This window comes from Triticum aestivum, chromosome 7D, assembly GCF_018294505.1.
Source record: "Triticum aestivum cultivar Chinese Spring chromosome 7D, IWGSC CS RefSeq v2.1, whole genome shotgun sequence".
In the NCBI taxonomy this organism is placed as follows: domain Eukaryota; kingdom Viridiplantae; phylum Streptophyta; class Magnoliopsida; order Poales; family Poaceae; genus Triticum; species Triticum aestivum.
In genome coordinates, this window is record NC_057814.1 from 181,978,493 (window position 1) to 182,050,581 (window position 72,089).

The window sequence follows — 72,089 nt, forward strand, 5'->3', positions numbered from 1 at the left end:
TTGTGACTTGATGGCGGTGCGAGGCTGGTAGTAGATGGTGTAGGAAGGCAAATCTATGGCCCATTTGGCCACTCGGCCTGAAGCATCTTGGCTTCCAATGATCTCGGCAAGTGGAGCAGTGCATACCACGGTGATTGGGTGTTCTTGAAAGTATGGCTTCAGCTTCTTGGCGGCGAAGTGTACGCCGTAGCACATCTTCTGATAGTGGGGGTAGTTCTGCTTGGAGGCGGACAATACTTCACTCAGGTAATACACCGGCCTCTGGACCGGCAGTGCTTTGCCTTCTTCCTTGCGTTCCACAACTATGACTGTGCTGACCACCCGGCTGGTGGCGGCGATGTAGAGAAGCATGGGCTCCTTAGCAGTCGGAGCCGCCAGGACAGGCGGGGTGGTCAACATCTTTTTGAGCTGGAAAAAAGCTTCATCCGCCTTGTCGTTCCACTCAAAAAAAGTGGTCTTCTTCATGAGCTGGTACAGGGGAAGAGCCTTCTCACCCAGCCGACTGATGAAACGGCTGATGGATGCCAAGCAGCCGGTAAATTTTTGGACGTCCAGCAGCCGGGTGGGCACCTCCATCCTCTCGATGGCCTTGATCTTCACAGGGTTGCACTCTATGTCGCGCTCTGAGACCAGGAAGCCAAGAAGTTGGTCGGCTGGTACTCCAAAGACACATTTCTCCGGGTTGAGCTTGATCTAAAAGCGGCGCAAGTTTTAAAAGGTCTCCTTGAGGTCTTCTAGCAGCGTTCCACGCTTCTCCGTCTTCACCACAACATCGTCCACATAGACGTGGGCGTTTCTGCCGAGTTGCTTGAGGAGACACTTCTGCATGCAATGCTGAAACGTGGCGCCGACATTTCTCAAGCCGAACGTCATGGTCAGGTAGCAGAAGGCTTCGAATGGCGTGATGAAGGCGGTCTTCAACCTGTCAGCTGGGTTCAGCTTGATCTGATGATACCCTGAGTATGCATCCAAAAAGCTTAACAGTTCGCATCCGGCTGTGGAGTCAATCACTTGGTCGATTCTTGGCAAAGCAAATGGGTCTTTGGGGCAAGCTTTGTTGAGGCTGGTATAATCAATACACATGCGCCACTGCTTATTCTTCTTCAGTACAAGGACTGGGTTGGCTAACCATTCTGGAAAGAACACTTCCATGATGAAGCCGGCTGCTAGAAGCCGGGCTATATCTTCTGCAACAACTCTTCTGTTTTCTTCTGACAGGCGGCGCAAGGGCTGCCTGACCGGCTTGACGTCAGGTCGGACATGTAGCTTGTGCTCGGTGAAATCCGTCGGAACACCCGACATGTCCTTGGGAGACCATGCAAAGATGTCTCGATTCTCACGGAGGAAATCGACGAGCTCGCTTTCCTATTTGCTGTCAAGGTGTGCACCTATGACAGCGTGCCTCTCCGGATGCTCCGGGTCCAAGGGTATCTTCTTTGTTTCCTTTGCCGACTTGAACAAGCCCTCAGCTTCTGACTCCTTGGGGTTTGACGACATTTCCGGCTGCTTGCCTGCCATTGCCACAACCCGGTCAAGGAGCCACTTCTCTGCTGCAATTACGAGGGACTCGGCTAGCCGGCTGCTGTCTGCTGCACAGGCGGACGACTTCTTGTAGTCTCCTGTTATGGTTAGGATTTCCTTGGTGCTTGGCATCTTCATCTTGAGGTAAGCATAGTGGGGGACCGCCATGAACTTGGCCAGGGCAGGCCGGCCAAGTAGCGCATGATAGGGGCTCTCAAGGTCCACCACCTCAAACCATACTGGCTCTCGGCGAAAGTGATCTTTGTCTCCGAAGAGGACATCTATCTGAGTTTTGCCGATTGGTGAGCAGGAAAGGCCAGAAGCTATGCCATAGAATACAGTCCGACTGGGCTAGAGCTGTCTCTGTTTGATTCCCAGCTTCTCCATAGTATCTTTGTACAGGATGTTGATGCTGCTGCCGCCATCTATCAGAACTCGGGAGAAGCGAGCAGCCCGCCTCTCCGTGGCGAAGGTGGCATCCAACACCAGAGCATAAGAATCGGGAGAAGGCATCACCTCCGGGTGGTTAGCTCTGCTCCAGCTGATGGGCTTTTCAGACCAATGCATGAACTCGGGGGTCTCTGATGCCACTGCATTTACTTCTTGTTGCCGCTGCCGTCTGTTGTGCTTATCGTCGGCCACGCTGGTTGCTACCTCTTGAGCACTGCGTTGGTTTTCCCTTGAAGAGGAAAGGGTGATGCAGCAAAGTAGCGTAAGTATTTCCCTCAGTTTTTGAGAACCAAGGTATCAATCCAGTAGGAGGCTACGCGCAAGTCCCTCGCACCTACACAAAACAAATAAATCCTTGCAACCAACGCGATAAGGGGTTGTCAATCCCTACACGGCCACTTACGAGAGTGAGATCTGATAGATATGATAGGATAATATTTTTGGTATTTTTGTGATAAAGATGCAAAGTAAAATATAAGCAAAGTAAAAAAGCAAAGGAAATAACTAAGTATTGGAAGATTAATATGATGAAGATAGACCCGGGGGCCATAGGTTTCACTAGTAGCTTCTCTCAAGAGCATAAGTATTTTACGGTGGGTGAACAAATTACTGTTGAGCAATTGACAGAATTGAGCATAGTTATGAGAATATCTAGGTATGATCATGTATATAGGAATCACGTCCGAGACAAGTAGACCGACTCCTGCCTGCATCTACTACTATTACTCCACTCATCGACCGCTATCCAGCATGCATCTAGAGTATTAAGTTCATAAAAACAGAGTAACGCCTTAAGCAAGATGACATGATGTAGAGGGATAAATTCATGCAATATGATAAAAAACCCATCTTGTTATCCTCGATGGCAACAATACAATACGTGCCTTGCTGCCCCTACTGTCACTGGGAAAGGACACCGCAAGATTGAACCCAAAGCTAAGCACTTCTCCCATTGCAAAAAGATCAATCTAGTAGGCCTAACCAAACTGATAATTTGAAGAGACTTGCAAAGATAACCAATCATACATAAAAGAATTCAGAGAAGATTCAAATATTGTTCATAGATAAACTTGATCATAAACCCACAATTCATCGGTCTCAACAAACACACCGCAAAAGAAGATTATATCGAATAGATCTCCACGAGAGAGGGGGAGAACATTGTATTGAGATCCAAAAAGAGAGAAGAATCCATCTACCTAATAACCATGGACCCGAAGGTCTGAAGTAAACTACTCACACTTCATCAGAGGGGCTATGGTGTTGATGTAGAAGCCCTCCGTGATCGATGCTCCCTCCGGCGGAGCTCCGGAACAGGCCCCAAGATGGGATCTCGTGGGTACAGAAGGTTGCGGCAGTGGAATTAGGTTTTTGGCTCTGTATCTGATCGTTTGGGGGTACGTAGGTATATATAGGAGGAAGGAGTACTTCGATGGAGCAACAGGGGGCCCACGAGGGTGGAGGGCGCGCCCTGGGGGGTAGGCGTGCCCCCCTACCTCGTGGCCTCCTCCTTTATTTCTTGACGTAGGGTCCAAGTCTCATGGATCTTGTTCGTTCTAAAAATCAAGTTCCCGGAGGTTTCATTCCGTTTGGACTCCGTTTGATATTCCTTTTCTGCGAAACTCTGAAATGGGCAAAAAAACAGCAATTCTGGGCTGGGCCTCCGGTTAATAGGTTAGTCCCAAAAATAATATAAAAGTGAATAATAAAGCCCAATAATGTCCAAAACAGTAGATAATATAGCATGGAGCAATCAAAAATTATAGATACGTTGGAGACGTATCAAGCATCCCCAAGCTTAATTCCTGCTCGACCTCGAGTAGGTAAATGATAAAAACAGAATTTTTGATGCGGAGTGCTACTTGGCATAATTTCAATGTAATTCTTCTTAATTGTGGTATGAATATTCAGATCCGAAAGATTCAAGACAAAAGTTTAATATTGACATAAAAATAATAATACTTCAAGCATACTAACAAAGCAATTATGTCTTCTCAAAATAACATGGCCAAAGAAAGTTATCCCTGCAAAATCATATAGTCTGGCTATGCTCTATCTTCACCACACAAAGTATTTAAATCATGCACAACCCCGATGCAAGCAAAGCAATTGTTTCATACTTTTGACGTTCTCAAACTTTTTCAATCTTCACGCAATACATGAGCGTGAGCCATGGACATAGCACTATATGTGGAACAGAATGGTGGTTGTGGAGAAGACAAAAAGGGAGAAGATAGTCTCACATCAACTAGGCGTATCAACGGGCTATGGAGATGCCCATCAATAGATATCAATGTGAGTGAGTAGGGATTGCCATACAACAGATGCACTAGAGCTATTAGTATATGAAAGCTCAACAAAAGAAACTAAGTGGGTGTGCATCCAACTCGCTTGCTCACGAAGACCTAGGGCATTTTGAGGAAGCCCATCATTGGAATATACAAGCCAAGTTCTATAATGAAAAATTCCCACTAGTATATGAACGTGACAAAATGAGAGACTCTCTATCATGAAGATCATGCTGCTACTTTGAAGCACAAGTGTAGTAAAAGGATAGTAACATTGTCCCTTCTCTCTTTTTCTCTCATTTTTTTATTTTTTTATTTGGGCCTTTTTTCTCTCTTTTTTTATGGCCTCTTTTCTTTTCTTTCTTTTTTATTTTTCGTCCGGAGTCTCATCCCGACTTGTGGGGGAATCATAGTCTCCATCATCCTTTCCTCACTTGGGACAATGCTCTAAAAATGATGATCATCACACTTTTATTTTCTTACAACTCAACAATTAGAACTCGATACTTAGAACAAAATATGACTCTATATGAATGCCTCCGGTGGTGTACCGGGATATGCAATGAATCAAGAGTGACATGTATGAAATAATTATGAACGATGGCTTTGCCACAAATACGATGTCAACTACATGATCATGCAAAGCAATATGACAATGATGGAGCGTGTCATAATAAACGGAATGGTGGAAAGTTGCATGGCAATATATCTCGGAATGGCTATGGAAATGCCATGATAGGTAGGTATGGTGGCTGTTTTGAGGAAGGTTTATGGTGGGTGTATGATACCGGCGAAAAGTGTGCGGTATTAGAGAGGCTAGCAATGGTGGAAGGAAGAAGAGTGTGTATAATCCATGGACTCAACATTAGTCATAAAGAACTCATATACTTATTGCAAAAATCTACAAGTTATCAAAGCAAAGTATTACACGCATGCTCCTAGGGGGATAGATTGGTAGGAAAAGACCATCGCTCGTCCCCGACCACCACTCATAAGGAAGACAATCAACAAATAAATTATGCTCCGACTTCATCACGTAACGGTTCACCATACGTGCATGCTACGGGAATCACAAACTTTAACACAAGTATCTCTCAAATTCACAACTACTCAACTAGCATGACTCTAATATCACCATCTTTATATCTGAAAACAATTATCAAGCATCAAACTTTTCTTATTATTCAACACACTCATAAGAAAGTTTTTACTAATCTTGAATACCAAGCATATTAGGATTATTTAAGCAAATTACCATGCTATTTAAGACTCTCAAAATAATCTAAGTGAAGCATGAGAGATTAATAGTTTCTATAAAACAAATCCACGTCCGTGCTCTAAAAGATATAAGTGAAGCACTAGAGCAAAACTATATAACTCAAAAGATATAAACGAAGCACATAGAGTATTCTAACAAATTCCAAATCATGTATGGCTCTGTCAAAAGGTGTGTACAGCAAGGATGATTGTGGTAAACTAAAAATCAAAGACTCAAATCATACATGACGCTCCAAGCAAAACACATATCATGTGGTGAATAAAAATATAGCTCCAAGTAAAGTTACCGATGGAAGTAGACGAAAGAGGGGATGCCTTCTGGGGCATCCCCAAGCTTTGGCTTTATGGTATCCTTAGATTATCTTGGGGGTGCCATGGGCATCCCCAAGCTTAGGCTCTTTCCACTCCTTGTTCCATAATCCATCTAATCTTTCACCCAAAACATGAAAACTTCACAACACAAAACTCAACAGAAAATCTCGTGAGCTCCGCTAGCGAAAGAAAACAAAAGACCACTTCAAGGTACTGTAATGAACTCATTCTTTATTTATATTGGTGTTAAACCTACTGTATTCCAACTTCTCTATGGTTTATAAACTATTTTACTAGCCATAGATTCATCAAAATAAGCAAACAACACACGAAAAACAGAATCTGTCAAAAACAGAACAGTCTGTACTAATCTATAACTAACGCAAACTTCATGTTCTGGTGATTTTTAACAATTATTTTCATGAACAGAAAGTTTCTGGAAATTTTTGCAAGATCAAACAACTATCATCCGAGAAGATCCTATAGGTTTAACTTGGCACAAACACTAATTAAAACATAAAAACACATCTAACCAGAGGCTAGAACAAATATTTATTCCTAAACAGAAGCAAAAAGCAAAAAACTAAAAATAAAATTGGGTTGCCTCCCAACAAGCGCTATCGTTTAACGCCCCTAGCTAGGCATAAAAGCAAGGATAGATCTAGGTATTGCCATCTTTGGTAGGCAATCCATAAGTGGCTCTCATGATAGATTCATATGGTAATTTTATTTTCTTCCTAGGGAAGTGTTCCATGCCTTTCTTTAATGGAAATTGGAATCTAATATTCCCTTCCTTCATATCAATAATTGCACCAATCGTTCTAAGGAAAGGTCTACCAAGAATAATAGGACATGAAGGATTGCAGTCTATGTCAAGAACAATAAAATCTACGGGCACATAGTTCCTATTTGCAACAATAAGAACATCATTAATTCTTCCCATAGGTTTCTTAATAGTGGAATCCGCAAGGTGCAAGTTTAGAGAGCAATCATCAAAATCACGGAAATCTAGCAAATCGCACAAAGTTTTGGGAATAGTGGAAACACTAGCACCCAAATCACATAAAGCATAGAACTCATGATCCTTAATCTTAATTTTAATAGTAGGTTCCCACTCATCATAAAGTTTTCTAGGGATAGAAACTTCCAACTCAAGTTTTTCTTCATAAGATTGCATCAAGGCATCAATGATATGTTTAGTAAAAGCTTTATTTTGACTATAAGCATGAGGAGAATTTAGCACGGATTGCAATAAGGAAATACAATCTATCAAAGAGCAATTATCATAATTAAATTCCTTGAAATCCAAAATAGTGGGTTTATCATCTAATGTTTTGATTTCTTCAGTCCCACTTTTATCAATTTTAGCATCAAGATCTAAAAACTCCAAATTTTTGGAACGCCTTCTAGGTAAAGGTGGATCATATTCAGTCTCATCATTATCAAGATTCATATTGCAAAACAAGGATTTAATAGGAGACACATCAATAACTTTTAGATCTTCATCTTTATTTTCATAGAAATTTGAAGAATACGCTTTCATAAAGCAATCTTTCTTAGCACGCATCCTAGCGGTTCTTTCTTTGCACTCATCAATGGAAATTCTCATGGCTTTGAGAGACTCATTGATATCATGCTTAGGAGGAATAGATCTAAGTTTTAAAGAATCAACATCAAGAGAAATTCTATCAACGTTCCTAGCCAATTCATCAACTTTAAGCAATTTCTCTTCAAGCAAAACATTGAAATTCTTTTGTGAATTCATAAACTCTTTAACACTAGTCTCAAATTCAGAGGGCATCTTATTAAAATTTCCATAAGAGTTGTTGTAGGAATAACCATAATTATTAGAGGAATTGCTAGGATAAGGCCTAGGATTAAAGTTTCCTCTATACGCGTTGTTACCAAAATTATTCCTACCAACAAAATTCACATCCATAGATTCATTATTATTCTCAATCAAAGTAGACAAGGGCATATCATTAGGATCAGAAGAAACACTCTTAGTAGCAAATAATTTCATAAGTTCATCCATCTTTCCACTCAAAACATTAATTTCTTCTATCGCATGCACTTTCTTATTAGTAGATCTTTCAGTGTGCCATTGAGAATAATTAACCATAATATTATCTAGAAGTTTAGTAGCTTCTCCTAAAGTGATTTCCATAAAAGTGCCTCCCGCGGCCGAATCTAAAAGATTTCTAGAAGCAAAATTCAATCCGGCATAAAATTTTTGTATAATCATCCACAAGTTCAAACCATGTGTAGGGCAATTACGTATCATTAATTTCATCCTCTCCCAAGCTTGTGCAACATGTTCATGATCAAGTTGCTTAAAATTCATAATATCGTTTCTAAGAGAGATGATCTTAGCGGGAGGAAAATACTTAGAGATAAAAGCATCTTTGCACTTATTCCAAGAATCAATACTATTTTTAGGCAAAGACGAAAACCAAGCTTTAGCACGATCTCTAAGCGAAAAAGGAAATAGCTTCAATTTAACAATATCATTGTCCATATCTTTCTTCTTTTTCATATCACACAAATCAACGAAGCTATTTAGATGAGTAGCGGCATCTTCACTAGGAAGGCCGCGAATTGATCTTTCATGACAAGATTCAACAAAGCAGCATTGATTTCACAAGATTCAGTATTGGTAAGAGGAGCAATCGGAGTGCTAAGGAAATCATTATTATTGGTATTGGTAAAGTCACATAATTTGGTACTATCTTGAGCCATCGCGACAAACAAGCAATCCAACACACGAGCAAACAAAAAGCAAACGAGAAAGAGGCAAACGGACAAGAGAGGGCGAAAAAATGGCAAGGGTGAAGTGGGGGAGAGGAAAACGAGAGGCAAATGGAAAATAATGTAATGCGGGAGATAAGGGATTGTGATGGGTACTTGGTATGTTGACTTTTGCGTAGACCTCCCCGGAAACGGTGCCAGAAATCCTTCTTGCTACCTCTTGAGCACTGCGTTGGTTTTCCCTTGAAGAGGAAAGGGTGATGCAGCAAAGTAGCGTAAGTATTTCCCTCAGTTTTTGAGAACCAAGGTATCAATCCAGTAGGAGGCTACGCGCGAGTCCCTCGCACCTACACAAAACAAATAAATCCTCACAACCAACGCGATAAGGGGTTGTCAATCCCTACACGGCCACTTACGAGAGTGAGATCTGATAGATATGATAGGATAATATTTTTGGTATTTTTGTGATAAAGATGCAAAGTAAAATATAAGCAAAGTAAAAAGCAAAGGAAATAACTAAGTATTGGAAGATTAATATGATGAAGATAGACCCGGGGGCCATAGGTTTCACTAGTAGCTTCTCTCAAGAGCATAAGTATTTTACGGTGGGTGAACAAATTACTGTTGAGCAATTGACAGAATTGAGCATAGTTATGAGAATATCTAGGTATGATCATGTATATAGGAATCACGTCCGAGACAAGTAGACCGACTCCTGCCTGCATCTACTACTATTACTCAACTCATCGACCGCTATCCAGCATGCATCTAGAGTATTAAGTTCATAAAAACAGAGTAACGCCTTAAGCAAGATGACATGATGTAGAGGGATAAATTCATGCAATATGATAAAAAACCCATCTTGTTATCCTCGATGGCAACAATACAATATGTGCCTTGCTGCCCCTACTGTCACTGGGAAAGGACACCGCAAGATTGAACCCAAAGCTAAGCACTTCTCCCATTGCAAGAAAGATCAATCTAGTAAGCCAAACCAAACTGATAATTCGAAGAGACTTGCAAAGATAACCAATCATACATAAAAGAATTCAGAGAAGATTCAAATATTGTTCATAGATAAGCTTGATCATAAACCCACAATTCATCGGTCTCAACAAACACACCGCAAAAGAAGATTATATCGAATAGATCTCCACAAGAGAGGGGGAGAACATTGTATTGAGATCCAAAAAGAGAGAAGAAGCCATCTAGCTAATAACCATGGACCCGAAGGTCTGAAGTAAACTACTCACACTTCATCGGAGGGGCTATGGTGTTGATGTAGAAGCCCTCCATGATCGATGCCCCCTCCGGCGGAGCTCCGGAACAGGCCCCAAGATGGGATCTCGTGGGTACAGAAGGTTGCGGCGGTGGAATTAGGTTTTTGGCTCCGTATCTGATCGTTGGGGGTGCGTAGGTATATATAGGAGGAAGGAGTACTTCGATGGAGCAACAGGGGGCCCACGAGGGTGGAGGGCGCGCCCCCTACCTCGTGGCCTCCTCCTTTATTTCTTGACGTAGGGTCCAAGTCTCCTGGATCTTGTTCGTTTTGAAAATCAAGTTCCCGAAGGTTTCATTCTGTTTGGACTCCGTTTGATATTCCTTTTCTGCGAAACTCTGAAATAGGCAAAAAAACAGCAATTCTGGGCTGGGCCTCCGGTTAATAGGTTAGTCCCAAAAATAATATAAAAGTGAATAATAAAAGCCAATAATGTCCAAAACAGTAGATAATATAGCATGGAGCAATCAAAAATTATAGATACGTTGGAGACGTATCACTGGTGAACACGACATAAGCTCCATGCTCTTCAGGATATTCATCTTTTATTGCGCCGACTGGCCGAACCGCCGACTGTTGGGGACGAGGAGGAAGCGGGCCGGCAGGCGGAGGAGGCTGGAGTCCGTCGCCCTTGGCGATCCTGGTGAGCCAGTGGCATTTCCGAGTGGTGTGGTTGGACGACTTCGCGTCGCTGTGGAACTTGCGGGGTGCATCTAGAGTCTGCTCGTACGAGAAGGCGGGCAACCAGTTGGGCTTGCCGCCCTTCTGGCGTTTGGGAGGAGGCTGCCCTTCTGGCTGCTGGTCTTCAACTGTCGCCACCTGCCGGCTTGTGGAAGCCGGCTGCATGGCCTTGCGCTTATGGTCATTCTGTTGCTGACGCCGACTGGTGTCACCTGCCGGGGTCCGAGGAGCTTGAGGGGCCACCTTGCCCGATGCATCAACTTGGATCTCCGCCTTCATGGAGGAGTCGGTCGTGGCGTACTTGTCTGCTATGATCAGCAGTTCGTCGAGGGTCGTTGGCTCGTCGCAGAGAAGCTTGTGCTTGAGGAGGGTGCCTTCTCGGCACCCGGCGGTGAAGTACTCGATGGCCTGCACCTCGTGCACGCCCTCGCAAGAGTTGCGCAGCTCGGCCCAACGCGTGAGGTAATCGCGAGTTGATTCGTTGGGGCCTTGGACGCACAAGCAGAGTTGGCGAGGCTTGGGCGGCCGCTTGTAGGTGCTGGTGAAGTTGCGGATGAAGGCCTCGGTGAAATCAACCCAGCTGTTGATGCTGCGGGGCTTCAGGCTGTTCAGCCATGTCCGGGCCATGCCCTGGAGCATTAGCGGAACGTACTTCATGGCAATGCGCTTATTGCCATTGGCGATGCTGACGGCTGTGGAGTAGTCGACCAGCCAGTCCTCCGGCTTCACGGAGCCGGTGTACTTGGGTGTATCTCTCGGGAGCATGAACCCTTTGGGGAAGGGCTCATCTCCGATGTGGGGGCCAAAACAAGGCGGACCCAGCTCGTCTTCTTCTTCTAGGGCCAGGGATCGGTTGAGGCGGTCGATCCGGTGGCGGGCGTCGTTCTCTCTGACTCCTTCTCGGCGACCAAGGCGGTCGCCGAGCGTCGGGTGGTCAACAGGCGGCGGGGAAATGCGCCTCTCCCTGCGGGGAGGGGGAGGCGGACAGTCGTCTCGTCGCTGCACTGCTCTTGGGCAGCCGTCTTGGTCGCGCTCGATGGTGATGCGAGTCCGGCTGCGGCTGGCAGTCGGCTCCTTGTCTCTTCTATCGCGGACGCCACCAGTCGGCGTCCGAGATGTCGCGCCTTGCTCTCGGCAGGGAGGCGGGTCGTCGTTTCGCCGGTTGGGCGCCTCAGTGCGGCAGCCGGCTTCGTGCTGCTCGGCAGCCACATCAAGGAGCTGCTGGACGCGCTCCGTCATGTGGTGACGCTCGTCGCCCTCGTGCTTGTCTAGCTCGTCTGCTGCCGCCTGGGCAGTTCGTATGTTCTCCGCGGGCGTGGCGTAGACGGGGCGATCTGCCTCGAACATGCTGGCGATAGCTGCGCCGCGCTGCCGGATCGTGCCAATGCGGCTAGGCCCACCAGGAGCCGGCGTGCTGCCGACGGCACGGTCCATCTCATGCTAGTAGGCCTCCGAAAGGCGTCTCATGCTAACCAGCCTGTTGGCGCTTTCGTCGAGCTGGACGCGGCATGCTTCCAGCGTCTCGGTGTCGGTGTCTTCAGGAATGGGCGCAGTCAGGTCTTGCAGCGCCGCCTGCAACGGATCCTGGCCACCTCCGCCAGAGTGCTCCCCGTGGCTGATGACGAGGACCTCCATGACGGTGCTGCCGCCGCTGTCCGTGCAAGGAAGCGGTTCGTCCTAGACCACCACGTTGGTGGGGAACGCGTCAAGCAACGTCGTGTCGGAGTTGACAAGCATCGGGTCGGTGGATCCAACCGACTCCAAGTCCGCAGCGGGCTCGCTGGCGACATGGAGCTGATCGAGGAGGCTCACGAGGCGGCTCTCGGGGCCTTCTGTGCCCGCATCGGATGCGGGCTCGCCGGAGAGGCAGATCTCGCCAACAAGATCGGCGAGGCAGCTCGTCGCGCAAACGACCTCCGCGCCACGCAGCGCATCGGCGTAGACGCCGTCTGGCGTGCCGGGCTTGCTGCGCTCGCCAGGAAGGAACAAGGTTCCCATCCAGAACAGGTCTCCGGACGACGGTGCACCTCGCCCCACGGTGGGCGTCAAATGTAGGGGGTTGGGTGCGACATATGCCAAAGGATGGCTTATCATGGTGGGAGCGAGTAGAACGTCACCGGTGCCCGGAAGCGGGATGAGGCGTAGACACGAACGTCGGCGTACTTTACCCAGGTTCGGGGCTCTCCTAGGAGATAACACCCCTAGTCCTGCTCTGCGGGGTCTCCGCATGATCACTAAGGCACTAGTGGATACAATGGTGCTCCTCGAGCTGTATGCTAGAGGTAGAAGAAGGCAGACACACTCTCTCCTTCCTCTAGATATGAGTCTAGGTCTAACAGGGTGGGAACCCGTTGCATGGGTGCCCTGGGGGGGTTTATATAGGCCTACCCCCCAGGGGTACAATAGTAATCTAGCCGGGTGTAGGACCCGGCTGTCAGTGTCTCTGGTCGCCGGCTTCTCTGCCGGCTGCTGGGGCCCGCCGACTGGTCTGGTACAGAGCCGACGGCCGCTCCCGCCGCTTGTGGGTCTTGTCGGCTGCTGGTTACTGTAGCCGTGATGCTAATGACGCGTACTTGGTCAGGGAAGCGTGGCTACAGTCTCGCCGACTGGTGGGAGATCACTGTAGCCACTCCGTGTCTTATCTGGTTAATGGCGCACGGACCCCGAGGGAGGAGGGGGCGCCTGCTGGAGGCCGGCCTTCGTCGGGTCCGACTGGTCAGGCCTCCGCCGTCCTCCGGGCTCTCGCTGCCCGGTAGGGCCCGCCGCCTGCAGGCCGTACAGACAGGTCGTCGTGGGAACAGGGCTCCGCCTGCCAGCAGTGACGTCAGGGGTGGAGTGGCAACAGTGCCGCGCCGGGCGGAGATCTTCGCCTGTACGGAGCACTGTGGCCACGCCCGGCCCTGGATACGGGGGTGATGGGCTACACTGTAGCCTCATCCTGTCTTGTCTTCTTAATGGGGGCGCAGACTCTGAGGGCGCCGTCGGCCGCCTACTAGGAGCCGGCCTCTCTGGAGGCCGCCTGCAAGGAGTCGGCCCGTCTTGGTGCCGCCTTCTGGAGCTTAGCCGCCTTCTGGCAGCCGGCCGCTTGGGCCAGCCAGCCATCAGAAGGCGACGCTTCATCTTGATGTCCTGAGGGGCGCAGCCGGCCCCGATGTCTTGAAAGGTTCAGGGACTCGGGTTAGGCTACCCGTGGCCCATTACTCCGACATCATCGGATTCCAATAAACACACCGTAAAAAGTCATTACATCAAATAAATCTCCAAGAACACCGAGGAGAACATTGTATTGAATATCATAAAGAGAGAGAAAGCCATCTAGTTACTAACTATGGACCCATAGGTCCATGGTAAACTACTCACGCATCATCGGAGGGAAGCAAGGATGATGTAGAGCCCCCTCCGTGATAGAATCCCCCTCTAGCAGAGTCCCGGAAAAGGCCTCCAGTTGGGATCTTGTGGTTCTGGAACTTGCGGCGCGGAAAAAGTATTTTTTTGGACTCCCCTGTTGGTTCCACGATTTTAGAGAATTTATAGAGGCGGAGTTAGGTCAAACGGAGTCTCGTGGGCCCCACAAGCCACCAGGGCGCACTGAAACACCCCCTTGTTGGTTCCCTGTCTCTCCTCCAAATGGGTGTGGCACACTGAAACGCCAGAGGTAAAAACCGACAGCATCAGCTTCACTTGAAACTTGTTTTGACAACACTTGTTTCTTCGACTTTGTTTCTTCATGCGCTAAGATATTATTCGCTTCCTTTGATATTGCACCTGAAATAACCAACGACAAGGAGATGAAAGCATAGTTGTGTCATCAAGGTTACAAGGTAAACTTAATTTAGCAGTCACCATGATTTCTCCTTTGATGTATGGGGTGTATCAATGGTTGCAATGTCCCATCACAGGAGAGCTCCGGCGCCGATGAAGGTTGACGGGCTCGGGTGGATGCGAGAATGACGCGGGTGGGAGGAAGAAGAAAGGTTCGAGCGGGTGCGGGGTAAAAATGGATCTGGGAGCCCGACCATCCTATTTATGGACATGGTAAATACCCAAGCGTCACGGTCAAACCCTAGGTGGCGCAGTAACTTTTTGCTAAGAAGGCACCTCGATTCTCGTGTTGACATGATTTGGCCTAGATTGGGAGTACCAGAAGAGAACGGGCAAAAATAAAAGATAAGTATGAAAGAAGTATTCATGACCAGTGAAAGGGCCGAGAGGTGGAATAAGAGACGTCTTAGCTCGAAGCATGGGCCAAAGCTGACTCTTGCAGGTGAGACCCGTATTTTGGTCCTTAATACTTTTAGCTTACTCTTATTTTCAGGGAAAGCTTAGCAGGAATAAATCCAATCTAACTCGAGGGCTAATGTTGGGGATACTCCCCACGGGCGAGACCCGGCCAGAGGAAACTCGACGAAGGCCTGCAAGTGTAACCCGGCCTGGGTTGAGACCTGCCAAGATCCAGAAGGCCCACACTAGGTAGCATTGGAAGAGATGTCGACTGGTGCATGGGCTTGTAAGGAAAACCCAGCCCAGGGAGCCGGCTTATGACAAATCCCAAGCTAGAAGTAGTTCTCTTAACTTGGAAGACACGGAAGATCTACAAGATTTAGAGTAGGACTCTGATTATGGGTACAACCCGGAATCCACTATAAGCCAGGGACCAGCCTATTATATAAAGGGGTTCCTGAGACGTCCAAAGGGACAAACAAGTTAGAATCTCTCGAAAACTAGGTAGTGAAATAGCACCCTTGTAATTGAGATCATCATCATCAATAGCAATCAAGCACGAGTAGACTTTTACCTTCGTCGCGAGGGGTCAAACCTAGGTAAACTTGTGTTTTTCGGTTCCGATCAACCCCGTCCAAGCTTACACCTAGCAGCAATGGCATCACCACTTATTTCTCCTATGAGGACATTTGCCGTGACAAAACCACGACACACGCTCCAGTGTCAGGTCATCTACTGCTATGTGACAGAGGCAAGTGGGATGCCTCAACCGACCATTATTTGTATAACAACACATATTTTTACCGACCAAATGTGGTACCCCGGGCCTATATAAGGGGAGGGCCAAGGTCGAAAGAGGGAGAAGCAGGTTAGCACCCGCAACACTACCAGCAACCACCATTGAGCAGAAGACAAGTAGCTAAGAACAAGAGTAGAGATAGGAGTGTTCGGGCACGCTAGCTAGTACCCCGACCAATACTGGTCTCACCCGGACCACCATCTTTGTAACACTGGAGCGCTTGTATTTCTCAAATTATATCAATACCAACATGTTGTAGGTTTTTACACTAACATGGCAGCCTGGACCTGTATAAAATCCCTTGTGTCCTAATTTTTTGTGTGCCTTTGATAGTGGATTGACTAGGCGTTTAGCCCCTAGCAGAACTCACAAATGCAGGGTATCCTTGATCCCTGGTGTCAGGAGAACACACTCCGACACATGTGCCTCCACTCCCTCCGCCATGAGCAAGGGGGATTGGATGATTTGCCCCACTTTATAAGGGGTTGGATGATTTGCCCTTTGATTGTTTCAATAACAGTGGCCCCGGGCCCCACCCGATAGCCTCTCGGGGGGGGCAAATGATCCAATGGAGAAGTAAAGTGGGACAAAAGATCCAATTTCTCCATGAGCAAGACCAAGAGTTTGCGCATATAGAAGCGCCAACGGAAAAACGTTTAAGGGAATGTTGGTCCTCATCAGCGATCAACTCTACAAGATCAGACTGGCCGAGTCCGAGCGAGTCGCTCGTGCACTTGCCAACAAGGGCAAGGGCTGGAGCGTGCGGGTTGGAGTCTGTGCCCGACCGTCACCGCCAGCTGGACGTGGTCGATTGTCTGCGAGAGGCGGAGCGGTTGCATCACGATCGATCGGGGCTGCTGCGACTCCTGAGAGGTTGTTCGCCACTAGAAGGGGTTGGTCACCACTAGAAGGACGATGACGACTGGCCGATGATGGAGGTGTTGACGGCCTCGGAGCCCATCCTGCGATGTCACCGTTTGGTACCTCGCTTAGTTTAATTTTGGTTCAAATTTCATTCGGTGCTTGCACTTCGTTAAGTTTTGTCCTTTTGGTTATAAATATATCAAAATTTAATAAATATTAATTTCATCCATTCTTGTGAAAGATTAATTTGAAATGGCGTTTGATGCACTTGGTTGGATAGGCTAAACCCGGGCATGGGCAGCCCGGCCCGAGCCTGGCCGGAAAAACCCGGGTCGGGCTTGACATTCGGGCCGGGCTTGGGCTTTGTTTTGCAGCCCGAAAGATAGTTCGGGCTGGGCTCGGGCTTCAGTTTTTCTGTATTTCGGGCCGGGCTTTCGGGCTTCGGGCCGGGCTTGCACGTGCGCGTACTAAAAAACAGCATTCGGGCCGGGCTTTCGGGCTTCGGGCTTGATTTCGGGCCGGGCTCGGGCTTGAAAACAGGGAGTATTTCGGGCTTCGGGCCGGGCTCGGGCTTGAGATATGAAGATCGGGCTTTTACAAGCCCGGCCCGAAACCCGGCCCTGCCTGACGTTTGCCCGGGTTTAGGATAGGCGCGCCAATCTGCTGCACGAACGTGTCCGTGGACGTTTGATGTGTCCGTCTCTGATTTAATGCTTGGAGTTGCCTTTACAGGTAGTCCCCACTGTCCAGCAAGCCCGGCTTCACAGAGCCCCTCTTCTTGCATCACGCGTTGTCTGGCTGACATTCGGGTCTCGCATCACTCGATCATAGGGCTGCAAGAAAAGCTCGAGGCTTGTGAGCCGCTCGAGATCAACTCGTATTTTGGCTCGATTGGAGATTGACTCGAAAAAAAATGAGCTGGGTATGAGCACTTTATGTAGCTCAATCGAGAAATGAGCTGATCTTGAGCCAACACTGAATCGCTCGATAGCCCGATATCGTATAATTATATTACATAATTTGATATATATTAAAGATAAATAGGATAATTTATTACCATATAAATAGTAAAAAAATAATTTATTACCATATACGTTGTGTGTGATTTTCCTCTATTTTACCTACTACCAAACATGGAAAATTACTTAACTACGGAGAAAATTTAGCCCCACTATGATATGTGATTACCATGTGTTTAAATGTCATGTTATTTTGGCAAAAGTTTGAGAGCAGACACCTTCATTTTTTTTCTTCCTACTAGTTCTTCCATGATCTCTTCTGTTAAGTACTAGTCTCTAGTTTAGAGAGAATAAGTTGAATTATATAATGATTTTTCATGTTGTGGTGTGGCCTATCTTATTTTAAAATTTAAATTATTAGAAAAATCATCTTATTTAGCTCGAAACTAGCTCGAGATCGACTCGAGATCATTACAAGCTGAGCACGAGCCACTTTCTACAGCTTGACCTTGAGCTTTGCTTGGTTTAAGCTCATTCGAGTTTTTGTATAAGTTGAGCTGAGCCTAATCCAACTCGCTCAAACTCGACTCGTTTGCAGCCCTACTCGATGAACGTCATCGGTGACATCCACCTCAGTGACGTATTCCACCTCAACTCGATCCGCGACGACACACACAAGACGGCGCCGGGAGTTCTCTCGTTGATGTTCCAACTGATCGCGCTGCCCGCCACCAGCGCAACCGCAGCATGTTTCCGACCGGCGACGCTGCCGCCGGGACGCCTCGATGCAGGAGGCGGCCAGCTTGCGACGGAGTGGCTGGGTGGGCGCACGGCGGAGCTTGCGAGGAGCGCGCGGCAGGTGCTCGACGAAATGCGCCGGCTGCATAACCCGACAGGTGCTCGACGAAATGCGCCGGCCGGCAGGTGCTCGAGGGTAACGCGTGCAAGAAAATCCTAATGGACCCGGTGCACGCCTGCCGCCCCGCCCGCTGCGCTGCGCTGCTGCAGTGCCCGAGGCGCCTGCTACTGTAACAGGTATGCATGTGCCCAGCTGCTTGCTCTTATCTTCTTGCGTTTCATTGCGCTCGCGCTGTATGATGGGGCTACTTGGGCATGGGCATTTTCTATCCCTTTTTCGAGGCAACGAACGTGGGTATTTCAGTTATCAATGTGCAAAAGTTCAGAAAAGGTCACTCCCTCCTCTGCTTGCCGTGTGAAACTATTGGGAAATGGATTTGCATAATCTTAAGCGGTTGTTGATAGGACCCAGGGGATTGGCAAGTCTTCGGTCCGACGATGCGTGCATCTGGTCGCAGCTTGTTGTCTTGTCGTCCTGGCCAGACTTAAAAACATGCCGACCTCTGTCCCTGTGGCAACCTGGTACTTGAATGGCATTATATATTAGCTTGCACTTAATAAATAAAGTAAATCTAGCACGATTCTCGCGGGATACTACACAGGCACAGGCACAGGCACAGAGTATCATATAATGGAGTAATATATTCAGATTCAGATGGAAAGACATGAAGGATGTCGACATGCTTTCTTGGATGTTTGTTGTGCAAGTTGTATCATGGCTGGCGAATAGTAAGGTATCCTATTGCTATTCGGTAGGCATGCATGGATGTTGAAATATGCTGTAATCTGAGATTATCTGAACCCAGCACACATTTTGCTCACATAAGTAAGTTTGTGCTGCTCCCTCCGATCCTAAATAGTTGTCTTTCTAGAGATTTAACAAGTGACTACATACGAAGCTAAATGAGTGAATCTACACTATAAAATATGTCTATATACATATGGTCCATTTGAAATCTCTAAAAAGACAAATATTTAGGAAGGATGAGAGTAGGTAAGAGTGTAGTAAATAGCTGCATGAAGCTAGAACTCACCAGGAGTAGACAGCAGAAAAGGACTGCTGCGCTTTTATGGCCACAACGGCGAAGATTCAGCTATTTGAACTTGAAAGGTCCACGTATTTGTCCATGGGATATTATTGGTGTGCTGGGACTGCGATGTGGCTTTGAAGTTTAGTTCTTTATCTTGTCCACTCCCCCCACCCCCTGTGCAGTGGCACTGTGGAACTCTCAGAGACCAAGAGACAAGCACCGCGTAGTTCACCTCAGTCTTGCAAACCCACATACACTACAATCTTTAGAGAGGAGCTAGAGATTTTCAAGGAATCTCAGAGCCATGGAGGATCCCGGAGAGCAGAATGGCAATGCCCATGCCCCTGCAGCTGCCGGCAACACTCTCGACGAGCCGCAGCAGCTGCAGCAAGACGGCGCCGACAAGGAGGCCGAGCTCCTATGGAAGCTGAGGAAGTACCTGGTGCTGATGGCCATCCTCGTGGCGGCCATCACGTTCCAGGCGGGGCTGGCCCCGCCGGGCGGCTTCTGGCAGCACAACGACGAACACGGCCATGTCGCCAGCGGCATCGTGATGAAGTCCAGCTACCCCAGGCGGTACCTTGCCTTCTTCTACTACAACACCATGGCGTTCGGAGCCTCGCTCATGGTGCTCATACTGCTCCTGCTGAGGGAGCTGACCCACAAGGCGGCCTGGCTCCGCGCGCTCCAGTTCGCCATGATTCTTGGCTTACTGGGGCTCATGGGGGCCTTCGCCGCTGGGAGCTGCAGGGAGGTGAGGACCTCTGCTTACATCTGGGTGTTACTCCTTGGCATCTTCGCCTATGTCACACTCCATGTGGTATTCTTCAAGCATTTGGCACCTAAATGTCTGCGAGATATGTTCTCGGATATTCGTGCATATTGGAGGACAGCAGATGAGCAAGGTGCACCAGGCCAGTTGGAAGAGAGGATAACAGATGGCCAAGAGGCTTCAAATGCAGACAGGATAACAGATGGCCAAGAGGCTTCAAATGCAGAGAGGATAACAGATGGCCAAGAGGCTTCAAATCCAGATGAGGCTTCAAAGAAGAGAGAAAAAAAGGAAGATCTTGAAAGAAATCACAGCTCCTTGCTGGTTCTTGCCACATTGGTAGCAACACTGACATATGTGGCAGGGCTAACCCCTCCAGGTGGCTTCTGGTCTGATGACAACAAGAACCACATTCCTGGTGATCCGGTGCTGCGAGACCACTATCCACGCCGATTCAAGGCCTTCTTCTATTGCAATGCCACTGCTTTTGCTGGATCACTTGTCATCATCATCATGGTCCTCAGTCAAACAGCGGTGGACCATGTTGTCAAGTCAAATGCTCTGCGGTTGTGTGTGGTAGTCAGTCTATTTGGGCTTATGGGGGCATATGCTGCTGGAAGTTGCAGGGAGGTACATACATCTATCTATGTCTTTGCACTTGTTGGCACAGTCTTGCTCTACCTCATCATCCAGTGTATTGAGCCTGCTCTGTCTAAGGTGGCATGTATTGCAAACACCATCACTCGTGTGAAAAAGAGAAATAAAGAAATGGTTCAGCAGCTGAGGACTTTCATCGCTGACTTGTTAAAACCTCCCATACCAGTACAAGATCAGTCAGGCAACAGCACTCCAGGCACTGATGGTAAGGATGATTTCCAAAAGTTGCGCACATACCTTCTATTGCTTGGCATCCTTGCTGCCACAGTCACCTTCCAAGCTGGGCTGAATCCACCAGGAGGCTTTTGGACGGATAACAGTGATGGGCATATTGCTGGTGATCCAATTTTGGAGGCCATCAGTCCCAAGCGCTACAAGGTATTCTTCTATTGCAATGCCACAGCATTTGTAGCCTCTTTGGCCATCATCATCCTACTCCAGAGCCAGTTGATTACCATTCATGCCATGAAGCGTTATGTACTGCAAACAGCAATGACACTGGTGCTCTTTGGTCTTATGGGAGCCTACGTAGCTGGAAGCAGCAGGAAGTTCTCAACATCCATTTATGTGTTCGTCCTAGTCCTCCTAGTTTTCGCCTATGTTGTACTTCATATTCTATATGAGGACACTAGGGAATACTGGGAGCACAGCAGGGAATACTGAGAGCACAGCAGGGAATACTGAGAGCACAGCAGGGGGTACTGAGAGCAAAGTAGGGAATACTGGGGTTTCCATGCCAGAAACCTCCCATCCTAGTTCTTCTGAACCTACTCTTGAAGAAAAAAAAGATTTAACCTCCCAAAATCCTAGTTCTTCTGAACCTACTCCTGAAGAAAAAAAAGATTTGCAGAAGAGGCGCAAGTTTCTGATGTTGCTCGCAATTCTAGCAGCTTCTATCACATACCAAACTGGTATAAGCCCACCAGGTGGCTTTTGGACCAACGGCCACCGAGCAGGTTATCCAGTGTTTCGTGACGAGTTCCGAAGCCGCTATAGGGTGTTCTTCTACTTCAATGCTACTGCTTTCATGGCATCCCTGGCAGTAATTCTGTTGCTTGTTAACAAGAGGCTGTGCAACAAAGGTCTGAGGTGCCATGCGCTACGTGCATGCGTATTGGTTGATCTGATCAGCCTCATGGGTGCTTTTGCTACTGGAAGCTGCAGAAAAGTGTCAACATCTGGCTATGTCATTCTTGTTGTTCTTGCAGTGTTTGTCTATGTCATAATTCAAGTCCTGGTTCTGACACCAAAAGATAAGTGGAAAGAGTTGCTGCGGCCTTCTAAGAACCAAGATTCATCAATGAATCACACGAGAAGTATACATGATACTGATAGTAAGAGAACAGAGCACAAATGGCGCAAAGATTTGATGCTGATTGGAACTCTTGCAGTCACTGTCACATACCAAGCCGGTCTGCTTCCACCAGGAGGAGTTTGGCCTGATGACCAGGATGGCCATTTTGCAGGTGACCCAATCCTCCATGATACCAACCTAGCACGGTACAAGGTATTCTTCTATTGCAACGCCACAGCATTCATGGCCTCAATGGTCATGGTCATCCTCCTGCTGAACAACACAATAAGCAAGCACAAGAGATCTCTCTTTGCCATGAAAACAGCAATGGTCTTGGACTTGCTTGGTTTACTTGGGGCATATGCCGCGGGCAGCTGCAGGAAGTTGAAGACATCTGCGTACATTTTTGCACTTGTCATTGCCGTGATAATCTACATCGTCATTCATGTCTTGTTGTCATTTGACGAAGTGGCAAGGTTAGTGAAGGAGAAGGGGAAAAGGTGGGTGCGATGTCTGAAAAGGTGCTTCTGTTGCAACTGATTCAAGCAATCAACCATCTGATGGGGAACCAGGAAAAAGTCCTCTGCCTGTGTAAGAGTAGTCTCAGTTGTGACATTTGTTCAGTCTATCATGAGATAGACACAACCTCCAAAGTTGTAATTTGTGTTTTATTGTTGCTCAAGGCCATCATGTAGTATTATTTGGTGCATTCTTTGAATGTGAGCAAAAGATGATATAAATGACAACTGTGAGATGTGAAGTAGTTCTTCTTTCTTAGTTAACAATTTGTGGAATTACCTTCTGAAGTGAAAATTGTTTGCCTACACGAATATGCAGATCATATGGTATCCCAGAAATGCAATATGCCAATATTTATTAGTGGTAGAGAATGCTAACTGACAATATCCAAATTTGCAATGACAACAGAATAAGCATCTCATGGGGAGGGGCAAAACAGTCTGCATAGATACTCAATCCTTGGAACAATACTGAAAGAGAGATAATAGGAGTAATGTTCCAAAGTGAGGATGTAATTTTAGCTAAATAGTCTCTTTGAAAATGAAGCAATTCAGTAGTTTACTGCAGGGTGGTGTCACTAGTATTTTATCAACACAGAGACACTGACACCTTCATTGGATTCTGAGTTGAGCTGCCCCGTTATTTTTGTGTAAATAATGTCTAGGTATGATGATATTTTGGGTATGCATTATTTCTAGGCACTGTACTTTCTCTGATTTTATAAAAATAATAATTCAAGGAGGGGGTGGGGGGGTGGAAGATACTTGTTCAAGGATGGAGAGACATGGCAGGAATAAACCTTCCTTTCTTTTTTGCAAGAGAGGAAGGAGATCTTTGGCGGGACTACCAGGGAACTCCCTTCCTGGTTTCTGTGATGAAATTCCATCAACAGGGCCCATGAGGAAGAGGCCCTGTCAGTGTCTGATGAATTTCTCTGTAACACAGCGCATCAACTGCTTGGCGAAGTGCCAGGAGATTGCACAAATAACACTGCGTCTCAGCTTGCCAAACTAATCGGCATGGGCCATCTGTGGCCCAAACTCAGTGGAATGATTGGGATGAGGACCTGATTTTGGGAGGTGCAGAATGCCAGGTTGGACAGGGCATATGCTTAGGCCCTCCACTATGTAGGCCAAAACAGGTGTCAAATTCACTTTTGATGCATTTGGCATCAATGACGCTCAGCTGGTGCCCTAAAAAAATTCAGGTCATTGGAGCACTTACTTGCTTCGTTGCCAAATTCACTCACGCAATAAAAAAAACACTTTTATGGGAGAGGGAGAGGCTGGTGTAGTTGGGTTTATTGATTTTTTTATATATATGTGGGACTGTGTGCACAGCGGTGCCAAACTCTCTCACGTTGTGAGAACAGTGCCAAAAGTTTTTTATATTTGGCATCGATGCGTACATGGCATACTTTTCAGAAGTATCGCACCGGGCACATAGTGGAAGGCCTATGCTCTAAATGATTTTGCTTCAGTGTGGGCCTGCCATCAACATTAGAAGCCAGTGAAAGCTAAATGTCCATGAATAAGTGAGTTTATTCATTGTGTTCCCAAGCATTTATTCATTCGAGGAAGACTAGGATGACAGAATAATGGAACCTTTATGTGTTCCCATTACTATCTGCCCCAGCAATGAAAGAAACTAGTTTGCATTCCTCGCGTACTAGTGTACCCCCTGGTAACACAACTGACTGTGGTTCAGGGGAGTGTGCACAAGGTTCATTGTGCAGTTATAACCTATATTAATGCATTATTGAAAAAGGCTTTCGTCTCGCTTTATATATATATAAAGCAAACCATCAGAGCCACAAGATTCAACAGAGGTTCACACCACACACACACACAGGTAGCACACAAACAGGTTCAAGAGGGTTTTGCTGCGGGCACAGCTCAACAAGCCCTAAATAAAGCGAAAAAAGGGGGTATCTCAGGCCACCAAGGGGCTAATTCGGCTCGGGAGGTGGTGGAGGAAGCGGCGGCACGAAACAGAGGGCCATCGCGCGAAGATCTACAATGAGGATGTCGATGGTGTCTCGGTCCTGCAGGCGGCTAAGCGGCCGTCAGAGCTGCAAATAGCCACAGATTTTGAAAACTGCGTCAGTAGCTCGTCGAAGAGGCGCACGCTGGATCACAAGTCTATTGCAGACCATCCAAAGCGTCCAAGCGAGAACACCAATACCCAGCCACCTAATGTGGTGGTCATGCTGCGGAGAGGCCTGGATTTCCGCAAAGATGTCGGGGAAGTTGTTGTTGCACCAACGTCCATCGACCACCTCTCGGACGCAACTCCAAAGGAATTGCGCGAATACGTAGGTAAGAAGATGTGATTCGAGTCCTCCGACGTACCACACAAGGGGCAAAGCCCATCACAAGGGCCATTCCTCTTGAGGACCTCCATCTCTGAAGTTACCCGGCCTCGAATCCATTACCACAGGGAGATCCTAATCTTCAGCGGAAGTCTAATAGCCCAGATATTGACCGGGGGCTCAGGGCCCGGAGTAGTCGCAATGGCCTGGTATAGCGATTTGGCGGAGAATCGGCCCAAAGACTCCAGATGCCAGGAGATGAGATCGCTCGACTGATCCACGTCGGGCGACTAGAGGGTGATGCACTCAAGGAGCTCATGCCAGGCGGCATGTTCCGGAGGCCCAACTGGCTGCCGGAACGCGAGCCGCCCTAAGTCAATAAGGGCCACCTCGACGGAGATCCTAGGTTCCACCGCGATGGAGAACAAGTCCAGGAATCAGGTGGTGAAGGGGCGATCCCCAACCCACCTGTCGAACTAGAACAAGGTCGATGCACCGGACCCCACCGAGATGGAGGTCCCAATGCGGAGAACCGGAAGCAGCTGTATGATGGACTGCCAAAACTGTGAGCCGCCAGACCACTGACAGAAGGCAAGCGGTTGTCCTCAGGGATATTTTCTCCTGATGATGTCTAGCCGAAGGTCGCCCTCCACATTTGCAATTCGCCACAACGAACGAGTCAGTAGGGTGATGTTCATGCGTTTGGACGGCATGATCCCGAGCCCGCCTTGGTCATTGGGTTTGCAAATATCGGGCCAGCGAACCATATGGTATTTTTGCTTATCGCCCTTCCCAGCCCAGAAGAATCTCGCTTCATACTTGGCTCATGATGGAGGGTCTCATGGAGGCCATAGAAGCTCATGATGTACAAGAGCAAGCTAGAAAGTGAGGAGTTGATGAGCACTGTCCGAGCCGCCTTGGACAGCCATATGCCCCGCCAAGGTTCGACACGGTGTTGGAGCTTAGTCATAGCTGGTCGTAGGTTCACCATGGAGAGTCAAGAGTCACTAATGGGTATCCCCAGGTAGGACGTAGGGAAGGAACCCAAATGACAATTAAGTCAGTCGACAATGCTCTGACGCTCGGCAGGCGAGTAGCCCATAACCATCACCTCGCTCTTGTCGAAGTTGATCATGAGACCCGACATCTTTTGAAAGCAGAGGAGGAGGAATTTCAAATTTGCGATGTCGGCCGTGGAGCCTTCCACCATGATAATGGTGTCATCGGTGTATTGCAGGAGGGAGACCCCACCCCTCCCACAAGGTGCAGAACCACACCGCGGATATGACCCACGGTTTTGGCCTTGTCTAGAATGGCAGCGAGAGCATCGACCACCATATTGAACAAAAAGAGGGAGAAGGGGTCGTCTTGTCTAACCCCACATAAGGTGGGGAAGAAGGGGTCGATCCCCTCGTTAATGTTGACCGTGGTGCACCCGCAGGAGACCATCTACATGACACGGGTGACCTAGCTATCATCGAAGCCCTTACGGAGTAAAACTTCCCGAAGGAAGGGCCAGTGCACCGTGTCATAGGCTTTATGAAAATCAATCTTCAAGAAGACCGCCTTCTAATGTCTGGCGTGGACCTCATGAAGGACTTCATGGAAGACCAAGACCCCATCCAGGATATATCGGCCTTGGATGAAGGCTGACTGATTTGGATGGGTGATGTGCTCAGCAAGTGAGGTCAGCCTATTGGTGTACCCCTTCGCCGGAATGCGGAAGATCATACTGATCACCGTGATCGGGCGAAACTGGCAGATGCCTGAGGCCCCTGACACCTTGGGGATGAGAGTGATGATCCCGTAGTTAAGTCGGGACAGGTCTATGGAGCCCACGTAGAACTCCTCGAAGAGCGCCATCACTGCATGCTTGATGATGTTCCAGAATGTCTGGAAGAACTTTACAGGTAGGCCATCGGGTCCCGGGGCGGATGCCGGATTCATGCCCTCAAATGGCCATCAGAACCTCCTCGTCGGAAAAAGGTGTTGCGAGGGCATCATTCTCGGTCGCCGAGACATGCTGATGCTCGACCCAAATGTCTGGGGCCAGAGCCCCCCCCCCCCCCCAGGGGAGGAGAAGAGGGCTTTATAAAAGCCATCGACGTGAGTGCGAATCTCCGCCGGACGTTGGAGGAGGTTATCACTGTCCCATAGGAAAGGGATGGTGTTACGACTTCTCCGGCCATTGGCAATGGCTTGGAAGTACGCCGTATTAGCATCGCCCTTGAGGGCACATCTCTGGGTACCTCGTTGGCGCCAGCAGGCCTCCTCATCAGTGTAAATGACCGTAAGTTGGTCCTCAAGGTCATACGGGAACAACCATTTGTCGGAGGACAAGCCCGAGGAGTCTGCCTGGAGGTCTAATGTCTGGATGGATGCGAGAAGAGCTTTCTTACGTTTCCCTCAAATTCCAGCCGAGGTTGGCACCCCCAACCCTTCAGAGCAGAAAGGGACCGGGAGGGGTTACGCGGGCCGCAATCCACCAATCGCGGACGGCCTCGATGAACCCTTGTTGGTTAAGCCAGAAGGTCTCGAAGCGGAACCGGGAGGGGGGTGGAGGTGGCCGCTCACTCTCCAAAGATAGGAGAAGCGGAACATGGTCAGAACCAATTCGGGTGATGGCCCGGAGGAAGGCTACGGGGCAGTGAAGCTCCCACTCCGGAGACAAGAAAACGCGATCGATGACGGACCGCGTCGGGTCAGCTTGGCGGTTGGTCCAGGTGAACCTGGCACCAACCCTATCTAATTCTCGGAGACCGAGATCAGCAATGCAGTCGTTGAACAACTGCATCCGTGGGTAGTTGACTAAATGATTGCTCTTGTCCTCAACCGAGCGAATCAAGTTGAAGTAGCCCCCAACTACCACTGGTACTTGGGCAGTCAAAACTTTCCTCGTAAGCTCGTCGAGGAAGGCCTCAGAACGACGGTGGTCGGCGGGGCCGTAGACTATGACAATTTCCAATTTGAAGTTGAGGGTCCTCTTGAAGATTTCCATGCTAACATAGAACCTGTCTCTGCCCATGCTGCCCACCTCGAAGATGGCATCCTTTACGCCTAAAAGGATGCCACCCGAATGGCTAGTGGTCCCACTAGAAGGGAGCTAGTGCCAGGCAAATAGGCCGGTGCTTAACCGTTCTAGTTCCAGAAGAGCAAAATCCGAACGCATGGTTTCTTGGATGGCCACGATGTCGATCCTCTCGTCACGCATTTACTCGATGAGTTGGCGGCGTCGGCCATCTTGGCCAAAACCGCGAATGTTCCAGAAGAAAGTCTGCATCAAGGAGCCATCGGGGGACTGCTTGACCCCAGGATGAGGGAGGCACTTTGCGCGCGCAAGGCAACAGTGCGGGAGCGGGTGCGGCCACGGATCTCCACCACCTTCGTCAAGGTACTACGGTGTTTATCAGGGGGTTGGATGTCTCCGGGTTGGAGGCGCTAAGAAGGCGAGCCCGAGTCTCAGCTAATTTCCCATCTAGGATCTCGTGTGCACGGATTGCCTCAATATGGACTAGGGGAGGACCCACTTCTCCCCTGAAGATGATCGCCATGTCCGCCGCGACCTTAGCCAGATGGCCGAGCGGAGCCGACTCGAGAGCAGGAAATGAGCAATTTGATGAACTAGCAGTGATGTCTGGGGTACCTGTCTCGAGGTTCTAGACGGCCTCCCGGATCTCCGCCTGCTCGGGGATGGACGGTGCCGAACTGTCCACCGGTCTCGCCGCGTCAAGTCGAGCGCTGCGACGAGAGGCGGTCACCGGTGTCGAGGCAGACCTGATCTGCCTGGAGTAGGCCACCAGAGTGGTCACCTCCGCGGCCGCCACAGACACAACCGTCGGGGAAGCAGGGGCCACCTCAGGCGGGAAACTGGCGAGGCAGGTAGCCAGGCGAAGCAGAGGTACGGGAGGACTCGGGCGAGGCTGCGGGGGCGCGGGGGCCTCCTGGACAGGGACCTCAGCAGCAGGGGCCGGTGGCTAGGTGACCCGGGCGGACCGCCCCGGGAGCCGGCTTGAGGATGCCGCCACAATCACGGCAGGGGCCGGCGCGCCCAGGAGGCCGAGCGTGCGAGCCTGCAGGGCCGGAGGAGCGGGTCCAAAAATTGATACATGACAAGTGATTCGAATTTTTGGTTGGAAATAGCTGTCTATATATTCGAATCACGCGATCTATGCATCGGATGGCCCTAAAGCAAGTAGAGGAGTGGTATAGTTAAGTTAATACATTTGGTTCCGTTTTAGGGATTAGTTTTGTATACCTCTGTACCTCATAATGTATAACTGAGTATCTGATAAATGTACACCCATACTATTAATCTTGTAGTTACAAAATGAGACTAAAATATTTTGCCATGTGTGATCTGCAAGCAGATTTCTGACACACTAAGATTAGACACTGCCATCAACAATAAGCCCAAGACCAACCAGGTCAACCAAAAAGACAAGAACAAGGGGAAACGGTCTAGTTTGTGCAGGATTGAGAAAAAAAACATACTACTAGACAAACTGCAAATTCCACAGATTATTACATAATAACATAGAAATACCTCACCGCAGGATTTAGACCTGATTTACTGTTTATGCTGGTCGACTGCAAAGAGATACTTTACCTGAAACAGTTACACAAAGCTTTGATTGCAAAAGAAAAAGTTACACAAAGCTGGGAATCGACTAGGAATAACCGAATGGAAACGCTATTAGTTTCTTTGCTTTGTTTTATTTTTTCGATGAAAGCACAATCATTTCTTAGTGGCTAAATCCAAAGCTATTTTCTACTATCCTTTTGACAGTTTCTGGCGGTAAATTTGTCATTGGATTTGATGTCACCGTTTGTTTTCTTCACACCCTCTTAACTTCCGGAGATAATAACAAGGAACAGAACCTCAGCATATTAAGAGTCCGAAGAATGAAAAATGAACGCGACAATCTTGAGGATTCAGATTCTTAGCTGAGATTTGCATTGGTTCTATGAGCTAATGGTCATGGAGTCCGAGCCACAGCCTGGTAATGGTCATGAACCTCACAATACCACAAGTCAGCAACAAAAACACCAGTGTGATGACCAAACACCGAGTAGTGCTGATGAAGCAGAGCTTCTATGGAACCTGAGGAAGTACTTGATCCTGCTGGCAACTTTATCAACCACTATCACCTACCAGGCGGGGCTGGCACAACCGGGTGGTCTCTGGGCAGATAACCAGCAAGGCTACCTTGCCAGTGACGTTGTCATGTTTCTTAGCCGCACCAAGCGGTACAGGATGTTCTTCTACTGCAACACAACAGCATTCATTATATCACTCATTGTTCTGATCCTGGTCCTGGTCAGGGAGCTGAGATGGAATGCAATTTGGCTCCGTTCGCTGCAGTTTGCGCTGCTGCTTGACCTGCTCGGGCTTGTGGGGGCCTATGCTGCCGGGAACCGCAGGGAGGTCAGAACATCCATTTATATCTGGGTAATTCTTGTTGGCATCGTCACATATGTCGGGCTTCATGTAGTATTCTTCCGCCATCTAGCTCCTGAATGGCTTGGAGAAATATTCAGGGACATCCAGAGGTTCTGGGAGGATTCTATAGCACACATTTTCAACAGAAGGCACAACATAAAACATGAGCTAGATGCTCCTATCCAAGATGAAAAGGAGTCACTGGAGAAGAATCACGGTTTCTTTCTGGTTGCAGCTACATTGGCAGCAACAAAGACATATACTGCAGGGTTAAGTCCACCAGGTGGCAGATCTTACTGGTATGATAACAATGGTAGCCACATTGCTGGCGACCTGGTGCTTCGAGACAAATACCCCCTCGGCTTCAACGCGTTTATGTTCTTCAATAAAACTGCCTTTTCTGGTTCCTTTGTCATCAACATCATGCTTCTCAGTAAAACGGGAGTGAATTACATTGCCATGTCAAATGTACTTCGGTTGTGGATTCTGATCAGCCTTATGGCTACTTATGCCGTAGGGAGTCGCAGGAAAATCCATACATCTATCTTTGTGTTCTCACTTTTCGGTGCAGTCCTGCTCTACCTCATCATTCAATGGGTTGCTCGTATAATGCCTAAGCCAGAATTTATCAGGAAGTGCATCAAGTGGATGGAAGGAGAGCAGAAAAAGCTAGTCTTGAAGCTAAACTCCTTTATGGATAGTTGTAGCAGATCCAATGGGCGGGTGCCACGATTACAGTATGATGGACAACATTCATGCAGAAATGGCGCATCAAGCACTGTTAATAATGTGAAAGATGACTTGGGGAAGTTGCAGACATACCTTTTATGGTTTGCCATCCTTGCTGCGACTATTACATACCAAGCTGGGTTGCATCCCCCCGGTGGGTTTTGGCCACGCAGTCGAGATCCAATTCTCGAGGCCATCAATCCCATTCGGTACAAAGCATTCTACTACTGCAACGCCACTGCATTTGTGTCATCATTGGTTATCATCATGCTACTCCAGAGCCAGCTGATCACCATAGGCGCCATGAAACGACATGTGCTGCAGATAGCCATGGGTTTTGATCTCTTCAGTATAATGGGGGCATATGCTGCTGGGAGCAGCCGGACTTTATCCACACAAATGTATGTGATAATCTTAGTCATCCTTGTTCATATTGTGCTATTTGTGGACGCAAGAGTTCCTGATGGATCAGCTCAGCAGCAAGATGATAACGCTGAAGCAAAACGTTTGCAGAAGCGGCACAAGTTTCTAATGCTGCTCGCAGTTCTGGCAACATCCAGCACATATCAAGCCGGCATAAGCCCACCAGGTGGCTTCTGGACTGACAACAGGGATGGCCACCAGGCAGGTCACCCATTGTTCAGCGATGCGTTTCCACGCCGTTACAAGGCTTTCATCTACTTCAATTCCACTGCTTTCATGGCATCATTGGTTTTAATTGTGTTGCTTGTTAGCAGAAGGCTGTGTCACAGGGGACTGCGGGGATACACACTGCATGCATGCGTGCTACTAGATCTGATCAGTCTCATGGGTGCTTTTGTCGCTGGAAGCTGCAGAACAGTGTCGGCATCGGTTTATGTCATCCTGATCTCGGCTGTTGTTTTTGCCTGTATCATGATTCAGGTTCTACTACTGAAATTTACAAAAGATATGGTAATTGACTTCTTTGACTGGATGTTTCACATCACTGCTTTCAAGCGTCTGAATTTACCCAAGAATTGTGGTGGAAGCATCAAAGGGAACAAGAAAACTAGCCAAAAATGGCGTGAAGATTTGATGCTGATTGGAGCTTCCGCAGTGTCTTTTGCTTACCAAGCTGGGCTCCTTCCTCCAGGTTTCCTTTGGGTTGCTGACTGCGATGGATATTTCACACGTGATCTAACCATCTATGATACCCATCCGGTGCAGTATAAGGTATTCTTCTACTGCAATGCCACAGTGTTCATGGCATCGACGGTCGTAGTCATCCTTCTGCTGAACACCACAATGAGGAAGTACAAGGGATATGCCCTTGCCATGAAAACAGCAATGATGATGGGCTTGCTTGGTCTGCTCGGGGCGTATGCTGCAGGCAGCTGCAGGACCTGAAGAAGTCTGATGTATTTTCACACTCTAATCGATGTATTCATCTACATTGTCACTCATATTTTGATGTCGTTCGATATGATGGCGCGATTGCTGAAGAATATGGGAGAACAACAGATGCCATGCCTGACGAAAATATGGTTACTCATTTAAACTGAACCTTCAAACCATCGGTCATCATCTACTGAACAGCCTTGAGAGATGCTTCTAGGCTTCTAGCTGTGTGTCTTAGTTCTTTTCGTACAATTAATTCAGCTGTGTGGTTATGCTAAGAATGTATCTTCTCCACGCTTGAGTTTTTTCAATCTTTCATAAACATAGTTTTACATTAATTAATTTTTGAGGGGAGGCCATGCGATATCTTGCCTCTATACAATATTTTATTACATAATGTAAAACTCTTTTAATGAAAGAACTAGTTTGCATTCCTGGCGTACTACTAGTGTACCAGGGCAGAACCCCCTGGTAACAGAAGTGCAGTTGTAATATTAATGCATTTATTCCCTAAAAAATTGATAAATGACAAGCAATCTGAATGTTTGGTTGAAAATAGATGCGCCGATATGTTTTGATCACGCAATCTATGTACCGGATGGCCCTAAAGCAATTAGAGGGATGGACAGGCATCACTTCTTGACTGGCAATAAGATAACTATAGTTAAGTTAATACATCTGGTTCCTTTTTAGGGGTTAGTTTGATATATCTCATAATTTATAATTTATTTATAATCTGAATATATGATAAATGTGCGCCAATGCTATTAGATCTTATAGTTGGAAATGAGACTTAAATATTGCGCCATATGTAATCTGGAAGCAGATTCTCTGACACTAAGATTAGACGCTGCTATCAACAATAAGCTCAAGACTAACCAGGTCAACTAAAAGACAAGAACAAGCAGGAACTGTCTACTTTGTGCAGGATTGAGAAAATAAATACTACCAGACAAATTGCAAATGTCACAATCAATGTTTTGAAGATGATTTCAGCAAAGAGGTAAAAGAAGCTTATAATCAGCGAGAGATAATAATTTAAAAAGGTCACATTAGCTATTAACACACACTCCTGAACACGGATAAGGAATATCTTACATAATAGCACAGAAATACCGCATTACAGGATTCAAACCCGTTTTACTGTTTATGCTGGGCCACCGCAAGAGATACTTTGCAACTGTTACACAAAGCTGGGAATCGACTAGGAATAACCAAATGGAAACATTATTATTTTTTTTGTTTCTTTTTCCCTTTTGACGATAGCATGGTCGTTTCCCAGGGCTAAATCTGAAGCTATTTTCTAACATCCTTTGACTGTTTCTGTCAGTAAATTTGTCATTGGATTTGATTACACTGTTTGTTTTCTTCACACGCTCTTAATTCATCGGATTTGATTTCACTGTTTGTTCTCTTCACACCCTCTTAACTTTCTGGAGATAATAACAAGGATCAGAACCTGGGAATATTCCAAATCCGAAGAATGACAAATGAACGCGGCAATCTTCAGGCTTCAAATTCTTAGCTGAGATTTGCTTTGGGTCTATGAGCACATGGTCATGGAGTCCGAGCCACAGCCTGGTAATAATGGTCATGAACCTCAAAATACCACAAGTCAGCTACAACATCAGTATGATGACCAAACACCGAGTAGTGCTGATGAAGGAGAGTTTCTATGGAAGCTAAGGAAGTACTTGATCCTGCTGGCAACTTTATCAGCCACTATCACCTACCAGGCGGGGCTGGCTCCACCAGGTGGTCTCTGGCCAGATAGCCAGCAAGGCCACCTTGCCAGTGACATTGTCATGCTACATAGCTACGTCAAGCGGTACAAGGTGTTCTTCTACTGCAATGCAACAGCATTCATGGCATCACTCATTGTTCTGATCCTGCTCCTGGTCAGGGAGCTGAGCCGGAATGCAATTTGGCTCCGATCGCTGCAGTTTGCAATGTTGGTTAACCGCTGGGACTTATGGGGGCCTATGCTGCTGGGAGCTGCAGGGAGGTCAGAACATCTGTGTGCATTTGGGTATTACTTGCTGGCATCTTCACATATGTCGCACTTCATGTAGTGTTCTTCCGGCATCTAGCGCCTGAATGGCTCCGAGACATATTCAGCAATATCCAGAGGTTCTGGGAGGATTCTATAGCACAAGTTTTCAGCAGAAGGCACAACATCAGAGATGAACCAGATGCTCCTCTCCATGATAAAGAGGAGGCACTGGAGCAGAATCGCAGTTTCTTGCTGGTTGCTGCTACATTGGCAGCAGCAGTGACATATACTGCAGGGCTAAGTCCTCCGGGTGGCTTCTGGCCTGACAACAATGGTAGCCACATTGCCGGTGACCCGGTGCTTCGAGATCACTACCACCGCCGCTTTAAGGCATTTATGGCCTGCAATTCAACTGCCTTTTCTGGATCCCTTGTCATCATCATCATGCTCCTCAGTAAAGCGGGAGTGAATCACATTTCCAAGTCAAACGTACTTCGGTTGTGGGTTCTGATTAGCCTGCTTGGCCTTATGGCTGCTTATGCTGCAGGGAGTTGCAGGGAAGTCCGTACGTCTATATTTGTGTTCTCGCTTGTCGGTGCGGTCCGGCTCTACCTCATCATTCAATGGGTCGCTCCTATGGTGCCCAAGCCAGGATTTATCAGGGAGTGGATCAAGTGGATGGAAGGAGAGCAGAATAAGCTGATGTTGAAGCTAAACTCCTTTATGGACAGTTGCAGCAGATCCAGTGGGCAGGTGACACCATTAGAGTATGATAGGCAACATTCATACAACAATGATGCATCAAACACTGTTAGTAATGTGAAAGATGACTTGGGGAAGTTGCGCACATACCTTTTATTGCTTGGCATCCTTGCTGTGACTATTACATACCAAGCTGGGTTGCACCCCCCGGGCGGGTTTTGGCCAGACAGTCGAGATGAGCATCTTGCTGGAGATCCAATCCTAGAGGCCATCCATCCCATGTGGTACAAAACATTCTTCTACTGCAACGCCACTGCATTCGTCGCATCATTGGTTATCATCACCCTACTCCAGAGCCAGCTAATCACCATAGGTGCCATGAAACGATATGTGCTGCAGACAGCCATGGTTTTTGACCTCTTCAGTATAATGGGGGCATATGCTGCTGGCAGCAGCCGGACTTTATCCACATCAATCTATGTGATAATCTTAGTCATCCTTGTTTTCTCTTATGTTGTGCTCCATAGTGTGCTATTTGTGGACGCAAGAGTTCCCGATGAATCAGCTCAGCAGCAAGATGATAACCCTGAAGTGAAAGATTTGGAGAAGCGGCGCAAGTTTCTAATGATGCTTGCAATTCTGGCAGCATCCAGCACATACCAAGCTGGTATAAGTCCACCAGGTGGCTTCTGGGCTGACAACAGAGATAGCCACGAGGCAGGTCACCCATTGTTCAGTGATGAGTTTCCACGCCGTTACCAGGCTTTCATCTACTTGAATTCCACTGCTTTCATGGCATCATTGGCTGTAATTATGCTGCTTATTAGTAGAAGGCTGTGCCACAAGGGATTGCAGGGGTACACACTGCGTGCATGTGTGCTACTAGATCTGATCAGTCTCATGGGTGCTTTTGCCACTGGAAGCTGCCGAAAAGTGTCAGTGTCGGTTTATGTCATTCTAGTCTTGGCTGCTGTCTTTGCGTGCATCATGATTCTAGTTCTGGTTCTGACTTTTGCAAAAGATAAGGTGATCAACTTCTTTAACTGGATGTTTCACATCACTGCTTTCAAGCGTCCGAATCCACCCAAGAATCATGATAGAAGCATCAAAGTAAACAAAAAAACTAGCCAAAAATGGCGTAAAGACTTGATGCTGATTGGAACTTTCACAGTGTCCGTTACGTACCAAGCTGGGCTCCTTCCTCCAAGTGCCCTTTGGCCTGATGACCGCGATGGCCATTTCACAGGTGATCCAGTCATCCATGATACCCATCCGATACGGTATAAGGTATTCTTCTACTGCAGCGCCACGGCGTTCATGGCATCGATGGTTATAGTCATCATGCTGCTGAACAGCACAATAAGTAAGTACAAGAGATCTCTACTTGCAATGAAAACAGCAATGGTGATGGACTTGCTTGGTCTGCTCGGGGCGTATGCTGCAGGCAGTTGTAGGAACTTGAAGACGTCGGCATATATTTTCGCACTCGTCATTGCTGTCTTCATCTATATTGTCATTCACATTTTGCTGTCGTTCGATAAAATGGCACGATTGGTAAGGACTATGGGAGAACAATGGATGCCATGCCTGACGAAGATATGGGTACTCATTGAAATTGAACCTTCAAACCATGACCCATCTACTGAACAGCCTTGAGAGATGCTTCTAGCTGTGCATCTTAACTCTTTCTGTACAATTTATTCAAGTTTCTGTGGTTATGCTAAGAATGTATTTTCTCAACTTGTTTAAGATTGAGAATTTTCAATCTTTCAAGACATAGTTTTGCACCAAATATGTAATGCAGTTCCTTCATGGTTTCAAATTTCGTGTTGAATGTAGCATTCCTGTAATCTGCCGAAACTCACATACTTCCATTCATCGCCAGAGGAATTCTAACAAAAACTTTCTTCTATATATTTGTCAAAAGAGGTTGATGCAAACATTATGCTGGTTATTTGTAGTTTGGACAGCTATATCAAACATCACGATGACATCGATGCATTATCAGCAAAACAAATTCCAAGCAAAACTATGAGATTTATTGACTAGTTGATAAATTTTTGATATTGGATCTTTTTTTATCTTGTGCATCTGAAATGTCTATGTCCAGAATATATTTACCCTTTTATGAAAATTATATTCAATTGCTTTATTGTTTATTTCCTCAAATCATGGTTTTATTGCTGTACATATCCGTTTTAGTAGTCTCTCAGATCAGTGCCAAGTTCTCAGTGCACACTGTTTGTCTCACATTGCCGATCATCTGCCACTACACTGATTATACTGTGCGAGCGTTTTATTTCATTCTTTTCCCAGACTCTAGAGTCATATTGTTGTGAGTTTTCCCCAGCTTTTGTAGTCAAGCTATTCATGGATGCTCAATTTCAGATTCTACAAGGAAACACTGCTGAACCGTGCTGTTCAAGTGCTGCTTAGGTTTTGCATTCTCGGACAAATGCTTCAGATTTTGTTTGTCAGGTCAGAATTAAAATCTGGAAAGTTTTGCTTGGTCTCCTTTTGTTTCTTCAGGTTCTCCTCAGATGTGCTTCTCCTTAACCATACCACGTTTCAGTTCCTATTCAAAAATTGATTTGTCCCATTTGTTCAGGTCTTGTGACCAAAAGAGCTCTTGTCATACAGGTACAGTTGAAATGGTTGGCCTGGCTAGGCTTCAGGTGTGAAATGTTCAGTTTTTGGCTTGTATCCATTATAGCAGGAAGGAAGAACACATAATTTTTTTCCTGTCAAAAAGACCCCCCACCCCCACCCCAAAGAGCAACACTTGATTATGAATCATTTGATACTTGCGAACCATACCTCATAGGCAAGATGACTAAAACTCCGTTCTCCGAAACAATGGAGCGAGCCAATGACTTATTGGAAATAATACATACCGATGTATGCGGTCCGATAAGTGTTGAGGCACGCAGTGGGTATCGTTATTTTTCGACCTTCATAGATGATTTGAGCAGATATGGGTATATCTACTTAATAAAACATAAGTCCGAAACATTTGAAAAGTTCAAAGAATTTCAGAGTGAAGTAGAGAATCATCGTAATAAGAAAATAAAGTTTCTACGATCCGATCGCGGAGGCAAATATTTGAGTTACGAGTTTGGTCTTCATTTGAAATAATGTGGAATAGTTTCACAGCTCATGCCACCTGGAACACCACAGCGTAACGGTGTGTCTGAACGTCATAACCGTACTCTTTTGGATATGGTGCGTTCTATGATGTCTCTTACCGATTTGCCTTTATCTTTTTGGGGTTATGCATTAGAGACAGTGCTACCTCTTGAGCATGCGTTGGTTTTCCCTTAAAGAGGAAAGGGTGATGCAGCAAAGTAGCGTAAGTATTTCCCTCAGTTTTTGAGAAGGTATCAATCCAGTACGAGGCCACACGCAAGTCCCTCGTACCTACACAAACAAATAAGAACCTTGCAACCAACGCGATAAAGGGGTTATCAATCCCTTCACGGCCACTTGCAAAAGTGAGATCTGATAGAGATGATAAGATAATATTTTTGGTATTTTTATGATAAAGATTGAAAGTAAAGATTGCAAAGTAAAAATAGATTGGAAACTTATACGATGGAAAATAGACCCGGGGGCCATAGGTTTCACTAGTGGCTTCTCTCAAGATAGCATAAGTATTATGGTGGGTGAACAAATTACTGTCGAGCAATTGATAGAAAAGTGCATAATTATGAGAATATCTAGGCATGATCATGTATATAGGCATCACGTCCGCGACAAGTAGACCGACTCCTGCCTGCATCTACTACTATTACTCCACACATCGACCGCTATCCAGCATGCATCTAGAGTATTAAGTTCATAAGAACAGAGTAACGCATTAGGCAAGATGACATGATGTAGAGGGATAAACTCAAGCAATATGATATAAACACCATCTTTTTTATCCTCGATGGCAACAATACAATACGTGTTGTTTCCCCTTTTGTCACTGGGATCGAGCAACGCAAGATTGAACCCAAAGCTAAGTACTTCTCCCATTGCAAGAAAGATCAATCTAGTAGGCCAAGCCAAACTGATAATTCGAAGAGACTTGCAAAGATAACCAATCATACATAAAAGAATTCAGAGAAGATTCAAATATTATTCATAGATAATCATGACGCCCGGGTAGTTAAGCTATAGTGAACCTCTGCTAATGATGCCACGTCACCTCGGTTACTGTTGATAAACTCGCGTCAGTTCGAGACCCAGTTCAAATTTCAAATTTTAAAGTAAAACCAAACAATAAAAGTTTTCAAATATAAAAACCAAATTGTTCTCGTTGTGAAAAATAATGCATAACTAATAATGGTGGAGAAACCAACATCTTTAAAAGTGATTGAGTGTCTTAAAATAAATAAAATAGTAGCAAAAGAATTAATTGAACGCCTTTTCTAATTAATAAATTGTTAAACTATTTTTAATTGGAGGTTTAAACTTTTTGTAGTAGAGGTATAATTAGTGATACAAATTTAGGCACAACTGTTGTGATTTATAAAACTAAATAAAATAAAATAGTAAAAGAACAAAAACAGAAAACGAGACAAATAAAAATAAAAATAAAGAAATGGGGCAAAGCCACCCCCTCTACCTGGGCCAAATGGCCCATCTGGCCATTCTAGGCCACCAGGAGGCCCACCCCGTCCCACCTTAACCCCCGAAACCCTAACCCCCTTCCCCACTCGCTCCCACTCCCCCCCACGTCTCCACTCCCCACTCCCGATCCGATCTGGATCGGGATCGATCCCGCGCCCTCGACGGCCGACTCCGCCCTCGCCGCTCGACGCCGTCGCCGGAGACTACCTCGCTGAACCGCCACCTCGCCGGACTGCCTCCCCGTCTCCGCCGTCGTCGCCGTCATCCCCGTCCTCCTCCTCGCGCCCCACTGCCACTCCCCTACGGCCACTGTGAGAACGCGCCCCTCCTCTATCCCCGTCCCTCCCGGTCACCACGCACCTGCGCGCGCTCGCCGCGGCGGACGTGCGCTCCGCCTCTGCCTCGACCCGCTCCCGCCGCGCGCCTCTGCCGCCCGCGCGCGTTGCTCTCCCCTGAGCGCCGCGCCGACCGTGCCCGGCTCCGCCCGGCCCCGCCGCTCATCGCACCTCCCGGGGCCACGCCTCTCCCCCCGCATGCTCTCTGCCGCCCACCGCAGTCGCCGCTCACGCCTTGCTCCCGCTGCCCGAGTCGCTGCTCGCCGAGGCCACCGGCCCGCGCGGCCATAGCCTCGCCCACCGCCTGCCTCTGCTCGTCGGCCGACGTCCGCTGCTGCCGTCCCGCGCCCGCGGACCCCCTGCTTCCCTGTCACGGCGCGCCTCCTCTGCTCAACGCACCGCCGCGCCCTGTTGCTCCCTCGCGCGCACCCGCGTCGTTCCCCGCTGCGCCCAGCGTGTGCCTGATCGCGCTCCCGCGCGCCCACGGCCACGCCTGCCTGCTCCGCCGCGGCCTTGCGCGGCCCCACTGCTCCCCGTGCTGCTCTCGCCGTCGCCGGCCACCGAGGCCCCGGGCGCGCTCACCCTCGCCTCTCGTGGCCTCGGGTGCAAGCACCCACACCCGTTCGCCCGATCCGTTAGGCCCATGACAAAGGGGCCCCACCCCCTGAAACGAAAACGAAAAAAGACGGAAATTTAGAAATAAATAAATAAATAAATTTAATTAATCAATTAATTAACTTAATTAATTTAGATTAATTAGCTTAACTTAATTAATATGGTTAGTTAAACTAATTAACATGATTAGTTAGTCTAAGTCTATGATAGCTTGGACCCACACGTCAGTTTGACCCGGTCAACGCCCTGTTGACTGCTGACTCATGCTGACATCATGATGACATCAACATACACTATTCTGTATAATGTTGATTTAAAATAATTAAATAAATTCTAAAAATAATTAAAACTTTAGAAAAACATAGAAAATAAATCGTAGCTCAGATGAAAATGTTTTCTACATGAAAGTTGCTCAGAACGACAAGACGAATCCGGATACGTAGCCCGTTCGTCCGCCACACATCCCTAGCATAGCAAACACGCAACTTTCCCCCTCTAGTTCATCTGTCCGAAAACGCGAAACATCGGAATACTTTCCCGAATGTTTCCCCCCTCTGCCGGTATCACCTACTACTGCGTTTGAGCACCCCTAGCAACGCTCATTGTCATGTCATGCATCGTCATGCATATGTTTGCATTATATTTATTGTTTCTCCCCCCTCTCTCTTGCTAGACTCCGAGACCGACGCCGCCGCTACCCAGATCGACTACGGTGTTAACGACCCTCCTTCTCGGCTGAGCTTCCAGGCAAGCCCCCCCTGATCACCAGATATCGCCTATTCCTTCTCTCTACTGCTTGCATTAGAGTAGTGTAGCATGTTACTGCTTTCGGTTAATCCTATTCTGCTGCATAGCCTGTCATTGTTGCTACAGTTGTTACCCTTACCTGCAATCCTAAATGCTTAGTATAGGATGCTAGTATTCCATTAGTGGCCCTACATTCTTGTCCGTCTGCCATGCTATACTACTGGGCCCTGATCACTTCGGGAGGTGATCACGGGCATATGCTATATACGTTATACTGTTACATTACTTACGATACTGTTCGGAGATGGGGGCTGAAGGGGCAGGTGGCTCCATCCCGGTAGAGGTGGGCCTGGGTTCCCGACGGCCCCCGACTGTTACTTTGTGGCGGAGCGACATGGCAGGTTGAGACCACCTAGGAGAGAGGTGGGCTTGGCCCTGGTCGGCGTTCGCGGATACTTCAATTAACACGCTTAACGAGATCTTGGTATTTGATCTGAGTCTGGCCACTGGCCTATACGCACTAACCAACTGCGTGGGAACAGTTATGGGCACTCGACGTCGTGGTATCAGCCGAAGCTCTTTTTGACGTCAGCGACTGAGCGGCGCGCGCCGGATTGGACTGGAACGCCTGCTCTTGTATTAGGGAGGCTAGGTCTGCTTCCGGCCGCCCTCGCAACGTGCAGGTGTGCAATGGGCGATGGGCCCAGACCCCTGCGCCATAGGATTTAGACTGGCGTGCTGACCTCTCTGTTGTGCCTAGGTAGGGCTGCGACGTGTTGATCTTCCAAGGCCGGGCATGACCCAGGAAAGTGTGTCCGGCCAAATGGGATCGACCGTGTTGGGTAATGTGGTGCACCCCTGCAGGGAAGTTAATCTATTCGAATAGCCGTGATCTTCGGTAACAGGACGACCCGGAGTTGTACCTTGACCTTATGACAACTAGAATCGGATACTTAATAAAACACACCCTTCCAAGTGCCAGATACAAACCGGTGATCGCTCTCTCACAGGTCGACAAGGAGAGGATCGCCGGGTAGGATTATGCTATGCGATGATACTGGTGAACTTACCATCTACTCTCTTCTACATGCTGCAAGATGGAGGCTGCCAGAAGCGTAGTCTTCGACAGGACTAGCTATCCCCCTCTTATTCTGGCATTCTGCAGTTCAGTCCACTGATATTGCCCCTTTACAGAGATACCCATGCATATGTAGTGTAGATCCTTGCTTGCGAGTACTTTGGATGAGTACTCACGGTTGCTTTTCTCCATCTTTTCCCCCTTTCCATTCTACCTGGTTGTCGCAACCAGATGCTCGAGCCCAGGAGCTTGACGCCACCGTCAACGACGACTCCTACTACACCAGAGGTGCCTACTACTACGTGCGGGCCGCTGACGACGACCGGGAGTAGTTTAGGAGGATCCCAGGCAGGAAGCCTGCACCTCTTTTGATCTGTATCCCAGTTTGTGCTAGCCATCTTATGGCAACTTGTTTAACATATGTCTATACTCAAATAGTGTTGCTTCCGCTGACTCGTCTATGATCGAGCACTTGTATTCGAGCCCTCGAGGCCCCTGCCTTGTATTATGATGCTTGTATGACTTATTTTATTTTTAGAGTTGTGTTGTGATATCTTCCTGTGAGTCCCTGATCTTGATCGTACACGTTTGCGTGTATGATTGAATCGGGGGCGTCACAAGTTGGTATCAGAGCTGACTGCCTGTATGAATCCCTTTCCACACTCCTTGGCCGAAGTTGAGTCTAGTCGATGAAAACTGTTTTACTAACATGGTTGTGCGGCCCATGGGCCCACGTCGCCATTGGGTGGTATTAGGATCTTTTATTCCTCGTCTATACTCCGGGACTCTGATCTCTCTCTTCTATTCGGGTTAAATGAATTTTGCTATATCTAACATTAGGATCTCGTGATCACTTTCACCCGGAGAGCACCTTATTACCGATGATCGTCTACTGCACCAGAAGATTCTGAGGATACTCTATGATGTTCTCTCGAGACTTTGTGCCATCACTTTTGCAATTCCTGTCCATCGATAAACCTCTATGGATAACCACGTACACTTGTCATTCATACCTCCATCCCCAGTTGCTTTTGTTATTACAAGATGCCCTGAAATACTCTCCGATGTTCCGGGAATCCTTTAAGATTACTGCCTTACAGTTCCTTTTCCGCACAAATACATGTATGGATAATTCCTCACAATTACCGGGAATTCATTCATCCCCAGTTGTCCATATGTTTCGCAAAATACTTCATAATACTATTCGACCTTTCGAAGATCTTCAGCAACCAATTGCCCTTGAAAATTTTGCTTGCTTGCATTATGGTTAATCCCATAAGTCTAGTAATCTTATTGGCATCCTTGGCCACTATCATTTTGAGTCCATTAATTCAATATGTTGAGGATGCTCTCATTCCTCAGTCGAATCCTAGAATTCATCCTTCCAGCTCAGACGTCATTTTAAACATGAGCTGGATCTCGACCAATCAAATTGCCATCGATTGTACCCCTAAGCCTACTGAACTTATCCATCCATGGTCACAACGTTTGCTTCTGATCCCTTGATTTGGAAATCATAATTCCTTTGCCGTTAAACTTTGAATTAGTCAGTTGTTTCTATAATCCAATGTCCTTGCATTGTTTTCTTCCTCTGATTATGTGCCGATGCTCACATCAGCTCTGTTAGGGACCGTCAGATCCTTTGTTGAATTATCATTCGACAGTGTCCTTTGTATACTAAACCTCGAGTAGTTCTTTCTCTGATATATAATGCCATTGGTAAATCCTATTCTCTTATTGGCCAACCATGCTCTGCTTTTGAACTGGTGATATTTACTCTTGAAACTTGTGGTATATGTTTCTAAGAAGCCCCTATGGGTTGAACATATGCCTCCTCTAAACCGTATGGACCCAAAAGTTTTCACGAGTCATACTCTTCTGGTGCTTCGCCGGATAAAATTTCAACACTACAACTTCTTCGAAGACGAGAAGTGAATGAAAGGTTATGCATTAAAGAAGTGGGAGTCGACCTTGAACTTTGTGTTCCTGCCCATGGACCCGATGTGGAACTTATCATGGAAACTTCTTGCAAAATATTTAATCATTTGGGCAATTCTTCCGGTGTCATTAAGTTGAATCCCTTGCAGCTATGGTTCCGACTATATTGTTCTTCTTTGTTCCCATTTCTCGGGCAAGTCTAAGTGTTTGTCTTCTGAGGACCAATACCCCGGTCCAACTTTTACTTTGATCTACCGTCGAGTATTACACTCTGGTATCTCGAGAATATCATGGAACTGCATAGCTTCTTATGGGTTCTTCATCAACTGTTAGTTCTCACCGACTCCAGTTTTCCTGGGTTCTGGGTTGTCGTCAACCAAGAACGCCGAATAGTGAATCAAGTCGGCACTCCAATTCAATAACTCTAAGTATTTTTTGTTGCTTACGAGTTTAATAAACCTTCAACTCATCCCAAGCCTGATCGGCTATATCTTTATCGTGCTAAATTTTAACTGTGCTACTTGGTCCTTCCCGGAGCATAATTTTTTACGATGAGCTAAGCTTACGCCGATCTTCCTCATCATATCATTTTTCTTTGAACAACAAGCTTGGTTTGGAGTTTGTGTCGTACCCTTGGTTCCAATAACCTTTCGCTTCATCATTCCTTTGACTTGATGTCATCGCCGATCGATTACTTCTTCATGAAATCTCTCGACAAAGGTGTCGTGATCATCACCAACATTATGAGTTCTTCCGAGATCTCTATCGAATTCTTGATGAGAAATACCATCCTTGCCCCTCGATGATTTGTGTTATCATCGATAACTTTATTGCCTTCCCTCCAACACAAACTTGTTCATGTCTCGTGTATACCTTCAGATCCTTGCTATCCAGCATTTGTTCTCCTTACCTTGGAGTATTACCATCTTTTATGTCAAGAATGTCGTGAGAATTTCACCACCTCTTAAGAATTCTTGATACAGGTGATTCTTCTTGCCATATCCGTTCATTCCTTGGTCCCCGTGTTGTTTCTAACCGGAAAACCGACAATTGAACTATGCTGTGCGACTTCAAAACTTCTAGCAACCCTATTGCTTTGAAGTTAATGGTCAATATTTCATTCTTAGACCATTGGTTATTGAATCACCATTCTAACATTGATCATGCTACCTAAGCCCATATTATGGGTGCACCTTTCAACCAATGGTTAATGGTGTATGTTTTCCTCGAGCATACATCATTATACCATTTGATCTGACAAATGTTATCTCCTTGTTCACATAATTGTGGAAATCCATCTTGTTGGAAATCTCGATGAATTGTCTCTGAGACCATCAGCCACCTGCTCATCCTCTCCTTGGTTTAATGATGAACTCTTCTTTTGGAACTCGCTCCCATAGTTCATTTCCCGAGAATCTTACATTGTCATATCGTCAAATTGTGTTGTACCTTTTCTTCTCTGGCATCCTAAGTCGGAGGTATCCTGACACCAATCGGATCTGAACCTCGGTCAGATATGATGGTTGGAACATATTTCCAAGAGTTATAACATTGGTCTTTATGTGAGTCGGTAAGGTGATGTCATGCCTAGCACACCTGGCCGGAGGACCTATTGTTATAGTTTCCTTTTTAGCAAGGTTAACCATTCTTCCATGAGGAAATTGTAAGACTTATTCTATAAGTTGTTTCTGATGAATCCTTCGTGTATCCAAAGTCTGACCTTTGATTGAAGACAATGTCAATGCTATCTCGAAGCATGACTGAGGTACTTCGATCTTCAATAAGAACATTGGAAGCGCAATGCTAAATGTTTCTTAAATCGATTATCCAAACACATGGTATGGGTAACATCATGAAATCCCTTGCCCCTTTACTTAATTGGTTGTCTACTTGCTGTCCTGACATGGATGGGAAAGATATACTCTTGATACTCGAGTATAACCACATTTTCCTTTCCATTGTTCTGATTAGTATACTAATCATTTTTCCTTTCCATTGTTTTGTTTAACCTTTCTTGTAATCTGACTTAACTGAGCAGTGATAATCCCCTGCTTAGGTAAGCACCTCATTGTACCACTCTGTCAGTCAGACCCTGTTACTATCGTTGATGACATTCCGATAACCACCGATGAACGAGAACTCTGCCTATTGGTCCGCCTCGTTCAACGTGCAAGAAAATGGTTCTCTTTGTCCCTCGCCCTTGGTACCGATGTTGATGCCAACATTACTGACAGGGTATTCTCTGACATGCCTTGCTATCATGACTGTGCAAGAGGTCAGCGCCCTTCCTACTTTTAACCCACATGGTGGGCCCATAACCCATAGTTCCACAGGATCGAAACCTGACTCTCCTGTACACCCCTGTTTCTAAAGTCATTCCTCACGCTTGGCTTTGTATGAAAGATCACGAGCCACCTTCCTAGTGATCTATTCTGGTATCAGACACAATACTTATTCTCGTTGCTCTGGACCCCTTTCACACTTTGTTTCAGGCATCGAACTATTGCCTACCCGCTCAAAACTTCTCATGGTACCTACTTACCTTGCTCTCGATATTGTCTTAAGTTTCCATTCGAGAGTTACTTTCCGCCACCATCCCCGATGTTATCAACCAGACAGTCAACCTTTCAGAGGCCCGTTCTTTCGAAGTTACCCCTTGTCATTTTTGTAAGTACGATGGAGTTCCTGAAGAAAGGACGACAACCTCATCATGATGCATCGATGCATAGGAATGAAGTCATCACCGCTATGGATCGACCACTTCGAGAAGAGCAACCAAGACCGAGAAGATCTGTTAGAATTTCGTAACCAAATCCCTTCCCCCTTACTCCACCTCTTAAATCTCCAGACGAGATTTCTTGTAGTGGAGGAGAATTGTGACGCCCGGGTAGTTAAGCTACAGTGAACCTCTGCCAATAATGCCACGTCACCTCGGTTACTCTTGATAAACTCGCGTCAGTTCGAGACCTAGTTCAAATTTCAAATTTTAAAGTAAAACCAAACAATAAAAGTTTTCAAATATTAAAACCAAATTGTTCTCGTTGTGACAAATAATGCATAAGTAATAGTGGTGGAGAAACCAACATCTTTAAAAGTGTTTGAGTGTCTTAAAATAAATAAAACAGTAGCAAAAGAATTAATTGAACGCCTTTTCTAATTAGTAAGATGTTAAACTATTTTTAATTGGAGGTTTAAACTTTTTGTAGTAGAGGTATAATTAGTGATACAAATTTAGGCACAACTGTTGTGATTTATAAAACTAAATAAAATAAAATAGTAAAAGAACAAAAACAGAAAACGAGACAAATAAAAATAAAAATAAAGAAATGGGGCTAAGCCACCCCTCTACGTGGGCCAGATGGCCCATCTCGCCATTCTAGGCCACCAGGAGGCCCACCCCGTCCCACCTTAACCCCCGAAACCCTAACCCCCTTCCCCAGTCGCTCCCACCCCCCCTACGTCTCCACTCCCCACTCTCGATCCGATCTGGATCGGGATCGATCCCGCGCCCTCGACGCCCGACTCCGCCCCCGCCGCTCGACGCCGTCGCCGGAGACCACCTCGCTGGACCGCCACCTCGCTGGACTGCCTCCCCGTCTCCGCCATCGTCGCCGTCGTCCCCGTCCTCCTCCCCGCGCCCCACTGCCACTCCCCTACGGCCACCGTGAGCACGCGCCCCTCCTCTATCCCCGTCCCTCCTGGTCACCACGTGCCTGCGCGCGCTCGCCGCGGCGGACATGCGCTCCTCCTCTGCCTCGACCCGCTCCCGCCGCGCCTCGCCTCTGCCGCCCGCGCGCGTTGCTTTCACCCCTGAGACCCGCGCCGACCGCGCCCAGCTCCGCCCGGCCCCGCCGCTCACCTCACCTCCCGGAGCCACGCCTCCTCCCCCCCGCATGCTCTCTGCCGCCCACCGTAGTCGCCGCTCACGCCTTGCTCCCGCTGCCCGCGTCACTGCTCGCCGAGGCCACCGGCCCGCGCGGCCATAGCCTCGCCCACCGCCTGCCTCTGCTCGTCGGCCGGCGTCCGCTGCTGCCGGCCCGTGCCCGCGGACCCCCTGCTCCCCTGTCACCGCGCGCCTCCTCTGCTCAACGCACTGCCGCGCCCCGTTGCTCCCTTGCGCACACCCGCGTCGTTCCTCGCTGCGCCCAGCGCGTGCCTGACCGCGCTCCCGCGCGCCCACGACCACGCCTGCCTGCTCCGCCGCGGCCTCGCGCGGCCCCACTGCTCCCGCCGTCGCCGACCACCGAGGCCCCGGGCGCGCTCGCCCTCGCCTCTCGTGGCCTCGGGTGCGAGCACCCGCACCCGTTCGCCCGATCCCTAAGGCCCCTATGGGCCTATGACAAAAGGGCCCCACCCCCTGAAACGAAAACGAAAAAAGAGATGGAATTTAGGAATAAATAAATTTAATTAATCAATTAATTAACTTAATTAATTTAGATTAATTAGCTTAACTTAATTAATCTGTTTAGTTAAACTAATTAACATGATTAGTTTGTCTAAGTCTATGACAGCTGGGACCCACACGTTAGTTTGACCCAGTCAATGCCCTGTTGACTGCTGACATCATGATGACGTCAGCATACACTATTCTGGATAATGTTGATTTAAAATAATTAAATAAATTCTAAAAATAATAAAAACTTTAGAAAAACATAGAAAATAAATCGTAGCTCAGATGAAAATGTTTTCTACATGAAAGTTGCTCAGAACGACAAGACGAATCCAGATACGTAGCACGTTCGTCCGCCACACATCCCTAGCATAGCAAACACGCAACTTTCCCCCTCCGGTTCATCTGTCCGAAAACGCGAAACACCGGAATACTTTCCCGGATGTTTCCCCCTTCGCCGGTATCACCTACTACCGCGTTTGGGCACCTCTAGCAACGCTCATTGTCATGTCATGCATCGTCATGCATATGTTTGCATTATATTTATTGTTTCTTCCCCCTCTTCTCTCGCTAGACTCCGAGATCGACGCCGCTGCTACCCAGATCGACTATGGTGTTGACGACCCCTCCTTCTCAGCTGAGCTTCCAGGCAAGCCCCCCCTGATCACCAGATATCGCCTATTCCTTCTCTCTACTGCTTGCATTAGAGTAGTGTAGCATGTTACTGCTTTCGGTTAATCCTATTCTACTGCATAGCCTGTCATTGTTGCTACAGTTGTTACCCTTACCTGCAATCCTAAATGCTTAGTATAGGATGCTAGTATTCCATCAGTGGCCCTACACTCTTGTCCGTCTGCCATGCTATACTACTGGGCCCTGATCACTTCGGGAGGTGATCACGGGCATATGCTATATACGTTATACTGTTACATTACTTACGATACTGTTCGGAGATGGGGGCTGAAGGGGCAGGTGGCTCCATCTCGGTAGAGGTGGGCCTGGGTTCCCGACGGCCCCCGATTGTTACTTTGTGGCGGAGCGACATGGCAGGTTGAGACCACCTAGGAGAGAGGTGGGCTTGGCCCTGGTCGGTGTTCGCGGATACTTCAATTAACACGCTTAACGAGATCTTGGTATTTGATCTGAGTCTGGCCACTGGCCTATACGCACTAACCAACTGCGCGGGAACAGTTATGGGCACTCGACGTCGTGGTATCAGCCGAAGCTCTTTTTGACGTCAGCGACTGAGCGGCGCGCGCCGGATTGGACTGGAACGCCTGCTCTTGTATTAGGGAGGCTAGGTCTGCTTCCGGCCGCCCTCGCAACGTGCAGGTGTGCAATGTGCGGGCCGCTGACGACGACCAGGAGTAGTTTAGGAGGATCCCAGGCAGGAGGCCTGCGCCTCTTTCGATCTGTATCCCAGTTTGTGCTAGCCATCTTATGGCAACTTGTTTAACTTATGTCTGTACTCAGATATTTTTGCTTCCGCGAACTCGTCTATGATCGAGCACTTGTATTCGAGCCCTCGAGGCCCCTGGCTTGTATTTTTATGCTTGTATGACTTATTTTTTTAGAGTTGTGTTGTGATATCTTCTCGTGAGTCCCTGATCTTGATCGTACACGTTTGTGTGTATGATTAGTGTACAATTGAATCGGGGGCGTCACAAGTTGGTATCAGAGCCGACTGCCTGTATGAATCCCTTTCCACACTCCTTGGCCGAAGTTGAGTCTAGTCGATGAAAACTGTTTTACTAACCTGGTTGTGCGGCCCATGGGCCCACGTCGCCATTGGGTGGTATTAGGATCATTTATTCCTCGTCTATACTCTGGGACTCTGATCTCTCTCTTCTATTCGGGTTAAATGAATTTTGCTATATCTAACATTAGGATCTCGTGATCACTTTCACCCGGAGAGCACCTTGATCATAAACCCACAATTCATCGGATCTCGACAAACACACCGCAAAAAGAGTTACATCGAATAGATCTCCAAGAAGATCAAGGAGAACTTTGTATTGAGATCCAAAGAGAGAGAAGAAGCCATCTAGCTAATAACTATGGACCCGAAGGTCTGTGGTAAGCTACTCACACATCATCGGAGAGGCTATGGTTTTGATGTAGAAGCCCTCCGTGATCGATTCCCCCTCCGGCGGAGCGCCGGAAAAGGCCCCAAGATGGGATCTCACGGGTACAGAAGGTTGCGGCGGTGGAAATAGGGTTTCGTGGTGCTCCTGGTTGGTTTCAGGGTATATGGGTATATATATGAGGAAGAAGTAGGTCGATGGAGCTACGAGGGGCCCACGAGGGTGGGGGCGCGCCCAGGGGGGCAGGCGCGCCTCCCTGCCTCGTGGCCTCCTCGTTGATTTCTTGACGTCCACTCCAAGTCCTCTGGATCACGTTTGTTCCAAAAATAACTCTCCCAAAGGTTTCATTCCGTTTGGACTCCGTTTGATATTCCTTTTCTGCGGAACACTGAAATAGCAAAAATAACAGCAATTTGCACTGGGCCTTGGGTTAGTAGGTTAGTCCCAAAAATAATATAAAAGTGCTTAGTAAAGCCCATTAAACATCCAAAACAGATAATATAATAGCATGGAACAATAAAAAATTATAGATACGTTGGAGGCGTATCAAGCATCCCCAAGCTTAATTCCTGCTCGTCCTCGAGCAGGTAAATGATAAAAACAAAATTTTTGATGTGGAATGCTACCTAGCATATTTCTCAATGTAATTTTCTTTATTGTGGCATGAACGTTCAGATCCGAAAGATTCAAGACAAAAGTTTAATATTGACATGAAAATAATAATACTTCAAGCATACTAACAAAGCAATCATGTCTTCTCAAAATAACATGGCCAAAGAAAGTTATCCCTACAAAATCATATAGTCTGGCTATGCTCTATCTTCATCACACAAAGTACTTAGTCGTGCACAACCCCGATGACAAGCCAAGCAATTGTTTCATACTTTTGATGTTCTCAAACTTTTTCAATCTTCACGCAATACATGAGCATGAGCCATGGATATAGCACTATATGTGGAATAGAATGGTGGTTGTGGAGGAAACAAAAGGAGAAGATAGTCTCACATCAACTAGGCGTATCAATGGGCTATGGAGATGCCCATCAATAGATATCAATGTGAGTGAGTAGGGATTGCCATGCAACGGATGCACTAGAGCTATAAGTGTATGAAATCTCAACAAAATAAACTAAGTGGGTGTGCATCCAACTCGCTTGCTCACGAAGACCTAGGGCATTTTGAGGAAGCCCATCATTGGAATATACAAGCCAAGTTCTATAATGTAAAATTCCCACTAGTATATGAAAGTGACAACATAGTAGACTCTCTATCATGAAGATCATGGTGCTACTTTGAAGTACAAGTGTGAAAAAGGATAGTAACATTGTCCCTTCTCTCTTTTTCTCTCATTTTTTATTTGGGCCTTCTTCTTCTTTTTTCTTTTTATGGCCTCTTTTCTTTCTCTTTTTCTTTTCTTTTCGTCCAGAGTCTCATCCCGACTTGTGGGGGAATCTGATACGTCTCCAACGTATCTATAATTTTTGATTGTTCCATGCTATATTATATTCTGTTTTGGATGTTTAATGGGCTTTATTATACACTTTTATATTATTTTTGGGACTAACCTATTAACCGGAGGCCCAGCCCAAATTGCTGCTTTTTGCCTATTTCAGAATTTCGCAGAAAAAGAATATCAAACGGAGTCCAAACGGAATGAAACCTTCGGGAACGTGATTTTCGGAACAAACGTGATCTAGAGGACTTGGAGTCCACGTAAAGAAAGCAACGAGGAGAGCATGAGGCAGGGTGGCGCGCCTACCCCCCCAGGCGCGCCCTCCACCCTCGTGGGGCCCATGTTGCTTCACCGACGTACTTCTTCCTCCTATATATACCTACGTACCCCCAAACCATTAGAAGCATCCACGAAAACCTAATTCCATCGCCGCAACCTTCTGTACCCCGTGAGATCCCATCTTGGGGCCTTTTCCGGCGTCCTGCCGGAGGGGGCATTGATCACGGAGGGCTTCTACATCAACACCATAGCCCTCCGATGATGTGTGAGTAGTTTACCTCAGACCTTCGGGTCCATAGTTATTAGCTAGATGGCTTCTTCTCTCTCTTTGGATCTCAATACAAAGTTCTCCAAGATCTTCGTGGAGATCTATTCGATGTAATCTTCTTTCGCGGTGTGTTTGTCGAGATCCGATGAAATGTGGGTTTATGATCAAGTTTATCTATGAACAATATTTGAATCTTCTCTGAATTCTTTTATGTATGATTGGTTATCTTTGCAAGTCTCTTCGAATTATCAGTTTGGTTTGGCCTACTAGATTGATCTTTCTTGCAATGGGAGAAGTGCTTAGCTTTGGGTTCAATCTTGCGGTGTCCTTTCCCAGTGACAATAGGGGCAGCAAGGCACGTATTGTATTGTTGCCATCGAGGATAAAAAGATGGGGTTTATATCATATTGCATGAGTTTATCCCTCTACATCATGTCATCTTACTTAAAACATTACTCTGTTCTTATGAACTTAATACTCTAGATGCATGTTGGATAGCGGTCGATGTGTGGAGTAATAGTAGTAGATGCAGAATCGTTTTGGTCTACTTATCGCGGACGTGATGCCTATATACATGATCATACCTAGATATTCTCATAACTATGCTCAATTCTATCAATTGCTCGACAGTAATTTGTTCACCCACCGTAATACTTATGCTCTTGAGAGAAGCCACTAGTGAAACCTATGGCCCCTGGGTCTATTTTCCATCATATTAATCTTCCAACACTTAGTTATTTCTATTGCCGTTTATTTTACTTTGCATATTTATTTACTCTTTACCGTAAAAATACCAAAAATATTATCCTTTCATACCTATCAGATCTCACTCTCGTAAGTGACCGTGAAGGGATTGACAACCCCTTTTATCGCGTTGGTTGCGAGGTTCTTGTTTGTTTGTGTAGGTGCGTGGGACTCGCGCGTGGTCTCCTACTGGATTGATACCTTGGTTCTCAAAAACTGAGGGAAATACTTACGCTACTTTACTGCATCACCCTTTCCTCTTCAAGGGAAAACCAACGCAGTGCTCAAGAGGTAGCAGGACACAAGAGTTTATACTGGTTCGGGCCACCGATGTGGTGTAAGTCAAGACATACCAAGTACCCATCACAAACTCATCTCCCTCGCATTACATTATTTGCCATTTGACTCTCGTTTTCCTCTCCCCCACTTCACCCTTGCCGTTTTATTCACCTTCTTCACGTATGCCTTTCTGTTTGTGTTTCCACGTGCCTTCTATTTGCTTGCATCTTTGCTTGCTAAAAATCTATTGATATGGATCCACTTAAAGTGTTCTACTTGGATCATCTTCAATCCTTATGCGCTCGTGCTGAAACCCCAACTAGCCTAGTTGATGGGAAATCTTTAGATGAGCATGCTGATTTTGTGCATCACCGTTTGTCTGAAAAAGGGAGACTCTTATGGAATCAAATAAACAAATTGCTGTGTTATGCCTAGAATCTTTGTGAAATTTGTGATATTACTTGTTGCTCTAAGAACCCTAAAAAACACCTCCCCTACCTATGTGAGTTTAATGAAAATGAAATCTTATCTTCTTATGCAAGGGTGTTTATAGCTACTATGATATCGAACAAATTGAAGAATTTGTTGCTTTTAAGGGTTCTTTTGAAGTTGCTTCTTTGATTGAAAAGTATGATATTACTCTTTACGAATCTGAAAATTTTGACATACTTGAATATTTCTATGAAAACTATGCCCATAATGTCTATGTCAAAGAGTTTATTGAAAGAATGACCGTTGCTTCTAAAGAAATTAATGATATGCACGAATCTATAGATAATTATGATTCTGATGATTTGATTGAAATATCCGTTGATGAACATGATGCTTGCTATCCTTGTGGCCATGATGCCAATATTTATGAAGATGAATTTGCTATAGTTCCTTACGTTAAACATGAGATCATTGCTATTGCACCCACACTTGGTAGTTCCTTCGATAAAAAGCATGATTGCAATGATTTTACTATAAATTCTCTTGATGTCAATTATGCTAATAATATGCAAAACCCTAAGCTTGGGGATGCTAGTTTTGCTATGTCTACTACTTGTTGCAATGATCATGATTGGGGTGATTCTTCTTATGATCTTGAAAATTTATTTAAGCCCCATGATGAATATGAGATTGATAATAATGCTTGCAATAATATTTAAAGTGGGTTTGGAAGAGTGTCAACTTTAGATCCCACATATTTGGAGAATATTCAATCTTATGGTATTTTTGATAAAAGTGGGTTTGGAGAGGTCATGACTTTAGTTAATGATAATCCCACTATTTTGGAAGAGTGTCAACTTCGCATGCATGTGGATCGTGTTGAGAATATGTTATGTGATAGCTATATTGTTGAATTTGCTTATGATCCTACATGTAATTATTATGAGAGAGGAAAATATGGTCGTAGAAATTTTCATGTTACTAAATTACCTCTCGTTATGTTGAGATTGCTATTGTTTCTTTCCGCTTCCTTGCATATGCTAGTTTTTGCTTGCCTTGATAATTTGTTTGTCTATAAGATTCCTATGCATAGGAAGTATGTTAGACTTAGATGTGTTTGTCACGTGTTTTATGATGCTCTCTTTGTGCTTCAATTCTTGTCTTTCATGTGAGCATCATTGAAATCTCAATGCCTAGCTAGGGGCATTAAACGATAGCGCTTGTTGGGAGGCAACCCAATTTTATTTTAGTTTTTTGCTTTTTGATTCTGTGTAGGAATAAATCTTTGATCTAGCCTCTGGTTATATTTGTTTTTATGTTTTACTTAGTGTTTGTGCAAAGTTAAACCTATAGGATCTTTTCTTGGATGATAGTTATTTGATCTTGCTGAAAATTCCAGAAACTTTCTGTTCACGAAAACAATTGTTAAAAATCACCAGAACGTGATAAAATACTGATTCCAATTGCAGCAGATCAATAAATAAATTTTCTAGGTCTTCCTATTTTGGTAGATTTTTTTGAGTTCCAGAAGTTTGCGTTAGTTACAGATTACTACAGACTATTCTGTTTTTGACAGATTCTGTTTTTCGTGTGTTGTTTGCTTATTTTGATGAATCTATGGCTAGTAAAATAGTTTATAAACCATAGAGAAGTTGGAATACAGTAGGTTTAACACCAATATAAATAAAGAATGAGTTCATTACAGTATATTGAAGTGGTGTTTTGTTTTCTTTCACTAACGGAGCTCACGAGATTTTCTGCTAAGTTTTGTGTTGTGAAGTTTTCAAGTTTTGGGTAAAAGATTTGATGGATTATGGAACAAGGAGTGGCAAGTGCCTAAGCTTGGGGATGACCATGGAACCCCAAGATAATCTAAGGACACCAAAAAGCCAAAGCTTGGGGATGCCCCGGAAGGCATCCCCTCTTTCGTCTACTTCCATCGGTAACTTTACTTGGAGCTATACTTTTATTCACCACATGATATGTGTTTTGCTTGGAGCGTCTTGTATGATTTGAGTCTTTGCTTTTTAGTTTACCACAATCATCCTTGCTGTACACACCTTTTGAGAGATACACACACAAATCGGAATTTATTAGAATACTCTATGTGCTTCACTTATATCTTTTGAGCTATATAGTTTTTGCTCTAGTGCTTCACTTATATCTTTTAGAGCACGGTGGTGGATTTGTTTTATAGAAACTATTGATCTCTCATGCTTCACTTATAATATTTTGAGAGTCTTAAAACAGCATGGCAATTTGCTTTGATTATAATATCATGAGAAATTTGATGCTTGATAATTGTTTTGAGATATAAAGGTGGTAATATCATAGTTGTGCTAGTTGTGTAATTGTGAAATTGAGAAATACTTGTGTTGGAGTTTGTGATTCCCGTAGCATGCACGTATGGCGAACCGTTATGTAACGAAGTCGGAGCATGAGGTATTTGTTGATTGTCATCCTTTGTGTGGCGGTCAGGATCACGCGATGGTTAACTCCTACCAACCCTTCCCCTAGGAGCTTGCGTAGTAGTACTTTGCTTCGAGGGATAATAAATTTTTGCAATAAGTATATGAGTTCTTTATGACTAATGTGAGTCCATGGATTATACGCACACTTACCTTTCCGCAATTTTCTAGCCTCTTCGGTACCATGCATTGCCCTTTCTCATCTTAAGAGTTGGTGCAAACTTCGCCGGTGCATCCAAACCCCGTGACATGATACGCTCTATCACACATAAACCTCCTTATACCTTCCTCAAAACAGCCACCATACCTACCTATTATGGCATTTCCATAGCCATTCCGAGATATATTGCCATGCAACTTTCCACCGTTTCGTTTATCATGACACGCTCCATCATTGTCATATTGCTTTGCATGATCATGTAGTTGACATCGTATTTGTGGCAAAGCCACCGTTCACAATTCTTTCATACATGTCGCTCTTGATTCATTGCATATCCCGGTACACCGCCGGAGGCATTCACATAGAGTCATATCTTGTTCTAAGTATCGAGTTGTAATTCATGAGTTGTAAGTAAATAAAAGTGTGATGATCATCATTATTAGAGCATTGTCCCAAGTGAGGAAAGGATGATGGAGACTATGATTCCCCCACAAGTCAGGATGAGACTCCGGACTAAATAAAAAGAAAAAAAGAAGAGGCAAAAAAGAAAAGGCCCAAATAAAAAAAATGAGAGAAAAAGAGAGAAGGGACAATGTTACTATCCTTTTACCACACTTGTGCTTCAAAGTAGCACCGTGATCTTCATGATAGAGAGTCTCTCATTTTTTCACTTTCATATACCAGTGGGAAATTTCATTATAGAACTTGGCTTGAATATTCCAATGATGGGCTTCCTCAAATGCCCGAGGTCTTCGTGAGCAAGCAAGTTGGATGCACACCCACTTAGTTTCTTTTGTTTGAGCTTTCATACACTTATAGCTCTAGTGCATCCGTTGCATGGCAATCCCTACTCCTTGCATTGACATCAATTGATGGGCATCTCCATAGCCCGTTGATTAGCCTCGTCGATGTGAGACTTTCTCCTTTTTTTGTCTTCCCACATAACCCCTATCATTATACCTTATTCCACCATAGTGCTATATCCATGGCTTGTGCTCATGTATTGCGTAAAAGTTGAAAAGGCTGAAGCGCGTTAAAAAGTATGAACCAATTGCTTGGCTAAAACCGGGGTTGTACATGATATGAATATTTTGTGTGGGAAAGATGGAGCATAGCCAGACTATATGATTTTGTAGGGATAACTTGCTTTGGCTATGTTATTTTGATAAGACATAATTGCTTGGTTAGCATGCTTGAAGTATTGTTGTTTTTATGTCAACATTAAACTTTTATCTTGAATCATATCGAATATGAACATTCGTGCCACAATAAGAAGAACTACATTGAAATTATGCTAAGTAGCAGTCCACATCAAAAATTCTGTTTTTATCATTTACCTACTCGAGGACGAGCAGGAATTAAGCTTGGGGATGCTTGATACGTCTCCAACGTATCTATAATTTTTTATTGTTCCATGCTATATTATATTCTATTTTGGATGTTTAATGGGCTTTATTATACACTTTTATATTATTTTTGGGACTAACCTATTAACCGGAGGCCCAGCCCAAATTGCTGTTTTTTTTGCCTATTTCAGAGTTTCGCAGAAAAAGAATATCAAACGGAGTCCAAACGGAATGAAACCTTCAGGAACGTGATTTTCGGAACAAACGTGATCCAGACGACTTGGAGTCCACGTAAATAAAGCAACGAGGAGAGCACGAGGCAGGGGGGGCGCGCCCTCCACCCTCGTGGGGCCCACGTTGCTCCACCGACGTACTTCTTCCTCCTGTATATACCTATGTACCCCCAAACCATCAGAAGCATCCACGAAAACCTAATTCCACCACCGCAACCTTCTGTACCCATGAGATCCCGTCTTGGGGCCTTTTCCGGCATCCTGTCGGAGGGGGAATTGATCACGGAGGGCTTCTACATCAACACCATAGCCCCTCCGATGATGTGTGAGTAGTTTACCTCGGACCTTCGGGTCCATAGTTATTAGCTAGATGGCTTGTTCTCTCTCTTTGGATCTCAATACAAAGTTCTCCATGATCTTCGTGGAGATCTATTCGATGTAATCTTCTTTTGTGGTGTGTTTGTCAAGATCCGATGAATTGTGGGTTTATGATTAAGTTTATCTATGAACAATATTTGAATCTTCTCTGAATTCTTTTATGTATGATTGGTTATCTTTGCAAGTCTCTTTGAATTATCAGTTTGGTTTGGCCTACTAGATTGATCTTTCTTGCAATGGGAGAAGTGCTTAGCTTTGGGTTCAATCTTGCGGTGTCCTTTCCCAGTGACAGCAGGGGCAGCAAGGCACGTATTGTATTGTTGCCATCGAGGATAAAAAGATGGGGTTTATATCATATTGCATGAGTTTATCCCTCTACATCATGTCATCTTACTTAAAGCATTACTCTGTTCTTATGAACTTAATACTCTAGATGCATGTTGGATAGCGGTCGATGTGTGGAGTAATAGTAGTAGATGCAGAATCATTTCGGTTTACTTGTCACGCACGTGATGCCTATATACATGATCATACCTAGATATTCTCATAAATATGCTCAATTCTATCAATTGCTCGACAGTAATTTGTTCACCCACCATAATACTTATGCTCTTGAGAGAAGCCACTAGTGAAACCTATGGCCCCCGGGTCTATTTTCCATCATATTAATCTTCCAACACTTAGTTATTTCTATTGCCGTTTATTTTACTTTGCATCTTTATTTACTCTTTATCATAAAAATACCAAAAATATTATCCTTTCATATCTATCAGATCTCACTCTCGTAAGTGACCGTGAAGGGATTGACAACCCCTTTATCGCGTTGGTTGCGAGGTTCTTGTTTGTTTGTGTAGGTGCGTGGGACTCGCGCGTGGTCTCCTACTGGATTGATACCTTGGTTATAAAAAACTGAGGGAAATACTTACACTACTTTACTGCATCACCCTTTCCTCTTCAAGGGAAAACCAACGCAGTGCTCAAGAGGTAGCAGAATCATAGTCTCCGTCATCCTTTCCTCACTTGGGACAATGCTCTAATAATGATGATCATCACACTTTTATTTACTTACAACTCAAAGATTACAACTCAATACTTAGAACAAAATATGAATCTATGTGAATGCCTCCGGTGGTGTACCGGGATATGGAATGAATCAAGAGTGACATGTATGAAAGAATTATAAAGGTGGCTTTGCCACAAATACGATGTCAACTACATGATCATGCAAAGCAATATGACAATGATGAAACATGTCATAATAAATGGAATGGTGGTAAGTTGCATGGCAATATATCTCGGAATGGCTATGGAAATGCCATAATAGGTAGGTATGGTGGCTGTTTAGAGGAACGTATATGGTGGGTGTATGATACTGGCGAAAGGTGCACGGTATTAGAGAGGCTAGCAATGGTGAAAGGGTGAGAGTGCGTATAATCCATGGACTCAACATTAGTCATAAAGAACTCACATACTTATTGCAAAAATCTATTAGTTATCGAAACAAAGTATTACGCGCATGCTCCTAGGGGGATAGATTGGTAGGAAAAGACCATCGCTCATCCCCGACCGCCACTCATAAGGAAGACAATCAATAAATAAATCATGCTCCGACTTCATCACATAACGGTTCACCATATGTGCATGCTACGGGAATCACAAACTTTAGAACAAGTATTTCTCAAATTCACAACTAATCAACTAGCATGACTCTAATATCACCATCTCCATATCTCAAAACAATCATAAAGAATCAAACTTCTCTTAGTATTCAATGCACTTATATGAAAGTTTTTATTATACCCATCTTGGATGCCTATCATATTAGGACTAATTTTATAGCCAAAGCAAACTACCATGCTGTTCTAAAAGACTCTCAAAATAATATAAGTGAATCATGATAGATCAATAATTTCTATAAAATAAAACCACCACCGTGCTCTAAAAGATATAAGTGAAGCGCTAGAGCAAAATTGTTTAGCTCAAAAGATATAAGTGACACACATAGAGTATTCTAATAAATTACGATTAATATGTGTCTCTCCCAAAAGGTGTGTACATCAAGGATGATTGTGGTGAACTAAAAAGCAAAGACTCAAATCATACAAGATGCTCCAAGCAAAACATATATCATGTGGTGAATAAAAATATAGCTCCAAGTAAAGTTACCGATGGACGAAGACAAAAGAGGGGATGCCTTCCGGGGCATCCCCAAGCTTAGGCTTTTGGTTGTCCTTGTATTTTACCTTGGGGTGCCTTGGGCATCCCCAAGCTTAGGCTCTTGCTGCTCCTTGTTCCATAATCCATCAAATCTTTACCCAGAACTTCAAAACTTCACAACACAAAACTTAACAGAAAATCTTATGAGCTCCGTTAGCGAAAGAAAACGAAACACCACTTCAAGGTAGTGTAATGAACTCATTATTTATTTATATTGGTGTTAAACCTACTGTATTCCAACTTCTCTATGGTTCATAACCTGCGATACTAGCCATAGATTCATCAAAATAAGCAAACAACACACGAAAAACAGAATCTGTCAAAAACAGAACAGTCTGTAGTAATCTGTATCAAACGTATACTTATGGAACTCCAAAAATTATAAAATAAATTTCTGGACGTTAGGAATTTATCTATTAATCATATGAAAAAAAGTCAACTAAATATCACTCTCCAGTAAAAAGTTGTACCTAATCTCGTGAGCGCCAAAGTTTCTGTTTTTTACAGCAAGATCAAAAAGACTTCACCCAAGTCTTCCCAAAGGTTCTACTTGGCACAAACACTAATTAAAACATGAAAACACATCTAACCAGAGTCTAGATGAATTATTTATTACTAAACAGAACCAAAAAGCAAGAAACAAAAATAAAATTGGGTTGCCTCCCAACAAGCGCTATCGTTTAACGCCCCTAGCTAGGCATAAAGGCAAGGATAGATCTAGGTATTGCCATCTTTGGCATGCAATCCATAAGTGGCTCTAATAATAGATTCATAAGGTAATTTTATTTTATTTCTAGGAAAGTGTTCGTGCCTTTCCTTAACGGAAATTGGAATCTAATATTCCCTTCTTTCATATGAATAATTGCACCAATCGTTCTAAGGAAAGGTCTACCAAGAATAACAGGGCATGAAAGATTGCAATCTATATCAAGAAATCTACGGGCACATAATTCCTATTTGCAACAATAAGAACATCATTAATTCTTCCCATAGGTTTCTTAATGGTGGAATTCGCAAGGTGCAAGTTTAAAGAACAATCATCAAATTCACGGAAACCTAACATATCACACAAAGTTTTTGGAATCGTGGAAACACTAGCACCCAAATCACACAAAGCATAGCATTCATGATCTTTGATTTTAATTTTAATAGTAGGTTATCACTCATCATAAAGTTTTCTAGGGATAGAAACTTCCAATTCAAGCTTTTCTTCATAAGATTGCATTAAAGCATCAACGATATGTTTAGTAAAAGCCTTATTTTGACTATAAGCATGCGGAGAATTTAGCATGGATTGCAACAAGGAAATACAACCTATTAAAGAACAATTCTCATAATTAAATTCCTTGAAATCCAAAATAGTGGGTTCATTGCTATGTAAAGTGTTGACCTCTTCAATCCCACTTTTACCAATTTTTGCATCAAGATCTAAAAACTCTGAATCATTGGGACGCCTTTTAACTACAGTTGACTCATCTCCAGTCCCATTGTTATCAAGATTCATATTGCAAAACAAAGATTTAATAGGGGACACATCAATCACTTTTAGATCTTCATCCATATTACCCTCTAGATCTTCCAGTTTAGCGGCCATCTTATTGACTAAGGTGGCCTGCATATCCGAAATTTGGGCTATTAATTTTTCAAGATGAGCAAACTGAGATCTCAAGCCATAAAATTCCTTAGACATATCATCAAGCTCTTTATTCATGTACTCCATAAAGCTTTTTTGTTCTTTAAGCTCGTTTCTAAAGAAATTATTATGCTCGAATTGCAAAGTCATAAAACTTCTGACGTTGTTTTGAATTTCTTCCAACCTTTTAAGGTAAGGATCAATGTTTTTAGGCAGGGCCATTAGGGCAAACAGGAAACAAGAAACAAGCGAAAAAGAGGCGAACGGAAAGAGAGGACGAATAAAACGGCAAGGGTGAAGTGGGGGAGAGGAAAACGAGAGGCAAATGGCAAATAATGTAATGCGAGGGATAAGAGTTTGTGATGGGTACTTGGTATGTTTTGACTTGTGCGTAGACTCCCCGACAACGGCACCAGAAATCCTTCTTGCTACCTCTTCATAGGGTAACACAGCAGAAAACAAAAAATTTCCGACCTACAAACCAGCCCAGGACCACTATGGAGACTGCATACATGGTTTGATCTTTTTCGTTACCGACTCGTAGCGCAACGGGAAGTAGAGTCGATGACGATCGGCGGTGCTGATCCCCGCAGCTAGGATTTACAACCTCCCAACCGCGAGGATGTATACCCTCATCTGCTCCTCAGGCAGCCCTCCGGGAGGCGGTCGAACAGCCCCCCGAATGGTGTCGTGGACAGCCCTTCGGGAGGACCTTCGAAACTCGAATGGTCACTCGGACAGCCCTTCAGGAGGACCTTCGAAACTCGGACGGTCACACGGACAGCCCTTCGGGAGGACCTTCGAAACTCGAATGGTCACTCGGACAGCCCTTCGGGAGGACCTTCGAAACACGGACGGTCACACGGACAGCCCTTCGGGAGGACCTTCGAAACTCGAATCGTCACTCGGACAGCCCTTCGGGAGGACCTTCGAAACTCGGACGGTCACACGGACAGCCCTTCGGGAGGCACTTACAAACTAAGACCGAAACTACAATCTCTCTACAGAGTTGCACACATACGGTGTCATCTATCCGGCAGGGCTTCGCTGTCCAGAACTAGTTCCTGCCGGAACCCAGACAACCTTACGGCTCTACGAAACTCTTTTCATGGGAGGGAGAAAAGAAGCCAGATAATGCATGGCATGTGTATGAGAGCAAGGGATGAGTGTGGAGGGCTTCCCCTCCACCTCTATTTATAGGAAATCCCAAGGGGGTAGGGTAGTTTCACAAAAAACCCAAAATGCACATGAATGAAGTCCTTCCACAAGGACCTAGCAGTGAAACCAATGAACAAGAGGGTCCCCAAGGGGGGATAACCCATGTGGCCGGCCACACCCCCATGAGGGGCCCACAAAATGGCTCCTATCCATCCATGTCATCCCCAAGATCTTTTGGAGCAAAGCCCCAAAAGGTGGCTTTCCATAGAGTAACCATAAAGCTGATTTTCACTATTCACGACGACATTTTTCAGCGTCTGATCGAACTGAAAATATTTATGTGGGCTAAGAACATTTCTAGTACCCACTAAAATGATTTTCAACGTGTTCCGAAACAATTCCGGTTTTAGTGATTTTCATCTGTGAAACGCATCTGAAGTGGCTCCGGCAGCTCCGGAACATTTCCGGTTTTTATCTCAGAAAATTCCAAAAAGCTTCCAGAATGATTCTGGCATCCTCCAAGAATTATCAGGCATCTGCTGAAACCAATTTGACTTAATGGTGTATCCCGAAACAACTTTTCGGTATCATCGAAACTTATCCGATGACCTCTCTCTGCGGTACGATTCCGCTGTCCGAAACTTTTCGGTGTCCGAAACATTTTCGGTGATTTTCTCTCAGACTCCCTGTCTAGTATTCAGCAGATAGATGACCCTTAAGTGTGTGACCCTATAGGTTCGGTGAAGTATAGACATGACCCGGAAACCCTTCCGATCAATGATCAACATCGGAGCCGTGGACACCCATATTGACCCCTATACCCACACGAACAAATATTCGAGTGAACCTCCAGTTGCCGTGTGCTATTCCTGTTGCTTCGCGATATGTTACAAATACCCGAGGTGAGATTTGTTGCATCCCCGTGGACGAACAATTTGTCCACCATGCAAGTTACCTCGTTACCGGTTTTGTTCTCTTTTCTCGTTTCCGTGTTCCGGCATCCCAGTGATCAAATCACACTGTGTCTGGCCAGACGATGATGGATACCGTAATACCGAGAGGGCCCGAGAATATCTCTCCATCGTCGGAGGAGAAAATCCCAATCTTGAGCTATCAAGTTACTTGACACACTTTTCCATGAACCCGTAAGCCGCCGTAATAGCCACCCATTTACGGATGACGTTTAACAAACCCCAAAGTTCATGAAGCAAGCATGAAGAAACTCGATACTCTCATGGTCTAAGGAATCATGCAAACGTTAACCATCTCTGTGTTATGCACCATTAACTTGTGACGAATGAATCTCTTAGCATAACATCAATCCGGGTCGATTCAACACAAATGTTCTCTTAACATTGTGCCCTCAAAATTGCTGGCATAGACATGCCCATGATCAGGAAAACAGAACCATCATGCAACACTTGAGCTAGTCTTAGAGGCCAGACTAGGAATACTTCTTACCGTTTATTATTCCACACGTGCATATGAGTCTTCCTCCGAGCCTCTTGGATATTGCAGACTCGAGAATCATTGCAGTTATGGCATGGAACATAAAAATAATTATGAACTCGGAGATAAATAATATCATTTATTATTGCCTCTAGGGCATATCTCCTACAGACTCCCACTTGCACTAGAGTCAATAATCTAGTTAATGCTAATGCACTTTACACCTATGGCAAACTGGTGTAAAAAATGCTTCGCATGTGGTATAGCCTGATGTACATCGGATCTGACAATTTCAGCTCCGTGTGTATCTCTGCATATCCTCGCATTTTCATGCTTTCACAAAATTCATATTTTGTGTGTACTTGGCGTTGTATGTATGTGAATCATAGGTCGAACCTGGATTCCTCAGACTGAGTTATGGAGCAACTACCTGTAGTAGTGTCCCATTGACAAAAGCCATATTGGAACCATACTAAGTTTATGAATGAACTATATGATTCAACATCTTCTTTTGTCGCTTCTAAAGCGTCAACATACTTAGTCATTTGTTATAGAATTCGCCACAGTATCCTGTTGGGAACAATTGCCAACTACCATGCCACCATATTGTGTATTACACAAAACCCTTAACTTAAATCGAAAATCGATGGAGAAAAGATGAAGAATGTGTCGATGTAACATTTTACAATGAACTCTTCATGATCTCCGCTTGCAAGAAAACCATGTCATCAGTACTTACTCTAGTGCTCTGTGACATCTTTCACTGTTGTCCCATGATCAGTAATTTGATCACTTTGGTATCCATACTCGCAACACCTTGGGAGTATCGGACATATCTGGTTGTTTTACATACCATGGAATACATGATTAATCCAAACACAAAAGTGTGTGGAATCTGCATCATGTATTTTGCTCATCTATGTTTTGGGACACCGAGTCTTGCATTCCATGTGACTCCGGCAAGAATCACTCCCTGGCGGTTCTAATGCTAAAAGGTTTTAGCACCTTGTCAATATGTATTCATTGCTTAGCCCTATTAGGTAAATCTATCTCCATAGATCATTATGCCTAATATTGAGGCTATTTAGCCTAAGCACTTCATCAAAAAACTATTTTCAAATGAGGTCCTAATTCGTGTCAAGAAATTTATTTCCAATTAACAATGTGTCAAGCACACAAGGTTTTTAGAAATATTATTATGCTTCCCACTTACTTTCTTGAATTACAAGCATCTTCATTACCCATTGATGAAGTCAAACCCCTTTAACCATTTCATCAAAGCACGAAGATTCCAACTCCATTTTGCTCTCTTCTGTCCATCGCTGGAACTCTGAAGTTTGCACCCTTACTAGCATCCTCTGGATAGACAAAATGCCTTAGACTATAACACATGCAAGTCCTTGGTTTCATTTCCATCAGATGGAAATCCTATTGTCATCCATGTTTCATATGTCATGATTGAAATATGTATTAATTGCTTGTTCAACCCGAACCGACTTTAAGCATCGCTATGATGAAAACAACCTCATCGTAGTCAACTCTTGAACTTGTTATTTCAACAAGTCGAGCTTTATGGATAAAACATTTTTATCCATATCAGTTTTAAGTTCCATAAATATTCGTTAGACTCTAAGTCTTCCGAAAGGTGTATCAAGGTTTTAACCTTGAATCACTTATATGGAAACTAACTCGGATTGTATTGGCATTTAGCCAATTCCGGAGTCAGGGCCCATCAACGCTTCCTTGTGTATCGTAGGTATAATGTTGTCTAACAACAATATCTCGTTTGCGCACCTGAGAGGTTTGCACGAGCCTTGCCTACGTGGTTCAGCTGTAAGTTCGACCGAAGTTCATACATTTTATTGTAGAGACTTCCGTATCAGTCGCAGTAGGAAACTCTGGAATTACTTCCAAGGTCTCTTTTCTTTGATCTGATGACGTAGATAATGTTTATCTCGTCGAGTTGCACTATTCTCCCACTCACCTTTTTGAAAGAACCATTCTCTTTAAAAGCACACCGTTTCGCGGCAAAACTATTTGCCTCGGTATAGTGAGGGAGGAATACCCAACATTTTGGTATAACCTACAAAGTAGCACTTGTCTGATTTGGAATAGGTTTGTAACCTTTTACACAAGCCCCATATTCCAAATGTTAAGAAAAGATATAACATGGTTGGGCGTACCATACCATGGCTTCATTTCAACAGACCCGATGTAGCTCTTTTCAGTGTAAAAGCCGCAGTCTCTAAAGCATCACTTTAAAAGGGATAATGGCAAATTTGTTTATGTCATCTTTGACCTTACCATGTCATAAATGGTTTGATTACATCTTCACAAACATTCCACTCATAGTGGTGTTCCGGAAGGTGAAAGTTATGAAACTCTTTTCACAACTCATCAGACATTCGCTAAACTTGTAACTCAGATATTCCTTTCTGCAATCAAATTGTAGAAACATAATTTCCTTGTTACAATAACTTCTACTTCATTTTTGAAAACCCTTTGAATGATTTCAAAAGATCCAGACTTACGTCTCATCAAGCAAATATCCATATATCTACTTGAGTCATTTCTGAAGATATATAAATCCACTACTTGCAACAACATTTATTGAACTACACACATCAAAATGTGTGATCACCAATAAGTTTGTTGCTCGTTCCTTATGGCCTGTGAACGGTATTTCAGTCACTTCACTTTTCGGAGGAAAGTTGCAAGTGTCAGATGATTCAAAATCAAACGACTTCAAAATCCATCATAATGGAATTTTTCCATGCGGGTTTCTCCAATGTGACCAAATGCAGTTCCACACATGTGTGGTATTCTCATAGTCTTGCGACATTTAGCGTCAGTGTTATGGACGTATCATTCTACCATCAATATTCATAACATACATCCCATCTTGGATGGAAGCATGGCCCTTCATGTTATTCATAATACTGAACAACAATTGTTCTTTTATGAACAACCCTTTTGCAATAAACATTATGCAATGGGCTAGAGTGTAAGAAACTCTAAAATGAATTATGAAAGTAAACCCAGAGGTATTGTATTATTATCAATATTCATAACATACATCTCATTCATAATGAAAGTATGGCCCTTGTGTTATTCATAACATCGAACATAAAAAGTTCTCTTATGAACAACCTTCTTGCAAGATACCTTATGCAATGGGCTAGAGTTTGAAAAACTCTAAATGAATTATGAAAATAAATACAGACGACAATACACCGATGGAAAGTATAGTAACATTTACTATGTTCCCTGTGTATACCTTAACCTCATTTCTGGCTAGTCTTTTTAGGCCATAGTAGCTCTTACATTGATTCGCAACAGAATGCAATCGAGCGGGTATCTTTGTGATTAACTCACAATACCCAAGAATTAGTGATTAACATGTTTAACCATAATTCCCAAGAACTATATCTTTGACCAGCCTACTATACATCAAAAACTTGTATGACATTCATACATGAGCTGGATATTCCAGTCATCTCTCTTTCTGCCTTTATACTTCTAACTGTTTAACTTTTAGTATTTCTCCTACTCGCAAAAGAAGCACCCAACTTAAGAGTGGCGTTAGCCCCGGACTTCCTAGGCGTGTAAGTCATACTAGCACCCTTTGGACACTTCCTTTATCTTTAAGTTGTTTTATTCACCTTTCATTATATGACAGGCGTTCTTCTGGATCCCTTTCCCAACAGTCAAATGCATAGTAAACACTTTTACTAATACTTGCAAACAAACATTGCTTTGTTTGTATCTGAAAATAATTTTCAGTTCCATGAATATCAAATAACTATCCCAACTTTCGAAGTTTGGGTTTCATGGAAGAAACATATTCCACTTGACCGTAACAGAATTCTAGCTTTTGGATCGAAGGACGAGAGTCACATGATCCATAGCATTAGTGGGAGGATACGGAAAGCATGCGATAGGACAAAATCCTTCTCGACACTTTTGAGGAAAATCCTCACATTCCGTTACCAAACGTAAAGTTTTAACCAGATATTTAACAGCTATTCAATTTTAACAGGGAAGGTGGAAACGCGAGCCATTATTCTACAACTATTTTGCAAGAAACACTTAGACAGTGTTCATAATTAATTGCATTGAGAATTAAACATGTTAATTCAACAGTGCGCTCCCACTCAAATCAATATCTCTCATAATTTATTTGGAGTGATTCAAGATCCATATTTCTATTCAATGCCATTGTCTGGTTCATCACTCATGACACGAATTTCAATCGGTAGGCCAACTTGCCGATCACATCTCTATGTGATTCTTGTCCATCTTTTGATGGGCGTGTTCTGAGCTCAGGACTCTCCTGCCTGAATGTCAAAGACAACCAAGTGATCTTGCTGCGTGGTCTGACCTCACCCGCCTCATTCCTCTCGATTCGTTCGTGCTCATGTGTACATGGCGCACCCCGAAAAGATACGAATTTCAGATGGTGCTACACTTGGGTGAACACTAACTACTTTGATATTTTAAGTGAGAGATCACCCTAATAAAAAGCGACTACCGCGCAATCAAGAAGGGTGCATCATAAGGGATAAACATCTCAGGCAATTCATAATAGCATGATAGGGTATAGCCCTTTCTGACGGAGAAGTATTTCATTTCTTCGTCTTCGGCATTCGCGTCGGTGTTCACCTTCACGAAGATTTCCACCACCCTGTTGATGCACCAGATAATATTGCTATCTCTATAGCTAATAAAATAAGTGCATTACTTAAGGTTGACACGCAGGTCATTAAAGTGACAATCATATGGCTCCAGCCATCATGCCGAATCCTGACACGCAGGTCATGTTAATTACATCATATAGTCATCTCATACATAATCAAATTGAATATGAGCATTGCTATACCACATCACATGCATATCCTGCAAAACCAAGTTAGACGCCTCTAATCGGTTTATGCAAAACTTTATTTTCCGTGGCTTCTAAGGTTTTGACTTAAACCACAGCTACCAACGTTTTATCATCAAGTATGATTATTCAAGTTGCTAGATTAACATCTCGGGGTGTATAAAACACGAGATAATTAAATCTCGAGCCCCATACTAAACTTCGTCATACGCATGACCCCCGTGCAGATCATATCTGCAATGCCCTTTCATCTGCGAATTTCATCATTCTTTTGACTACGGCAGAACCCAAAGAACTGATAGCACTTCCATGATCAATCAGGATCATGGATTGCCAGAACTTTGTCAAATTCCACCATGCTGTCTCGAGATTGAGCAAACGCAAATTCTAGGGGAGCAACAAGAACGTCGGGTAACAGATTTCATCTGTCACCCGCATAAATAATTTTCAGCAATAGATCTCATCAACTACCTAATTATATTATGCAATACCCATACATATCTATGTATTCTTGATCGCAACCTGCATCTACGCATAACCTGGCTCTGAAACCACTGTAGGGTAACGCAGCAGAAAACAAAAAATTTCTGACCTACGCACCAGCCCAGGACCACTATGGAGACTGCATACATGGTTTGATCTTTTTCGTTACCGACTCGTACCGCAGCGGGAAGTAGAGTCGATGACGATCGGCGGTGCAGATCCCCGCAGCTAGGATTTACAACCTCCCAACCGCGAGGATGTATACCCTCATCTGCTCCTCAGACAGCCCTCCGGGAGGCGGTCGAACAGCCCCCCGGACGGTGTTGTGGACAGCCCTTCGGGAGGACCTTCGAAACTCGAATGGTCACTCGGACAGCCCTTCGGGAGGACCTTCGAAACACGGACGGTCACACGGACAGCCCTTCGGGAGGACCTTCTAAACTCGAATGGTCACTCGGACAGCCCTTCGGGAAGACCTTCGAAACTCGGACGGTCACACGGACAGCCCTTCGGGAGGCACTTACGAACTAAGACCGAAACTACGATCTCTCTATAGAGTTGCACACATACGGTGTCATCTATCCGGCAGGGCTTCGCCGTCCAGAACTAGTTCCTGCCGGAACCCAGACAGCCTTAAGGCTCTACGAAACTCTTTTCGTGGGAGGGAGAGAAGAAACCAGATAATGCATGGCATGTGTATGAGAGCAAGGGATGAGTGTGGAGGGCTTCCCCTCCACCTCTATTTATAGGAAATCCCAAGGGGGTAGGGTAGTTTCACAAAAAACCCAAAATGCACATGAATGAAGTCCTTCCACAAGGACCTAGGAGTGAAACCAATGAACAAGAGGGTCCCCAAGGGGGGATAACCCATGTGGCCGGCCACACCCCCATGAGGGGCCCAAAAAATGGCTCCTATCCATCCATGTCATCCCCAAGATCTTTTGGAGCAAAGCCCCAAAAGGTGGCTTTCCATAAAGTAACCATAAAGCTGATATTCACCATTCACGACGACATTTTTCAGCGTCTGATCGAACTAAAAATATTTATGTGGGCTAAGAACATTTCCAGTACCCACTAAAATGATTTTCAACGCGTTCCGAAACAATTCCGGTTTTAGTGATTTTCATCTGCGAAACGCATCTGAAGTGGCTCCGGCAGCTCCGGAACATTTCCGGTTTTTATCTCAGAAAATTCCAAAAAGCTTCCAGAATGATTCTGGCATCCTCCAAGAATTATCAGGCATGTGCCGAAACCAATTTGACTTAATGGTGTATCCCAAAACAACTTTTCGGTATCATCGAAACTTATCCGATGACCTCTCTCTGCGATATGATTCCGCTGTCCGAAACTTTTCGGTGTCCG

General features: G+C 45.2%; 1 protein-coding gene and 2 pseudogenes across 1 annotated transcript; all 3 read left to right on the plus strand.

Moving 5' to 3' along the window:
* Window positions 1-19,577: 19,577 nt before the first annotated feature.
* LOC123165665 (uncharacterized) lies at window positions 19,578-22,785 on the plus strand (annotated as a pseudogene).
* A 7,029-nt stretch (window positions 22,786-29,814) lies between these two features.
* On the plus strand, window positions 29,815-32,379 carry LOC123165664 (uncharacterized). Its single transcript, XM_044583354.1, has one exon. The coding sequence runs from the start codon at window positions 29,815-29,817 to the stop codon at window positions 32,377-32,379; it is 2,565 nt and encodes an 854-aa protein (XP_044439289.1).
* A 1,523-nt stretch (window positions 32,380-33,902) lies between these two features.
* LOC123165663 (uncharacterized) lies at window positions 33,903-37,007 on the plus strand (annotated as a pseudogene).
* Window positions 37,008-72,089: the final 35,082 nt, after the last annotated feature.

What these genes read in the sequence shown, in the direction of transcription:
- LOC123165664 (XM_044583354.1), top strand. Translation starts at nt 29,815, where the DNA reads ATGGTCATGGAGTCCGAGCCACAGCCTGGTAATGGTCATGAACCTCAC.